Source organism: Lissotriton vulgaris, chromosome 9 (genome assembly GCF_964263255.1).
Source record: "Lissotriton vulgaris chromosome 9, aLisVul1.2, whole genome shotgun sequence".
Lineage (NCBI taxonomy): Eukaryota > Metazoa > Chordata > Amphibia > Caudata > Salamandridae > Lissotriton > Lissotriton vulgaris.
In genome coordinates this window covers 190,503,401-190,575,489 of record NC_141697.1, presented here as the reverse complement: position 1 = coordinate 190,575,489, position 72,089 = coordinate 190,503,401, and the positions used below count along the sequence as shown (strand labels likewise).

Below are 72,089 nucleotides of genomic sequence, written 5' to 3'. Positions count from 1 at the left end.
AGCAAGAAAAGAATGGATGTATAATCATTTCTTCTCATGAGGATTTTTCTTCCAAACCCAGGCGTCCAATCTTTTTCAGCCAAGAGAATGTCATAGCCAAATGTACAGGTCATTCAAAATAGAACATTAATGGTGCATTCTTTATCACCCTCATTTTGGAGTTGCAAATCATATAATCTGCTTGGTGGGCTGAGTCTCTGATTGGTATTTCCACCTGAAAAAAAACTCATCAATTGCTCTCGCCACCAGAAACCTGTGAAGATTTTGGTAAACTATCGACATCGCTGCCATGCAATCTAGCAGAGTTAGAGCCCACTCCATGTTCAGAGGCAGAATTCGCAGTACTCTTGGCATGTCTAACCAAAATACTTGCCAATTGAGGCTTTTGTTGTGGATGTTTTTCTTCCTTTTTTACTATGAAGTTTGAAGAGTGACTCCTTTATTTTCACATACTCCTCTGACCTGCACTCCGATCTTCCTTCTCCAACTGTTTTTCGGATGACTCATGAAAGGAACAAGAAGAATGTGTGTCAGTATACTAATACCTATCAAACTGTTTAAGTTTTGCACAGTTGTGCAAATTATAGCGCTGTTCAGAGGACTCTTGTGGAAGGGATCCAGCCAGTGGTTTACATTTTTCTTTATTATTTTTCTTATTATCGCAGTGTTTTTTAGAAGTCATTGGTGCCTGTTTAGAGTTATCCTTTTCAGAATGACACTTAATTTGTGCTGTATTGGGTTTGGCTCCCACACTATCTCGACCTATAGATGTATAGGTTTTTGCAATACATTTTGATAGTTCCCGCTCCCGATCTACTAACTGAACTTGTGCAAGACGCTGGCATAGTGCCAGTGCTGCTGCTACCCCTTTAAATATTACTTCAAATCATTGATGAGCCAGTGACACAGTTGTCCATCATTTTCATCATGATGTCCAAAGCCGGGGCTGCCCCATATTCACTTTGAATCTGTTTTAGCACATCAGGCAAAACAACAATGTATGGTGTACCATGTGTTGTGGTATACACCACAAAGAACACTGTGTCCCATGTGGCACAATCTTCTACTGAAGGAACCATTTGAAAAGGTAGGAATATTGTGAGAATTCTGTTTTTCTTAAGGTCCCGAATAGAGAAATACTGCTTCAAGTTGATTAGTTTTTTGTGCGATGCAAAATGGATTTCCTCCTGTCCGGTGGGAATCTTTGCCATTACTGAATGAACAGTTACTGGACTAATTGCCTGCATTGCTAAATGCAGTTGTGTAACTTGAGCATTCCTTGCTGGGTTCAGTGCCATTGTTCACATGACATGTTGTGTCATACCTCTGTATAACCTAATTAGATGTGTGTATAGTACACATAGTTCTATTGCATTTAGGTTCGCTATTTCTGGATACGCTGTGTAGCCAGCCAAGACTGGCCCTGTAGCCCGTTTGTTATTTATTTTAAAGTTTTATAGAGCGCGAGCCAGACCCGTGAGGGTATCAAAGCGCTTTACAGGATTGAAGGGTGCTATACAAAAGAATTAGGAGGGGAGTGTACCAATTGGGTAAAATAGGTAGGTACATTATGGAGGAGTGGTGTGGCTCACTGGTTAGAGGCGGCAGACCCGGAAGCAGAGAACGGCCCGGGACCAGGGTTCAATTCCCGACGCGGCAGGGTTGTGGACCAGGGTCAACGGACTCGATAATTCTCGCCTCAGTGCCTACTCTAACCAAGGATCACACTCGGCAACTCTGGGCATTAAGCTTGCCTCATCTCTACAACGGCCCCCCACAGACACCGGGGATGCCTGGTTTCACCTTGGAGATACCCAGAAGGGACCATCTCACAGGGAAAGCCAGGACGGGTTCCCCAGCGTTCTTCAGCGCCAGGACACCCCGAGATGGGGTAATAGTGCGCTTTACAAGTATCATCATTATTATACAAGGAAAAGCAAGCAGTCTAAAGTCCTAGATACATTTGGGACAAAAAAACAGGTAGATACATTATAAAAGAAGGCACGCAGTCTCAACTCTTGGGTGGGATGCCCAGGAGTGCAGAGTAAGTATCATCCGTAAAAGCCATGGATAATGCCGAAGTGGTGGATTGAACATGTCGCTGAGGTGATTTTAATGTGATCGTTAGGAAAGTTTTGCACTCTTTTTTAAAGCGTGCCAAAGATGGAAGTCTTCTGATGGCGGGCGGGAGAGTTCCAAATTCTTGAGGCGGCCCCCGAGAAGGTCCAATTTTAGTTTTTTTTTCCAGAAGCGTGCTGGTTGGAGCAAAAGGTCTCTGGCAGATCGGGAGTTTCTGGGTCCTCCAGATATCAAAAGTTTCTGGGCGAGAAATGCAGGGGAATTGGAGTAAAGAGCTTTGTGAGTAATGCAGGCCAGTTTAAGTTGGATTCTGGCCTCAAGGGGAAGCCAGTTCAGAGCTTTAATGTGGGGAGAGATGTGGTCGAATTTCTTTCAGCCAGTTAGGAGTGTGGCGGTGGCATTGAGGGAGGCCAGAGAGTTCTTGGGTAGCTCTGCAAGAGTAGAGCATTCATATTAGTCTGGAATTACTAGTGCCTGAATTGCCGTTTTTAGGTCGGAAGCATCGAGGAAGGTTTTCAGGTTTCTTAGGTAACTCAGGTGAAATCTGGCAGTTTTGGCCATAGAGTTCATATGGCCCTGCATGTTCAAGCTGCCGTCAAGGGTTATTCCAAGGAATTCCACAGAGTGCACAATGGTAGGAGGGCAGTTTAGAGCTGTGATAGCCTTGATCAATTCCTGGATGTCTGGATTGGTTTTGGGTGGGGAGATTAGAAGAAATTCAGTTTTATTTGCGTTAAGTTTCAGCTGGTTGGCAGTGAGCCAGTGGACAGTCAGCTTCAAGGCCTCATTCAGGGAGAGAATGTCCCCAGGCAACGAGATTTTAATGTAGATCTGTGTGTCATCGGCGTACATAAGGTAGGAGATATTGGCGGTGCGTAGCACCTCTGTGAGCGGTTCAAGGTAAAGACTGAAGAGGGTAGGGGACTCCAACCATGATCAGAGAGGGAGCAGATAGGTTACCGTTGATGAGGACTCTGTGAGCGATTTTGAAGGAAGGACCTAAACCGTTCAAGGACGGTGCCATCCAAACCCATCCCGAGTTGAGGTGTTAAAGGAGTATTTTGTGGTTAACCGTATTGAAAGCCGAAGATAGGTCTAGGAGGATTAGAAGACAGGTTTTGCCTTGGTTGAGGGCTTGAAGGGCGTCATCCACGATGTGGAGGAGGGTGGTTTTAGTGCTGTGTCCAGGTTTGAACCCGGATTGGAAGTCATCTAGAAGGTGGAAGTTGGTGACGTGTATGCTCAGCTGCTGTTGCACACATTTTTCCAGAACTTCGGCTAGGAGTGGGATTTTGCTATGGGTCTATAGTTGTCGGCGGAAGCAGGATCCACAGTAGGATTTTTTTAAGATGGGGACGACTTGGCAAGCTTTAAGAGAATCAGGTATCAAACTCTGTAGGAGGGAAGCGTTGATTACTGCAGTCCAAGAAGGGATGATAGCCTGAGAGGCGGCAACTAGGCAGAACAAGGTTAGAGGGGAGAGGATCATTGAAGTGATTGTTCAGGTTTAAGGACGCTAGAATTCTTGAGATAGGGTGGTCGTCATAGACTTTAAAGTTGGACCAGTGCGCTTTGTTTTTTGGGTGAAGTTTCGGAGGGCAACACGGAGAGAAGAGGTAGAGCCGACAGATTTTGGTGGCGAGTTGCGGACATGAGTTGGTTTCCTAGGGCAGAGATTTTGTCGCAGAAGGAGGATGAAAATTCCTCAGATGATATTAGGGGTTAAGGCGTTTCTTTGGAGGTTTTTGCTAGTTTGTTGAATTGGTGTTTGACCAAACCAAATAGCTTGCGAGGTCTATTCTTGGCGTTCTCAAGTTCTGTTCTGAAGAATTCTTTTTTAGAGTTGAGGATTTTCCTATTGTCGGCATTTCTGGCCTGGCGAAGAATTTTTAGATGGGCTGCTGACAGGTGCTGTTTTCAGTTTCGTTCAGTTGGTCGAAGGGATCTCCTCTCCTTCTTGAGGGATCAGTTGAACTAGGGATTCCTGTCTTTGATGTGGGTTCCTTTTAGTTTTCGCAGAGCATGGTCATCGAGAATGTCAGATATAGTTGAGGAATTATGATCCCAGAGGTTGTTGACTGACATACACTGAGGGGTGGGTGGGGTGGGTGGGGAGGGGTCGGTCTCAGTGCGCAGCCAGTTTCCCATGATCAAGGTTCTTGTTGTCTCTAACCCATCGTTTGAGAATCACGGATTTTGGTTTCCATGTCTTGGGTGCTAACCAGGAGGAAGGTGATGTTTGTGCTGTTGTGCTCTGATGTAGGGTTCTCCACATTTGTTGTGGTGTTGGGCTGTCTCTTCAGCTTCAACTGTGCGCTTGTTGGTGGGGGGCTGTTGCCACTTTCTGGGTGGATTATTCCTTTGTGGCCCGCCTGTTGGCTGCTCCTCATTCTTTTCTGGTGCTTTTTGCCTTCGGTGGCTCACTGGTGGGTGGTGACCCGTCTGTCTTTTCCTTGCCTCTGGTTTGGTGCCCACTCTGCCTCGTTTTGGGTGTGCCGGTTTCCTTCTTGGGGCAGGGTTTTTCACCTCTTAATGTGGCTGTGCCTGTGGGTCCTGTATGTTGATGTCCACGTACAGTTGTCTCACTGTGTTGTGTTTCTCGTTGTTGTGTCTGCAGTTCTTGTTGGGTTGTCTGTGACTTACTGGCCTGTTGTTTTTTCTGGATGTGGCCTACGGGATGGTTCTGCCAATCTTTTGCTACCTTCTGGGGGTGCTGCACTGTTCGGTAGCCTTAAGGTTCCCGTTTTATTCAGATGTCCACTGTGTTGGCAGTTGGGTCTGTGCTGTTGCCTTCCCTTGGATTGCTTTCTTTTGGCTATTCTTGGTTGGCCCTGGTTTTCTCCTGGGGGTTGTTTGCCTTCGGGCCATGTGGTTTACTCGGTGGATGGTGGTCTGCTGCGGTCAGTCCACCTGTCTTCTTGGCTGCCCAGGCTGCCTCTTTTTATTTTATTTCCCTGGCCTCTGGTTTGGTGCCCGCTCTGCCTCGTTTTGGGTGTGCCGGTTTCCTTCTTGGGGCAGGGTTTTTCACCTCTTAATGGGGCTGTGCCTCTGGGTCCTGTGTGTTGGATGTCCACGTACGGTTGTCTCACTGTGTTGCGTTTGTTTGTTGTGCCTGCAGTTTTTGTTGGGGTGTCTGACTTACTGGCCGGTTTTCTCTGGTTGTGGCATATGGGTTGGTTCTGCCAATCTTTTGCTACCTTCTGGGGGTTCTGCACTGTTCAGTAGCCTTCGGGTGCCCGTTTTCTTCAGATGTCCTCTGCCTTGGCAGTTGGGTCTGTGCTGTTGTTCCCTTTCCTTGGATTGTTTTCTTTTGGCTCTTCTGGGTTGGCCCTAGTTTTCTCCTGGGGGTTGTTTGCCTGCGGGCCTGTGGTTTGCTCGGTGGATGGTGGTCTGCTGCGGTCAGCCCCCCTGTCTTCTTGGCTGCACTGGCTGCCTCGTTGGGGCCTTGCCGGCTTGTTCCTTGGTGCTGGTCCTGGTTTGGGTGGGTGGGTGGCTGCCTTCCCCATTGCGGTGCCTCGAGGTGCCGGTTCTGGTTTGCCTGTCAAGTGGGGTCATTGTGACTGGCCTGGCCTCCTTTTCGACCTCAACGTTTTCCATAAACATTATGCTCCTACATGTTTGTCCTCGTCGTCAGTGGTTCTGTGTATTCACTGTGGTATTGGGCTTGCCGGTTCCTGGTCCGGTGGTGCAGCCTGTGTCCCTGTCTCCAGGTTGGTGCCAGCATGTTGCCTTGTTTGCTTGGCTGTTCTTGGTGGCGGGTTCCTTCTGCCATTTTTTGCAGACTGTTAGTACCCGGTGCCTTCTCCCCTGCCTTGTTCATTTAGCTGGCTGTGCTGGGGTTTCTACCATGTCATAGCATGGCGTGCTCCGTTTCTTGGGGTTCCGCTTTGTGTTTTTCACAGACTCTGGTGCTGCTTTCCTTCGGGCGGGGCTTTTTTCTGGTTTCAGGTCTTCTTGTGGGGGTCTGTTGGTTTTCCCAGGCTTGGTTCCAAGTCCTTTTCAGTTCTCAGTCCTGTCCCTCTGGTGCTCTGCTCATTGGGCTTTGCCTCTGGGGCTGCGGCCTCTCCGGTTCCCCTGGTTGCGGCTTTGGTCTCTGTGGGGCCGGTCTTGACACCCAGCTGGTATTGTTTTGGTTGCCATCTGCTTGCCGGTTGGCTGGGTTTGGCTCCTAGCCTTTTCTGTCTGTCGGTTACTGGTTTTGGTGGCCGATTTGTTCTTTAGTGGGGTCTGGACTTTGTGCTGGCAGGCCCCCTTCGGTTAGCTTTCTTTTGCTTCTTGCTAGCGCTCTGTTGGTTTGCCTTTTGGGGTCATTTGTTTTTTCCTTTTGGCTCTCCCTCTGGGGAGTGTTTCGCTGCTGACTGCTGCAGTTTGTGGCATTCCATGGTGCTGGCTTCAGTCTTGTCCTTGGTTTTGCCTATGGCTTGCCCTGGTGTTGCATTTTTCTGTGCAGTTGTCCTGCTGCTGTTGGCTTTGGTACATCTCAATGAGAGAGTCATCACGGTGAGAGGGATGCAGGGGTAATGCTGCGATTACTTACCTGTAATAGCATTACTCGGAGTCCTTCTCTTTCCGTGATGACTCAGGCCCTCCAACCTGCCCTTTTTGGCCTGTCCAACTGTGTGGTACGTTGGGCTTGGTATGGAGGAGGGATGGGACTTTAGGAGTTTGGAAGATGTGTGATTGGAGGTACAGAGGCCTCAATGAGTGATTAATTATGGTGAGAGAAGTACTCAGAGTAATGCTATTACTAGTAAGTAATCGCAGCACTGTTGATATCTTTTTTTCTTGATTAATGTACTACAAGAATCATTGAACAGTTTATGAATAAATATGATGTATGTATATATATAGATTTGTGATGAACATGGTTTTGAGATTTGGTGTTTTTTGATATATATAATTTTAATCACTGGGCTCTAGTGCGATTTATTGCATTCTGAAATTTATTGATGAGATATCTTTATTTCAACTTATATACCAGGCAGGCTGTTTTCTCTATATGAATTTATGCCCGTTGAGATACACAATTGGCGATTCAAATATGTGAGGCAACTGGAATCTTGTGCAAAATATATGCGCTGCAATAATTAACAGAATGAAGACCAATTTCACCAGCATTACAAGAATGGTAAACAGGATGACTAATTCAACCACTGTACAATTGCATTAGATTATATGACTATATATAATTGTACTACTTTCAAGCTTAGCCTATCCTAATGAGCATGGGTGTACTAATCTGCCAGATCCCGTAGAGTGGTCTAACTCCCCCATTTAACTGTGTGCGTGTATTATCTGACAGCCAGGTCTAGTGTTGAGCAGGCAGCCATCCTTCTCAGGATAGGGATGGAAACCAGCTGGGCTAGAATTCAGACACAGAGTGACCACGACAATCCTGTCAAAATGCTCATCTGCCTAAGCAAGGGCCCATTCAGTTTAGTTTATTTATTAAACTAAACCCATGCATTCAGTGCCTGAGCTCTGGTCCAGCCATATTTTATTAATTCTACCCACCAAGGGATGTCCCACAACACACAACAATTCCTAACAGTTTACACAGAGTACCAGGGACCTTGTGGAGAGTTTTAAGAGACTATAATGAGCCTACGAAGAAATGTACATGTAAGCAATTATTTTCACTGGGTACGCTGATAAGCAATCAAAATGTGTTACAAAGGTCACTGTTTAAAAGGATGTCTACTTTAAACGTGAATATGTAAAATGGAAGTGTTCATGTTCGGGCCTATGCAACCACATAACTCTTAGCTGGACAATTATTATTGATGGTGTGGTTGATGTCAAAGAGGGTGCCACTGGAGTCGGCATTGACAAGGGTCTGGTCATTGTCGATGGTATCAACAGAATCTTCTTGGATACGATGGGACACTGCTTGTAAGATATTGCTGGTGTGAAGGGCATCAATTGAAGGGTACAGTCAGTGACTATTTGGACGGGGGCTACTCACAGGGTGTTAGAGGAGCTGGGTTTTCGCACCATTTTCCGTGCAGGTTATTCCACACCTTTTTTGATACCTTCTCTGATGTCTTGTGCTGGACCTGGATCTGGCCCTTCTTACAGGGTTATCCCCACACTTTTTGCCTTCCTCTGCCTATTTTCTGACCTTCTTGATTGTTGGCATTAGAACTCTGAGCACTTTATCATTGCTAATCAGTGCTAACGTGCATATGCTCTATCCTATAAACAAGGCATGATTGGTTTACACCTGTTTGGCATTGTTTATTTATGTTTGAGTGCCTTGTAAAGTGGTATACCATATACACAGGGCCTGTAAATTAAATGCTACTAGTGGGAGTGCAGCGCTGATTGTGCCACCCACAGAAGTAGCCTTTCAAACCGGTCTCAGGCCTGCCACTGCAGGGCCCGTGTGCGCAGTTTACTGCCACTTTGACCTGGCATTTAAAACTACCTGCCAAGCCATATACTCCCCTTCTATTACACATAGGTCACCTCTAAGTTAGGTTCTATGGGAAGAGTGATGTGGAATTAGAAGGTAGGATATGTGCCTTTATGTATGGCATGTTCTGGATGTGACAAACAGCCTTTTTCGTTTTTCACTGCTGTGAAGCCTATACCTCTCATAGGCTAGCATAGGGGGTGTCCCCTATATATCTTTAAGTGGCAATTCCATCCTGATCAGAAAGGAGTAGCATTGCCATGTCTGGTCTGTTTAGAAAAGTGGCGATACATTCTACTTAGTGGTGTAGCTGGAATTTAAATTGCTATTTTACAAATGCCACTTTTAGGAAGTGGTCATTTCTCTGTGCTTATGTCTCTTTGTGCTTTGCAACCGGACTCCAAAACACATCTGGGCTAGGTGACAGCTACTCTTGGTGCATATTTCCAGACAGCCACCACACAGGAAGGGTTGGGTGGGACAAGGGATGCATCTCCATTCATCTACATACTGGTAGTCTGGAGGGGAGAGGAAGAGATGGTTCACACTTGTATAGGTTGTATCCTGCCCTCATAAAATGGGCTGACTTACCCCTACTGATTGTCTGGGGGTTGGGTGAAATTGATTGTTGCCCACTTCTAAGGCTTCCTTTGAAGTCATCCTTCAGCCAAGAAACCTTTCAGTATAGGTACTGGGGCTCGGACCCCATGGGTTTAGACACTGCGTGGAACCTGCAACCAGACGCTGCTGGCTCTACAAACTGCACATTGCCAGAGGACTGCTGTGCTGCCGGAAGAAACCACAATTTGGACTACTTGCTATGCTGTGCTGGCCTACTGGAGGTGCTGCCACTCTGCTTAAGTAACTAATGTCCGGCCTACCTGTTCCTCAGCTTGTGACACAGGTTTTTCCAAGGGGTTGCTGGCTTACCCCTGTTATCCTTGAGGTCTCAGGGACATCAAAGACTTCGTGATTTGCCTTATTCTAGCTCACAACACTGTTTTTCTAGTGCCAGCACTCCGGTTTCTGGGAGCATTCCTGGCTGACTGCTGGGGATTGAGCATAGTGCATACTTGCAATTCACCACAACGTTCTACCCAAGCCAGCCCTCTGCTTTGTGAAAATGTGCTAGATTGTCAGTGGGTGCTGCTGGGAATTAAGTGCAGGGATTTACTTCAGTTAATATTCCCGCTGTTGACAAACTGAAGGGGACTCAGTGCATTTCTCTATCCCTAAAAACAGATGACGAGTGGCCAGTACGATGACTGTGCATGCTTGTGGCCCGAGAGAACTCCCCAGAAGAGGGCTCTGATCCTTCCATCAGCGGCCCCCACCTGGAATACTCTACACGGCAGGGTCCACCAGAGAGGCCCGGGCCGCATTACGGCCCGTCTGCAAACTTCACGTAGGGGCTTCTAACAGATACGGTCCCACTGCAGCTACACCGCATGATCACAAGTACCTGAGGTGGTGCGTGGGTATTGGGGATAGCGAGGGACCCAAAGAGGCATCCCGTGTTGTCTTCAAGTCTGTGCCTTCCCCCTCCTTTGTGGGACCAGCCGGGGCATTGGTGCTTCAGTGGGGGAAACTTCTGGATAAGACCCCAAGAACAGCGCAAGGCCGTATATAGAGGCGAGACACCTTGAGACTTTGAGATGCAATTACCTTATCACATGTAGGTGAACAGGGGCTTATATGGCCTACGTTTGATGTCTGCATACAATCATTGCACCAGGGCTCCCAACAATTACTCTATCAAGTAGAATAGGAGCGTAGGTGCGCTGTGACCTACGTTTTCAGTGCAATTTCTGTGATTTATCATAAGAGTCTGCATTACTAGCACTACTGATATGATCTTCATCATTTTACCTTGCTTTGACCAGAATAACGAGTTATTCATTTTAAAGTATATGCAATGTAATGTTGGACAATTGCATAGAATACACACTATTTATGAATCACGACAGTCTGGTCAGGTTTTATATGCAATATACTATATATATATGTTTATATAATCCTGTGTGGAGTCTCTTTTAGGGTATATTTGTTGTGTTGCAGAAACGCTTGACATTATCTCTTATAAGCCTTCCTGTTCTGAACCAAGGTACCAGAGGGTGAGCACCGGTTATCTTTGATGTGGGGGAGAGGAGTTGGCCTAACGGGTAGGGCGGTCGACCGCGAATCTGGGGAACCGGGTTTGAGTCTTAGCAATGACGCTGAATATCCTGTGATTCTGGGCAAATCACTTAACCTCCCTGTACCTAACAAAAAAATGAATGTCCTCATGTAACGCAACTGGTGTTATGTAAAGCTCTCGGATACCCTATACCTTCGGGTCAAGCTCACGCTTTATAAAACTCTGTAAAATAATTGACTTGCCCTGACTAGTGTGGAGGGCTCTGCCTGGCTTAGCTGCATACCCTAGCCAACCAGAAACCCCATTTCTAACACCTTCTCTGACAAAGGATTTATCACATCATCAGAGGAGGTAGCTGCAGGCATTTCTGAGTTAAATTCTAGCAGAGGAAGTTCCACATACTTCCTTGTCTATATCCCTTTCATGGAAGTGTCCAAATAAGCATCTTTCATGGAATTTCCCCAGTTGAGTGGCCATCCACTTTGGAAGGAGACGCTTAATAGATATAATTCCCTGTCCTTTAGTGTTTTGGAAATAAATGCCACATCTGGACACCTTCTGAGAAGGATAACGGCAATAAATGTACTGATTTTGCAGATTATCTGTATAAATCTTTTTTGTCCAAAGCCTTAGTAGGAGTTGGCAAGTTTTTTTTTCTTGCTCTGCCATACTGACATTTAAAATTGTTTGCCTGGGCCAGAAAAATCCCTAAAAACAACGGATAGTTCATTGAAGCTCATGTTATGACTGGCTGAAATACAGGGAAGACCAAGTAAAAGTTAATACGTAGTAGAGGAAGGTCAAAGATAGGTAAAATAGGTAAGAGCAGGGCTCTTGCCAAGGACTCTATCACATCTGTGCTGACCTCTAGGGAGAGCAAAGCACTCGAAATCCAGCTCAAGTTGACATTTGTGTTATTTCAAATGAGGTGGATCTTCTACTTAACAGCGTTGCTGGGCCCAAGGGCATTTTAACATTGTTAACTGTCATTTAAAGTTAACAGGGATTCCCAGCATAATGGGGACTCAAGCATGTGAATCTATGAAAGATGGGGATACAAAAGGGGGGTTGCTGAACTGTTCCTATGACGAGCTAGGGAAGATTTAGCTGGCGTGACCAAAGGTGTTAGAGTAACACCCTGGGGCATCCATTTTGTTGGATGTAGTTGCCTCACACACCCAGAAGGGTGTCATGCTTCATCATAGGCGGTTGCTCCTCGTCGGGGAGGCGGTGCAATCCCCGACGGGCTCACCTCAAAGAGGGGCTCTTTGGCGGAGATCTTTTTATCCAACAGCCTTATGGTGAGGTGAGGGTGTGTGGGCAGGATGGTGTGTAATTGTGGATGGGATATTAAAAGGTAGCAAGGGGTACCGGAATTCACTTTATTCTGGGGGTCCCCTGGCTGCAATTAAAACAAGGGGCTAGCTCGCTAGGTGTCAACAAGTTAGGTCGGGTGACCCTAGATGAGACTAGGAGTGAAAGTGGTCGACATGTTTCTCGCAATGGGTTATAATCGCCCGCGATTCATCAGGACCTTAAAAAAGTGAAAAACAACATGCTAGTGTCATGTGTGTGATGTGTGTTACCTCTGTGGGTTCTCCTATGCCTATACATAGGGAAGAGATAAGGAAGCAATGGTTAGATACAAGTTTGCAGTAAGTAAAACAAGTCACGTCATTCCCGGAGTGTGTGAACAATGTGGCATGCTGTTGGTACTGTGGAAAACTGAACGCAACCACTGCATGCCTTGTAAATTGCGTGTGCAACGTGCAAAGTGGGGAGCACACACAACCGCTGAGTCTGTGAGGAGGGTTGTGGTGGGGGAAGGTGCTGGCTAAGAACAATGGTTAAAAGGGTTAAAATGTAGTAGTATAGGCGAGATGCACTGTTCATCTAGTTTCTTAACATGAGCAGGTTTTGTGAAAAAGACACCGTTTGTAACATACTGTGGCTAGGTACAAGCACACACACACTCTGTGACCTGATAAGCTCTAAGGATGTAAAGCTCACGTTCCCTACTCACCTACTGGTCAAGGACTATATGCCACATGAGGGGTCGGTGGGACAAAACATCAGGGATGAGCCCATGGGGTTCAGCTAGAGTTGGAGCATAAATAGCGCCAATGGGTTAATATTACTAGCACAATTAAATAAATAAAGGCAAAGAGGTTCTGACCTCCCATCCCTCGTTTTCCGCTGTTTCACTCACCTCGAATCACCTGTGTCCGTGTTGTAAGACCTACCCTTCTCCGCCGAGCTCGAGTAGATGTGTGAGCTCGGCGGCCGGGGTTATTTAAACAAAACAAACAGATCGGCGTGTCACCACGCGTCTCCGCCCCCTGCGCCGTATCACGTGGTATCGGCCGGTCTTGTGGCGGCCATCTTAAAATGGTGTACTGGCGCTTATAACGCCAGTAGCTTGTATTTACTATGCCTAGTTCTAACAAAAATTGGCATGAGTTGGGGGAGCCTTAGGGACAAGGAAGCATCCCGTGTCTGGCGTAGGTTGACCCTATCGACTTCCTGATTAAAATAGGGGATGCCGCCGGCCTGGTATGCGTTAAAATAACGGCGGCCATGATGCAATGGGCACAGGGAGCTCACAGTGTCGAGGATAAGCTGGTGGAGTGGCAGTATGTAAGACCATGGTGTATCGGTGGTCAGATAACCATGTGTAGTGTGTGGGTAAAGGTCTGGAAGGTGTGGTACCAGCAAGGGATAGTATTGATAAGTGTTAAGACTCTCGATGTGGATCACTGTCAGATGTGGGACAAGGGTATAAGGGTGGCCATGGTACAATGTAGGGAACTGGATAGCTCAAAGTGAGTGCCAGGGAACGTCTTCGTTGAGACCCTGTTTATCTGAAGACAGTCGGTGGACCCATCTCTGTTCCTTCCGGAAGAGGGCATTTTTCGGGCAGTTGGGGCTGGATTCTAATACTACCCACTTCATAGAGTCTTCATCATGATTGTGGTCTACATAATGTTTACACATTTTTGTATGGGTCTTCTTGCAGCGAAAGTTGCTGCGATGTTCAATGATTCGGGTTTTAACGGGACGGGTTGTCATCCCGATGTACTGTAAGTCACACGGGCACGTGAGCATGTATATACAGTGCGATGTGTTGCAGTTAGTGTGATGTCTGAGCTCCCATTTGAAAGTCTCAGAGAGCTGTATGGTCTTGAGTGTCATGGTGTATCTGCAGACCCCACACATTCCACAAGGATAATGGCCCGTGACAGGGGGGTAGATGCCACAATGTTTGTTGGGTTTCTTTTCTGACACTCTTGGGTCTGGTGCTGATTAGGATATCCTTCAGATTTTGTGATCTCTTGAAGGCGAACCTTGGTTCTTCCAGGGCCATGTCCCCTGTGTTGAGAATGTCCCAGTGATGTCTAATCGTATTCCTAATTTTGTTGGACAATGGGGTAAATGTAGTCACACAGGTGATCGGTTGATTCTCAACCGGGACCCTTTCCTGCCGCTCAAGAAGGGCCTCTCTGTTGTTGTTCCTGGCCCGTTTTTTGGCTTTTAGGACGTCGCTTCTAGGGTAGCCCCTGTCGATTAGGTTCCTCGAGAGGATTGCGGACTCCTTCTTGTAATCAGACACAGCACTACAATTCCGCCTTATCCGCAGAAATTGGCCGAAAGGCAGGTTGGTACGCAAGGCCCTCGGATGGTGACTCTTATAATGTAAAAGACTATTGCGGTCAGTGGGTTTACGGTACATGGTCGTGCTAATGGACCCTTCTTCCAGTCTTATCGTTAGGTCAAGGAAGGCGATCTCCTTAGGTGAGGAGGCCATGGTGAAGCGTAAGTGAGGGTTCAATGTGTTGACCCATTCTAGGAAGGCTTCATGAGAGGTAGGGGGGCCTCTCCACAAGATCAGGATGTCATCAATGAAGCGTTTCCACATTTTGATGTTATCCCGGAAAGGATTAGACTCCTGATGTATATGCAATCCCTCAAATTTGGCCATATACAGACACGCCACCGAAGGGGCACAAGTACTGTCCATAGAGGTGCCTTGGGTCTGGTGGTAGTATTTGCCTCTGTACTCAAAATAGTTTTCAGTCAACGCTAGGGTGGCACATTCCATAATGAAAGTCTGTGGAGTGTTCGAGTTCCAAGTTTCCAAGCCCAGTCTTTCCTCAATCACCTCTAGAGTGGCCCTCTGGGGAATGTTCGTATAGAGGGCCTCTACATCTAGGGTAATCAAAAGATCAATCTCTCCTATATTCTGGATAGTGTCCAGAATACGTAGTACATCTGTGGTGTCTTGGATGTAAGAGGGAATGCTTTTTACAAGGGGTTGAAGGAAGTGGTCACAGAATTGTGAGAGGGGCTCCAAGACGGAGTCTATCCCTGAGACAATGGGTCTCCCTGGTACCGGCCTGGTTGCTTTATGAATCTTGGGCAAGATGTAAAAATATGGTACCCTTGGGTCCTTTTTTACGAGGAAATCTGCCTCTTTTCTGGTGATCCATTGGTCGCACTCTGCGCTTGTAACCAGGCTTGTAATCGTGGTCTGCAAGCGCATGGTTGGATCATTAGCGATGGGTGTATAGTATCTTTGGTCGCTCAGTTGTCTGGTGCATTCCAACTCATAGTCCTTAGTATTCATTAAGACGGTGGCACCACCTTTGTCTGCCTGTTTGATAGTAATAAGCGGGTCATCCGCCAATGATTTCAGTACAGCCATCTCATTCCTAGAGATGTTGCAGTGTGGTGTTTGTCGATTCAATTTAGAAATGTCTTTAAGCACAGCTTGTTCAAATGTGAGAACTTCATTTGGGACCATTCCGTTGAGAGGTGTGAAGGTTGATGGATTGTGTAGTCCTGAGTCATCCATAGGTTCACAGGGCTTCCCTTCAAAGAAGGTTTTCAACCTTATTTTCCTGAAAGATGATTTGAGTTCCCTAGTTTGTTGGAATAGATCGATCTTGGGTGTGGGTACAAATCCCAAACCTTTCTGTAGGACATCTTCCTCTCTCTGTGTGAGGAGACGGCCAGATAGATTGACCACCAGACTTATTGTGGTCCTGACCGGCTCGTGCTCCTCGTGTCCATCCCTTGGGGGCGTGCATCCTCCCATTGCACTCTCTTTTCTGGTGCGTTCCCTCTTTTTCGCCCTCGCCCTCTGCCCCAACCTCTGCCTAAAAAAGGAGGGTGTGTAGGGTTTTGAGGGGGATAAAATGGAGGATATTGTGGGGCAAACGGGGGTTGGAAGTGGGGGGAATTGTGGGTATTGCCAAAACGGGGCACCTGTAGGTTGTCCCTGATTTGGGTAATTAGAGAAGTTATGTTGTCCACGTCCCCTTCCTCTTTTAGCCTTGGGGGCATCTGTGCAGGAATATTATCCCCGCTACTATCAGAGCCACTGTTGGAACCCCTTCTAGAGGAATTCGTGCTGGAGTCTGAATTGTAGCTAGTGCCTGGGGGGACATAGTCATCCCTTAAATAGGGATAGACTTTCTCCTTTGAGAATTTTTTTATGTCCTTTTGCAGTTTAGCTACCTTCTGGTTCATAAGGTATTCTTTATGTTCCGCCATTTCTTTATTAATCTCGGCCAATTTTGTTTTAAAGCCTGGATTTTGTACCGCGGTTTTCAGGGCAGCCTCGGCTGCTTGGATTTTGACCAGAAGTGCGCCTGCTAATCGTTTAGCTGTATTTACGATGAGGATGAGGAGATCGTGGGTGCACTTCCACGACACCTGTGACCATTCAACTTTAAATTGTCTGTCCTCCCAGAAGATTTTGGGGAAATCTTTTACGATCAAACCATTCGGTGCTATTTTGGCTTTGAAATATTGAGCCATCATTGTCCCGTGGATTGTTATCCTTATCCATTCTCGTTTCAAGTCTGACAGGGATTGCCACTCTGTTGTATTGCTCCCCGTTGCTGGTTCGATGTCGATGCCAAAAAGGGAAGGTGTCCTCATAATTGCTGCTGCATCCTCCTCGCCAAAACTCAGTCCTTGACCCTCCATGACGGTGTGGTCAAGGGGGACTGGTCTCGGTGGGGTGGAGTCCTTCACAGAAGGTAGGGAAGAAAGGGGAAGAAAAGGGAGGACTCGAGAGAGAGAGAAGAGGTTCCAACGCCGTAATGGGCTATGGACCAAGTGTGACCCACCAAATTGGTATGGGATTGACTATTTGGGGGATTTGAACAGACTAACCCGCCAAGAGGGGACTCCCACAGTAGAAACCGTGCTCAAGTTTATGTCAAAAAGAGGGAGGAAGGACAAACGATCACTTGATCAACGGACACTATTTACCACTCAGGGTGGTGGAAGGTCCAGTAACAGCGTGTGTCCGTATCTAGTACTGAGGATACAAAAGGGGGGTTGCTGAACTGTTCCTATGAAGAGCTAGGGAAGATTTAGCTGGCGTGACCAAAGGTGTTAGAGTAACACCCTGGGGCATCCATTTTGTTGGATGTAGTTGCCTCACACACCCAGAAGGGTGTCATGCTTCATCATAGGCGGTTGCTCCTCGTCGGGGAGGCGGTGCAATCCCCGACGGGCTCACCTCAAAGAGGGGCTCTTTGGCGGAGATCTTTTTATCCAACAGCCTTATGGTGAGGTGAGGGTGTGTGGGCAGGATGGTGTGTAATTGTGGATGGGATATTAAAATGTAGCAAGGGGTACCGGAATTCACTTTATTCTGGGGGTCCCCTGGCTGCAATTAAAACAAGGGGCTAGCTCGCTAGGTGTCAACAAGTTAGGTCGGGTGACCCTAGATGAGACTAGGAGTGAAAGTGGTCGACATGTTTCTCGCAATGGGTTATAATCGCCCGCGATTCATCAGGACCTTAAAAAAGTGAAAAACAACATGCTAGTGTCATGTGTGTGATGTGTGTTACCTCTGTGGGTTCTCCTATGCCTATACATAGGGAAGAGATAAGGAAACAATGGTTAGATACAAGTTTGCAGTAAGTAAAACAAGTCACGTCATTCCCGGGGTGTGTGAACAATGTGGCATGCTGTTGGTACTGTGGAAAACTGAACACAACCACTGCATGCCTTGTAAATTGCGTGTGCAACGTGCAAAGTGGGGAGCACACACAACCGCTGGGTCTGTGAGGAGGGTTGTGGTGGGGGAAGGTGCTGGCTAAGAACAATGGTTAAAAGGGTTAAAATGCAGCAGTCTAGGCGAGATGCACTGTTCATCTAGTTTCTTAACATGAGCAGGTTTTGTGAAAAAGACACCGTTTGTAACATACTGTGGCTAGGTACAAGCACACACACACTCTGTGACCTGATAAGCTCTAAGGATGTAAAGCTCACGTTCCCTACTCACCTACTGGTCAAGGACTATATGCCACATGAGGGGTCGGCGGGAAAAAACATCAGGGATGAGCCCATGGGGTTCAGCTAGAGTTGGAGCATAAATAGCGCCAATGGGTTAATATTACTAGCACAATTAAATAAATAAAGGCAAAGAGGTTCTGACCTCCCATCCCTCGTTTTCCGCTGTTTCACTCACCTCGAATCACCTGTGTCCGTGTTGTAAGACCTACCCTTCTCCGCCGAGCTCGAGTAGATGTGTGAGCTCGGCGGCCGGGGTTATTTAAACAAAACAAACAGATCGGCGTGGTATCGGCCGGTCTTGTGGCGGCCATCTTAAAATGGTGTACTGGCGCTTATAACGCTAGTAGCTTGTATTTACTATGCCTAGTTCTAACAAAAATTGGCATGAGTTGGGGGAGCCTTAGGGACAAGGAAGCATCCCGTGTCTGGCGTAGGTTGACCCTATCGACTTCCTGATTAAAATAGGGGATGCCGCCCGGCCTGGTATGCGTTAAAATAACGGCGGCCATGATGCAATGGGCACAGAGAGCTCACAGTGTCGAGGATAAGCTGGTGGAGTGGCAGTATGTAAGACCATGGTGTATCGGTGGTCAGATAACCATGTGTAGTGTGTGGGTAAAGGTCTGGAAGGTGTGGTACCAGCAAGGGATAGTATTGATAAGTGTTATTAAGACTCTCGATGTGGATCACTGTCAGATGTGGGACAAGGGTATAAGGGTGGCCATGGTACAATGTAGGGAACTGGATAGCTCAAAGTGAGTGACTTTGAGCCACTCCACCAGCTTATCCTCGACACTGTGAGCTCCCTGTGCCATTGCATCATGGCCGCCGTTATTTTAACGCATGTTAGAACTAGGCATAGTAAATACAAGCTACTAGCGTTATAAGCGCCAGTACACCATTTTAAGATGGCCGCCACAAGACCGGCCGATACCACGTGATACGGCGCAGGGGGCGGAGACGCGTGGTGACACGCCGATCTGTTTGTTTTGTTTAAATAACCCCGGCCGCCGAGCTCACACATCTACTCGAGCTCGGCGGAGAAGGGTAGGTCTTACAACACGGACACAGGTGATTCGAGGTGAGTGAAACAGCGGAAAACGAGGGATGGGAGGTCAGAACCTCTTTGCCTTTATTTATTTAAATGTGCTAGTAATATTAACCCATTGGCGCTATTTATGCTCCAACTCTAGCTGTACCCCATGGGCTCATCCCCGATGTTTTGTTCTGCCGACCCCTCATGTGGCATATAGTCCTTGACCAGTACGTGAGCTTTACATCCTTAGAGCTTATCAGGTCACAGAGTGTGTGTGTGCTTGTACCTAGCCACAGTATGTTACAAACGGTGTCTTTTTCACAAAACCTGCTCATGTTAAGAAACTAGATGAACAGTGCATCTCGCCTAGACTGCTGCCTTTTAACCCTTTTAACCATTGTTCTTAGCCAGCACCTTCCCCAACCACAACCCTCCTCACAGACTCAGCGGTTGTGTGTGCTCCCCACTTTGCACGTTGCACACGCAATTTACAAGGCATGCAGTGGTTGTGTTCAGTTTTCCACAGTACCAACAGCATGCCACATTGTTCACACACCCCGGGAATGACGTGACTTGTTTTACTTACTGCACTTGTATCTAACCATTGTTTCCTTATCTCTTCCCTATGTATAGGCATAGGAGAACCCACAGAGGTAACACACATCACACACATGACACTAGCATGTTGTTTTTCACTTTTTTAAGGTCCTGATGAATCGCGGACGATTATAACCCATTGCGAGAAACATGTCGACCACTTTCACTCCTAGTCTCATCTAGGGTCACCCGACCTAACTTGTTGACACCTAGCGAGCTAGCCCCTTGTTTTAATTGCAGCCAGGGGACCCCCAGAATAAAGTGAATTCCGGTACCCCTTGCTACATTTTAATATCCCATCCACAATTACACACCTTCCTGCCCACACACCCTCACCTCACCATAAGGCTGTTGGATAAAAAGATCTCCGCCAAAGAGCCCCTCTTTGAGGTGAGCCCGTCGGGGATTGCACCGCCTCCCCGACGAGGAGCAACCGCCTATGATGAAGCATGACACCCTTCTGGGTGTGTGAGGCAACTACATCCAACAAAATGGATGCCCCAGGGTGTTACTCTAACACCTTTGGTCACGCCAGCTAAATCTTCCCTAGCTCTTCATAGGAACAGTTCAGCAACCCCCCTTTTGTATCCTCAGTACTAGATACGGACACACGCTGTTACTGGACCTTCCACTACCCCGAGTGGTAAATAGTGTCCGTTGATCAAGTGATCGTTTGTCCTTCCTCCCTCTTTTTGACATAATCTATGAAAGATCCAATGATGGAGAATTCAAGCCCAATACTGTATAGTTGTCAGTGTGAACCTGTAACAGTGGTACGGCTTACGTGCCTATACAGGGAACCTTGCAGCACTCAGTAAAAAGGAAGCAGGCAGACTTAGCAGAAAAAGAAGCGTAGGTCTATTCAACAGGAGTTGTCCTTTCACAACGAGGATAGAACGTGTTCTAAATAAAGCGTTCATCAAAGGTGGCCCCTAATTGGTATTTGGAAGCTCTGGCTTTCATAAAATTGCCTTGAACAACATAAAAATCTTGGTAGGTTGGATAGCTCCTTACATAGCAGGACATCCATGCCAGCAATGAAAGACACCCTTCACATGGACCCCGCCTCTCTGTGGAACTTGTCAGATATGTGTTCAAGAGAGTGTGGCTTAAGCGAAAGGTTGTGCCATTGTCTGCTTTGCCTACTAATCAAACGGTTTCCAAAAAGTGGGTTGAATTAGAGGCTGGTTATTAGTGGAGACTAACTGCAAGTGACATCAATTTTCCAGGGGAAGCTTTTTACCTTGTGGCTACAAAGGCTGCTTCTTTTGCCTGTCAAACAAGAGACCTGCCCCACCCAATATGCCCTCAGCATTCTTTGCGCTGTCCGAACCATTGCCCCAGTACTTCGCTGCCAACAATGAGTTCACACACATCTCAACCTGCAGGCAAGGTCTGTTGGCCGCGATTGGTGCACAAGGTCAGTTCCCTAGTTTTAGGAGGGAGGTAGAACGTAATACTGGTAAACTGTTCTTGCGATTCTTCCTCAATTTTAGAAGCTCTTTGATAACAGGTTTATTTTGAGGCGTTATCTTATCACCCAACCAACTGGTAACAATAGAAATTGACATTTCTTTAGAATAACCTGTTTACCAGGCATGCCAACTAAATTAGTTGAACATGTGCACTGCTTTAACTGCCAAATTTCATAATTAATAAGTCATATTTTTCAATATAAAAAACTCATTTATTTTAACTTGAGAAAAAACTCCAAAGCAAACTCCAAAGCAGACTTTATTAATTGCATTAGAGAATTTTAGAAAAATAGATGTTGCACTGCATTTTCAAAACCAGAGTAAACTTAGTTCCGCATCAAACAACACAAGGTTAAAAAACAGACAACTAATTTTGACAACTGTAATTGTTAGAAATATGGTAGTTTTCTTTTAAATAAACATAACATTGAATAGCACAATTATTTAATAAGAAATATAACAGAATTCACCTCCGATCATTTCAGAATTAAACGATTGATTCAGCACCCCACAACATGCCACATGGCAACAGAGCACTTGTATGCACAGGCCCACAGATATTGGTTGAACTAACAATGTGCAAGACAGAACACATTTATTGAAAAGTGATACATCGCCAAACACAAAATAGCGAGTTGATGAAAACTAATTTGGTTAAAAGTGGAAAAGCAAGATTATTTTACGAAGGCAGAATACCAGCCTGTGATAGAAATAGTACACATAATAGAACGTTAGCTAATAAGGCACTTACACTTGTATCCGTTTGTCCACTTTTGCAATGATGGAGCTTTCCTTAAGAAAACTATAAGATCACCATTAAGCCTGCCAGTTAGTGGGATATTTCCTTCAATGACTTAGAAACTACAGGTAAAAAACATGATAAACTACATTTTGTGATATTTTTCAAATATGCCACATCACATAGTTAAATAGGATTGTTGTTAGCAGGAGGGAAGAGGATGGATTAAAGGCTTTGGTTCTAAAACCTCCATCAAGACATTACTTTTAACATAGATATAACTTTGCCCATTGTCAGCTGAAACATGCAAACTAAGAATGTTGCATCAATACATGTGAGGAGGTAGCGTCTGTAATATTTCTCTTAAAAACAAGCATATCCACTGCAGAATACTTTGCATATGTCAATGAGTGTTGTATGAAGAACATGCCTAGCTTGGAAAATGTGCAATAGTAGGAAACAGAATTTGTTTGCTGTGAATATACCTGAAACAACTACACTGGACCATAAGGAGAGCATTTTGCTTTTTCTAAAGCCAGTGGTAGTCTATCAAGAGTATCTAAAAGTATGAAAATAGCTATAACAGGACAAACTATGGTCAAAAAGTGTGAGAGGACCTATCACCAATATAATGTACAGACAATAACTTAAAATCCTCCTTTGCACTATGACTTGAGAAAATAAGAGAATAAACAACCCTTTCAACATTATGAATTAAAAAGTATGTAAACGTCTATACTGTACATTTGTAACAGAATGTTGGTACTCAAATTAGTTTCTTTTTACATTAAAATATTGTGAGAAACAAACTATTTACACAGACTCACGGTTTACCACACACAAAAAAAGAAAAAAAATACTTGTCATACACTGATAAAGGAAAAATTACAAAAATGAAAGACAATTAATAGAGCAAGAACGCAAGCAGGAACACACGCCAGCACAGCCTACATATCTCGTAGTAAAATTAAATTAGGGTCAATGGCAAAAATGAATCCCAATTTTGCCATGCTTGGTCTAAACAACAAACATATATCACTATCATTTGAAACTAGGAAAACAAAAATGTAAATCAAATGCAGCAGAAGTACCCACAGGGGATCTGTGAATACTTGCCTTTAATTAAATTGCTAACAAGCGTTACTTCAGTTGATGCAGTAAAAGCATGGTGAGGCGTATTCAAGTCTGTAGTCCATAGAAAGAAAGTTTACAAAATACACCAAAGGAATATTGAAGCAATAAAATGATTCCATCTCAACCTAATACTGCATTACCTTACCTGGTGATTGGGAATGGATTCATTTTAGAAAAAAGAAAAAAAAACTGAAAGGGATAGCAAGGGATGGACTCAAAGGAGGCCACATGCCTTTTATTTAGCTTTGGCCTGCAATACAAAAGAGTTAATTTGATGTATTGCGAGGAAAATGACACTGCCAAACTTTTACTCTGTGTATAAATTTAAAATTGTGAATGCCAAGAACATAAAAGGACTTTCAGGGAAGGAAGAAAGCCAATAATTTAAAAAAATAGCATGGAAGTATATTTTAATGGAACAAAAAGCATACCCACAATGCTGGATGGAAAGTACATAATGCTTCAACTGAAAAAGGTCTGAGTTTCTTTCAATCATCTGTGCATTAGCACAAGCAGTGAGATGCTTCTTAGGTGGTCAATAGATCATATTAAATGGCATAAATATGTTGGTTACCCATGCATGAAATAAAATATCAGCAACGGGAAGATTTCATGAATGTACAAGATAACCCTTGGTTTAGTGCAGAAGTCTGCAAGTCAATAGGCCAGGCTGTGTAGCTCACATTCACAAGAAACCCAAGTGCATTTCAGATTTCCAGAGTTTAAAAACCTAAATAAATTAAAGAAGATACAACACTACAGATGCCATTTTGTGTAGCATTCTATCCTATCCAACAGGTTTTTAAATAAGTGCCCATATAAGTCTAAATTACATATTGTAATAAGCTACAAAATGGTGTGTAGAATATTTTCCAGCATTTTCACTATGCTACTTTGGGGGTCCTAAAAATCAAAATGTCTCACATCCCCAATGTACATACCAGTCTGTGGCTCGTTTTCATTTTAAAAATTGTACGGGTAATTCCATTTCTGGCAGTAAGAGAATTACAAATAGTCGAGCATTTCAGGACACACGTCTGCTTGCTGAAAGAAAAAAGGTGCAAATATGCACGAGAAATGGCCCAAATAGGGGGAAAACAAAGAAATCAATGCATTAATACGGATTGTGGCATACATTTTCTCCATTCAAGATGTCAAAACTTGCAATGAGCAGGTAAATGTACAACTACCCATTATCAGTAATAACATGTTTGGCATTAACTTGTCACAATAATAGGCCGCTTTAAAAGGGGCCCAAAGTAGCTTAAATTGAAGCTACATGCAAAAGTATAAGAATACGGTGGTGTATTCCGGTTACCAGCAAGTGTTTGTTAAGATGGCAAACTCGCTAAAGCTATAAAATTGACTATTTAGTGGCAACTTTAGCGCAGGTAAAGACTTCCTTGATGATTGCACTAACATCTTTTCTTAAGTTACAGCAATTTTCCAGAGTGAAGGATGCAAAGTGTAAAAAAAAAAAAAAAACACGGGTGGGTACCAAGGCTGGTAAAAAAGGCAATAAAGAGAGAATAGCGAGAAGGAATTTTGTTACAGAAGGTAGCTGTTTTTAAGCATGTTCCGTTCTTCCGAAATGGGAGCTCTCACTAGACTTCCATTTTAAGCCTTGCTATCCAAAGTGAAAAATGGACTTACCCTATCAGAGGGTTTAAAAAAGTAGTTGGCGTAGAAAGCCTGGATTTGGAGCAAGGAGGGATACTGCAGGGGTTTTGAATAGTATAGCAGTACTACGACAGAAAACACAGCAACAATGGCTGTGTCTGCTGCTGTACTAGGGGTTTCATCACACTAGTCTGAAGTGTGTTTCATCACAAACATCTGTGTATGTATGGTGGGCTACACTGTGCAGAGGAAACAGAGGCACTCTTTTTTTGGGGCTGCTGTTTTGTTACCCGATCACCTTTCTTTATGCACCTCAACAAAAACCTATTCACAACGGATTTTTGTTAAAAAAACATGACCTAAAAACAGTATCCTGAATTTCAAAAGTCATTTTTCAGATCTCTGCTGGACCTGTGTGTATATGCCTGGATGGCACCTCAAAAATAATGGGTGGCAGGCAAGATTTGGCAAAAAAATATTCAATATCGTATTCACAGACTGGGTGAGGATTAAAACCTAGACCCAAGAAAAAAAACATGGCTGACAACTATAGTAAGAGAAACACAATGAGAAACTAAACAAAAAAAGTCAGTCTATGAAACACGGAAAATAAATGTAAAATCTGGTACAGCAATTTGCTATTTTTAAACACAAAGTCAAGCGTCACAAGCTTGGAGAAATTATATCTTAATGACTTCAAAGTCTGTGTGTGCACAAGTCTTGACAAAAGATCAAAATATTGTATCTCAAATAAATGTTAAGCTGATAAATTGGTTGCTGATGGGTTTAGTTAGAGTAACTAGAAAGGAACACAAGTAACTAAAGAGTTCAACACGTATTGAATATATCTGATTTTCTAGTTTCAATACACCTTTGGATGTCTTGTAAACACGACCAATCATGTTGGTCAGCTCCTCTTTGATGGCACATAATTGGGCTGGACTCTCAGCCAGTAATATTCAAGAGAACACAATTACCGTTGCTCTTCATAATCTAAGTGCACCAACTGAGGAGCAAGGTACTCTGTTCTCATACTTGTGTTTCCCAGGGGGGTAAACACGTACTGCTAACATTTCATACAAATCTGAAACAATACCAAGAAAATGAACTAGTCACACAGCACATTCCTGACACTGTTGCTAGTTCTACTCTTCCATCTCAGCATGGTGAACCTGGCTGCAGTAAAAAAATATTTGCCAAAATTGAAAATATATTCCAGGACATTCTATAATCCGTACGAATGCATGGATAATACAGTTGTTCCAGTTCACATCAAGCCTCTTTCTACAGATCCTCTTCTTTAATGTATACATTCTTAAAAAATAAAACTACAGTTCTGGGCTATCATTTTCAGCTAAATTATGAACAGGGCGCTTCCTAACAGAACTTGGTGAATAGTCTCCACCTGCCAACTCCTCCTCATTATCCACATCGTCCTCTGCCCCTTCATCAGAAACATCTTCCTTATCAGCTTCATCTTCATCTTCATCGGCATTGTCCTTATCTGGTTCATCATCAGAGACATCCTCCTCATCTGCCTCCTGTTCTTCCTCCAACTTCTTAAATAATTTTGCTGCTTCAGGGGTTAGTTTTCCTTAAAGGAAAAAAATGAAATCAATAAAAGGTCCATCAAAGTTGTCAGAAGCAGAGAGAACTTGAATTATGTGGCATGGAGATACCGATTCATGTGGTTTGGAAAAGGCTACAGAGTATGTGACATATATAAAGAAGACAACACTTTAAACAGCGGTACAATGCTAGCAGTTTTCCAACATAATTACACTGTTATGAAAACGTTTATTCTGGGAAATCATCTAAAATGAATAGTCTTCACCAGATAAGAAAACTATTAAATGACAAGAACCATCATTTTAAATTATGCATTTACGGCCCCTATTATATTTTTTAATATCCCCTGCAGCTCCATAATAAAGGGATACCTGGATCTGTAGGAGAAGTTGTAATCTTTACACCCCTTCTTCTAAGACCTCCCGGAAACATGGTTGAGCCCACCCTGACCTTTAGGAGTCAGGGTGAACCTGATGATGAAGCATGATACTACTAGAGTGTAAGAGGGTTACATGAACAAAAGGATTTGCTTCTTTCTCCACGACTAAGTGGTTGATACCCGACACGCTTCTTCCTCTTACTATCCAAAATATTTTAGATTGTGAGGTACTCATAGTGATAAGTAGAATTTCATACACCACTTCTGCTAGTTAAAGGCAGAGCCAATAAAAATACTACTTGCATTTTTTTAGGCAGTCGCGTAGAGATCCAAGTTAGATTTTTGTTACAATTTTAACTCAACAGCTACTGTATGTTTAAACAATTACAAACATTGTTTGTCAATGCTTTACTGAAGCTAAAGTATCTATAACAGTGAATCCTACTTTCCAAAGGCAGACTCTGAGGTGGCACTCCGCTCCTGCACTGAGGCAGTGCATCAAGAATATAGTCAGTTCTATGTCGTACCAAGCTCATGAAGGGCACAGGCTGGTATGGAAGGAGTAACAAAACACAAGCCCTGTGTTGCTCAAGGTGCTATCACTGTGTTTGTGAAGAAACATGCTAATTTACAACAAGTTGGTCACAGATGATAGTGGAACTTGTGTGCAAGTCTCATTATTCTAAAATGGCTGAAGTAGATATAGTTAATACAGATATCCAGTTTTTAGAAAGCTTTTGTTGGAATGAAAGAGGCAAGCATGAGGATGTTCATATTTAAGATGCTATGTGTGTCTAGGAACATTTCACTATGCAGAATTAACTACAGAGAAGTATATAGACAAAAATGAACACATATTAACAGTTACAATAATTTATATCCTCACTAAATTAATGTTCTTATGCTTCAAGTAGAGTTCATAAACAGAAAACATTTGTACATTTGTACTTACTCTGAAAAGTATGTGGGTGTGGTCTAAGTCTTCTTGATGGGCAAAGGTAATCTGCCATAAATACCATTATCTAGGAAAGAAAACAGTAGTCCAAAATTGAGTTTAATAAAACAATCCAATATGGATTTTTTTTTCTGAACAGTCCTAAAGATCTGTGTTTTTAAATGTTACATAAATATTTGCATGCAATACCTTTAACTTTTGTTGCTTTTCGGACAAAAAATTATATATTTTTCAACTATTTAGAATATCCATCTCACACCCTTCAAATGAAATAAATAAGCTAAAAAATCTATAAATAAATAATTCAAATGAGATGAAACTTAGATACCTCGTTTGGGTATGCGTTCACCCCGTTTGTAACAGCAATCCAAAGGTAGCACAGTGTAAACCAGGCTTCTCCAACTAGTAGCTTGTGAGCTACTGGTAGGTCTTCAGCTACTGGTCAGTAGCTCTCCTGTGTGGAGCCTAACCTTCCAAATTAGAAGCTTTTGCTTAGTGAATGAAAATATGTATACATACCATAATCAATAGTGTATATTTGAGATGCAAATGTGTGATTATTTTTTTTAACTAATAAACTTATGTTTCGAGAAAAACTGAATTTCCAAAATAAATTTAAAGCTGCTATCTGAGAGAAAAATCATGGAGCTTTGGTGGGACTAATTAATAATGTTAATGCCTTGGTGCTTGAGGTATAGCAGCAATGGCCCTCATGAATTACCCATACAGAGGCATACGAAATTGGCAAAGCCTTTTTAACATTACTGCTAGCAACCCTGCCCAGATGCACTGAGGTGATCACTGCAAGTAATCTTGCATATGTTAGCCACTTATGTAAGTGTATCGGTGTGTGGGGTCACTATTAAAACATTGATAATATCAGTACCTCGGTATGATTTTCTCTGAACATAAATAGCATATATTACAAAAAAGATTGGAGACCAATCCCATTTAAAATCGCACACCAAATTAACAGGCCTCCATTCATGTTGAACTGAAATGACGCACATGGTTTCAGGATAAATACAGCTGCTTTTCATATAAAATGTGCATTTCAAATCAAGACTCAAACTTGACCAATTGGGAACTTTCAAACGAATTCTGATACTGCAATGGAACATCAGGGGACGAGCATACAATATGAAGGGGCACAAATATCACTTGAGTCTGGTGAAGAGAAAGAAGTGGAAGGAGCCTGGCACCATCAACCTCATGACTAGGTCAGGCAAGTACTCATCAGCAATGCTACCAAGAGGCAAACTGCAACTCACAAAGATAAATGCAAGACAGGCTATAGTGCACGTGATAAAATATCGCCAGTCCTCCGCAAATCAGGCCTGAATGGAATGCTAGATAAAGCAAGCCAGTACTCAAAACACTCAGGAAATTCTTAGGCCATGTGGCTGATTGTTGTAGTCTGATAACATTGAAATTGAGCCTACTGGCCTACATACATCTGCATTCATTGCTGCACATAGACACATGGACCATTTTAAAGGACATTTTACTGATGGGCCATGTGATCCACAGAAAAATTACCATCACAGTTAGCGGAGACCTGTAACCTCAGGTAGTAGGAAGTTGCTTGGCAAAAGAATCATGAGTTGAGAACCCAAATTAGTAAGGCCAAAAGGAGGTATCATGCATCACTACTAGCTTCTTGATCCTAGATGAGACACACACAGGACAAAGTGGTTAACTGATGAAGATATATTCACTGACAGCCCCATTTCTTGACAGCTAGCAACACTTTGCAATTAATTTACCACAAGAGTAGAGTGTGCTGTGGACGGGCGTGTTTACTACCATCTTTCTGTTCCCATCAGAAAGAATGCCAGCCCATAATATCAACATCAGTAAAGCAATATCTCATGCAAAAAGAGCAATATCTCATGCAGAAGCACCCCAGCAGAAGAGTTTGCTCTAAGACACACTGTCATCAGAGAAATGCAACACCCCGGTCACCTACTAGGGGTTTACTAGGACACAACTACCACCAGAACAATGCTAGTCAATACCCAGAAATAGGGAAAGCTCAAGATCGGAGTTTCCACCATTTACCACTGCAAGGAGACAACTCAGCTCACACTCCCATCTGTTTTATCTGGGTCTGCAGGCTTCACTGAAATCTATGAAACCTTTGCGCATATGACAGCCCCAATGTGGCACAAACGTTTATTATGTATTTGTCATAAGGGCATGTAGGGAAACTACACCAAAGACAGGAATCGTGCTCTCTAGGATCATCTCGCTCACCTTGTTAAACAGAACATCTATGCGTGTATCCTTGGCATGCATTTAACCACTGTGGTGAATTCTATCACACTGCAGCAGGGATATAGTCTCAAAAACCGAAACAGTTCCTGCCTTTATTAAATACACGGAGATCACACAACATCCTAGGAAATTATGTTAGTCAAAGCTCAGAAGGCTTTTAAGCAAGCTGAATGTGAGTCTTTCACACAGGCATGGAGGAGACTGCTATCCATAGGAGCCTTATTTGTTGGGTTCAAATATTGCAGCAATTTGATCAATGTGTAAATGTGTTCTGATTTTTAGATTCAGCATGGGAACTCGCTAGAAGTGCTCACTTTTGTGAATCCTATTTCCCTTGTAAGTGAACCAGTTATCCGTCCAAGAGAAAGGCATTTCAGGTATATTGTGTCATATCAGCTGAGTCCTCCAAGAGCTTGGCATAATGCCAATGATGATGTGGTCCATACTAGTAACCCACGCTTCCTACAAGTGTTTAATTAAGACACAGGTAGTAGTTCACTTTCCAGGGTGCACTGATCCTCAGGTACAGCACAGAGCAGGTGTGATACATTTAGCATTAAGGTGACTTGTAACTGGTCAACTCTTCAAAAGACTTCATAAACAGGAGGGGGCCAACATACAAAAACGTTATAAAGAAGAATAAAGGCATGCTTTAAAAACACATCCTAAACAATAAATACAGCATGGCTTGCGCTCAATGCTACAAAAGGGTATGGGCCTTCGGCATCTGAGCATTAGCAAATTGAAAGTACAGCCCGAGTAAAGCTATCAGGTGTAGTATCTCTGTACTTACCAGGCCCAACGCCAAGCCAGAACACAGTGTGGCTAGAGCAAAGATAGCATAGGATCCCCAGACAGGAATGCCAATGTCCTCTGTAAAATAGTTATGGCATTGCTAAACAAAAGGAAACATAACAAAGTTAGTTACTGAATCAGAAAGGACTAGAGGGCTCAACGAGCTTGGTCACCAGTAAAACAAGAAGACATCCATCACTTACCCTTATCAACATGGAAAGTTGAAACAAAGACGACATGCTACTCATTCTACAAAAATAAAAAATAAAAAAACCATTAGAAAAAATACATTTTTACAGTTCAAGGAAAAAACTGTTAAGCCTCATAAAAGAACAAGCATTTACAATGCAACGGTCTCGCCTTTGCAAAAGTTAGAGCTATTGGCATTGTAAATGACATTTTTATTTATGTGTTGGTTTTGAAAAACAGATAAATAAATGGCATTGTCATTTACAATGCCAATAGCTTAATCTCTCGCAAATGCGAGACCTATTGCTTTTGCACCCACACATACAGAGCCACACACACACACAGAGCCACACAGAGAGCCATGCACATAGCCACATAGACCAACACACACACACACAGAGCGCCACACACACAGAGCCACATACACAGAGCGCCACACACAGAGCCACACACACAGAGCCACACACACAGAGCCACACACACAGAGCCACACACACAGAGCCACATACACAGAGCGCCACACACAGAGCCACACACACAGAGCCATACACACACAGAGCCACACAGAGCCACACAGAGCCCCCCCCCCCCACACACACACACACACAGAGCCTTGCAGCCCCCGCAGTACAGAGCTGGGGGCTCTTTGGATTTAGCTAGTAGTTTAGCCACCTACAGGACCCCTCAATGATCGCAGCCACACGGGTCATGCTGGAATTGAAGGCTTACAGTACAACGCGAAAAGACACTACAAGTCCCAGAATGCAACGAACTCATGTCCCAACAGCTAGGACCGAACGACGAAGGAGTCGCCGAGCTCGAGATACCTTGATAGTATAGAGGCCTGCATTTGTGCACAGACAGGAAAGTGTGCAGACCGGGAACTGGAGGTGGGGCAGGCACTCAGCACAGATACTGGGAACATTCTAGAACAGAAGCAGAAGTGATAACATCCATGGCACTCTTCATGAGGAGAGGGGGGGAGGGGAGGCTTTCGGGCTCCGAAAGTTCCCCAGAAATCGAGAGACTGGTGCCAGACTTTAAGCCTAAGAGATTACAGCGCCAAGCTAAAGTCGTCCAAACAAGGGAAAGCAGACAGCGCTAGACGCAGAGTACCCCAACTTACCGGATTAAAAACCACAGGCCACCCAGTGCGTGAACAACTCACCTGCCCAGCGAGGGGCGTGCGTTCGCCTCAGAGTGGCCAGTTATTCAGGAGTTAATCGTGCCCCCTGCAGGGTGGTGAGGGATTGGCATGAGAACGCCAGGGAGGTGCCAGGGACTTTGCGCCTTTTCTCACCTCGAGCTTCCAAAAAAACAGCTGAACCAGTTTCCTTTCTTGTCTCTTCCCCTGCGTGAACTCAACATCTTAAGTTCCCACAGAAAAACAGAAATGTGCCGCTGCCTTAGGAAGAGAATCAGAGGGGTTTCAAATTACACAAGGACTGATTTTGAAAAGAGCCTTTTTGTCTACCTTCCACCACCTTGTGGGTGGGTGACTCCCACCACCTTTGTCAAGCACCAGTGGCTGACAAACAGAACAAAAAGCTCTGGCTTCACGCCTGGAACAAAAGGGGAGAAACACAAGCCTTTGTCCCAGCGAGCTGGAGGATGGGAGAAAAGGTTTCTGGCATCTGCGTGTTCTCGCCTCGTGTGTTCGGGAAGAACATAGAAGCAGCGCGGGCAAATTTTGACGCGGGGGAAAGGGGGTGCTGCAGGACACGCATGGACGGGGGTTGCTGCAGGAGCCACAGATCAGGGACATTCCTTCTGTCAACTCTACTGCTCCGCGCGCTGCGCTTGGTTGTTTTAAATTATAAAGAATAAAAGTGACAGGCTTCTGTCAGGACAGTGAAAAAGCCTTTTCTGCCGGGCTGTAAGCTTCCTTGCTGCTGCGAGACGAGGGTCTGAAGCGGGGCACGCGTTTCCTCTGTCTCTCCCCGAAACCTCCTCGTCTCCGTAAAAAAAAAGCAAAAAAAAAACGCTCGCCATTTGTCTCTAAGCACCGTCCTTTTCAGACTGGGGAGCGTGTTTTTGACTGTTGTTTACAGCCTAGAAAGAATGTTGAAAACACGCCCCCAATCCGAAAAGGACGGGGCTTAGATCCAAAGAACGTCGTCACTGGGAACTCTTCTCCAATGAATGGCCACCGATTAGGAGGCCAGCCAATGGAGAAGAGGGGTGGGGTTAACCTCGCTACTCAAAGTCATTAAATCTCGCGAGCTCGAGTGCGCATCAGACGCCACGCGAGACCTAAAAACAGACCCACTGTAATGACCTGGTATGAAACCTAAACTTCTCTCTATCACCTACTAAGTATTTCCTTGAACAGGAAATAGCTAGTAGTCTCGGGGGGATGTTTTTCACAAGGTTTTGTGCAGCCTTGAGATTTGCCTTTATTAGTTTGATGATGCATTCGTTTTTTTAGTTTTTCTTTCTACTATGCACAGGCCGTGTCCGAGGTTCGACGTAGACAGTTCAATACTAAAATGAATTCAACCCAATGAATAATAGATACTTCTAACAAATCTGGGTCTAAAAAAAATAACAATCCGAAGCACAGGTTAATAGCAAACTCTATTCTCCCCGGGGTGCCTTTACCAGAGGAGGTCTGTTAGCCTCCAGGTGAGTTTGTTCTTTATAAATATCCACCATACTCATGGTATAGTTCCTACATGCTCGCTCTGTGGCCTCAGAGTACTTTTCGTTGGTGCTAAGATGAGGGGTACTGGGAATACAGAAGCAGTACATTTGATAGTAAAGTGCTTGGTCAGAGTTTACGATGGGATGTGCATTTTTAGACCATTCCAACACTTCAAAGGGTCACCTTTGAATCACAGGGAATTCTACAGGGATGTGCCATCAGAGTTGAAGGTTTGCAAGTTGTCTTACACAGGGACAATCGGTTCTAGGAGCCAGCTGTACACATCAAGTGAAGGTTCAGAGTTCCTGCAACGGTGATCCTATTACTGCTCGGCCCTCATTGTGACTAGTCCGGTAATTGTTCCAGTAACTTGGGCCTCCTGGAGTTACTTATACTGAGTCTCCTGTTAGCTCAGTGGGGCCAGGCATACTGGGGGAATTACAAGCAGGACCCCAAAGATCTCCTTTGAAATACCGATTACCAGGGAAATCTGTAGGTTTGGGTCTGTTTCCCTAGTAATCTCTCATTCCTCGAAAGAGTTTTGCAGACATTTCAGCTGCTTCCAGATCTCACAACTCCCATTGGCTCATAACCAGTGTCATTTGCCCCAACGGAGTGGAGAGGTCACTCATGAGGGTCTCTGTCTGCAGGCTTTTTGCCATTAACAACATGCAGTCATCTGCTGTTGGAACCAGAAACCTCTATAACCGTGGAACAGAGCTTTAAGCACCAAACCCAGGCACCCTTACATATGGTGTACATGGATGGCCTTCATACCTACACAAATGTAGGATGTCGTGGAGTAGAGTGGTGTAGTGTAGTAGAGTGGAATAGAATGGCAAAGTGGCAGGGAGTGTTGTAGAGCACTGGAGTGGCGTAGAGTGGTACAGAGTGACAGTGGAGTGGCACAGAGTGTGTAAAGTGCAGAGGCATAGATTTGAGGGAGTAGAGCATCATAGCGTGGAGTAGAGTGTTGAAGAGTGGCATATAGTGTTGTAGAGGGGAATAGAGGGTTGGGGAGTGCAGCGGTGTAGTGTGTCATGGAGGGGTACAGAGTGGAGTAAAGTAGAGTGACCTAGACCGGAGAGGTGTAGAGTGCAGTGGTGCAGAGTAGAGTGGCATAGAGTAGAATGGTGCAGAGTAGAGAGGCATAGATGGCTGTGGAGTAGATTGGACTGGTGCATAGTAGAGTGCAGTGACGTGGAGCGTGGTTGTTGAGAGTAGAGTGCCAATGAGTGGTGTTGCGTAAAGTTGAGTATGCCTGGTATGGAAAAGCACTGCCATTACAGACAACACATTTTCAATTGAAATGACCATTACATTTGCACAGACATAGTTTTACTGATGAAACTGTAGAGAGCACGAACGATAATGTGTGGAAATGGTATCACCAAGTGAATTGATTTGTTTTAATCATATTAAAATATGCTACCAACACACTTCTGAATTACCCAAAAATTTGCTTAATTTGTGGGTTCCTCATTTGGATATATTCTGAAATATCTGCACAGTTCATTTACAGACATTTATATATTGCCGTGTGCTGGAAAAAAAAACATTGTACAGACTTCCAACACACCCCAGTAGTCAGCATGGTTGTCCAATAAATCCTCTCACTTTTAAGTTAGAGAAAGAAAAGTAAACATCAAGGTACACTGGAAGAGAGTCTGACATTTGACCATTGTCTCTGAATGCACAGAAAATATGACAAGACAAGAACAAGATTTAAATGCCCATTTACAGAAAGGAGCCCCAGTGTGTTGTCCTGTAGACTACTTCAACCCAAAAAGAAGACACGTAATGTCAGTTTTCTGAATGGTGCCTGAGAGGTCTTCTGCGGGAGAACCGAAATAATGAGAGCGAGCCCACACAGAGTGAAAGAGTTACTTTAGGGATAACTTTATCCTGCTGTTACTTTCAAGTTCACATTAATTCTCAGCTTTGGAGTACATTCCACATCAACCAACGAGAAAGAATTCCGGGGAAAAACAGCATTTGGATAGCTTACGTTTAAACAAACTTCAGTGAACTTCCCTACCAAATCTGGCATTATTCAGGCCATCAGAACATAGTGAGGGCAGAAACCCGAGGGGCATATTATCAAGAACGGCGTTAAAATTAAATAGAGCGGCGATAATGGGCTTGATAATATGCCCTTGAGAATTCCAATAGAAGCCCATGTTCACACCAGAACATGGGCTTCTAGGGGAATTCAAAAGGGCATATTATCAAGTCCATTATTGACACTTTAACAGCAGTTTCCTGCCGCTAAAGTGGCGATAATTTTAAAGCCATTTCTTGATACTATGCCCCCAAGTAGTTACCTGCCATAATTCTTTGAAAGGTATATGTCAGGAGAAAGTCAATTTATCAGCCCTGGTTGGGTGTGGTTTAAACCCACCCCCAGGGTGCGATTTTATGCATTACACCATTCAGTGGAGAAGTGTGGCTCAGTGATTAGAGCGGCAGACCCTGATGCAGAGGTCTAGCCCGGGACCAGGTTTCAATTCCCAGCCTCGGCGGGTCTTGGGCTCAAAATTCCACGGACCTGATAATTCTCGCCTCGGTGCCTAGTCTAATCATGGAGTCCCACTCTGCAACTCTGGGCAATAGCTTGCTTAATCTCCACAACGGCCCCCACAAAGCTCAGGATGCCTGGCCTCCACCTTGGGGGTGCCCAGGACTGGACGCCTCACAGGGATAGGCAGGATGGGTTCCACAGCGGTATTCGTACAAGCGCCTTGAGACCCCTGCGGGTGAGTAGTGCGCTATACAAGTATCAATTTACATTAACATTCACTTAAATCACACAACCAATGATGCTCTATAAAGTAGTGTGCAGTGCCTCAATTATTATATTATAAGTGCCTCCTGGGATTCAACTGATCATAGCTGTAGGAGCTACCAGGTCAAACATAAAAAAAAAACCTGGACAATAGCAAAAATATTTTTTTCTCAAAAAGCACACATTGCCATCGTAGTCCAAGGGTAAGGATGGATGAGCAGGGCTAGCTGAAAGCCCCTATAAGTAAATATATGATATACATCATTTTAATAAACTCAAAAGATCTTGGCTAACAGCAGACATGAAATTGGTGAAAGTGAACAGCAAAGTAGAAGCATCACTTGACAAAAAATTTAAGTCGGACTAGGCGCACCGGCCACTGGAAGACTTTAGGAAATACAATTCTACTGCAGCAACGTTTGTAGAACCTTGTATTATCTCATATTCAGCTAAAGCCGAGATTATTTGCCCTACCAAAGAAAGATCTGTGATCCCACTCTCATTGCAATTCATGTAGCAGACTATCAAACAGGAAACATTCAATCTAATGACTGGTTGCCAGGGTAAAGCATCTAAATATCATAGTGCTACCTGCAACCAAGGAAGGGTCGAGCTGGATCTGGAGACCACTTAAGAAAGGGAGAAGGGCAGGGATGGTGCAATGTCTGTAGGAACCCAATGCTTTGCAAATACATGGTTTATTGGTATGACCAGTAATATGCTTTTGGCATTCTTGATGAGAAAATTACAAAGTGAAGCACTGTTGCTCAGATGGTGCTTCAGTATTCTATCTAGGTTGGAATAAGTGTGAAGATGCATTCAACCATTTGTCCCAGCAAATTTAGCACAGGTCTCAGTTTTCAGAGAGAATTGACAGACCAGAGAGTGAGGCACATGTTCATGTTAGCAATCCTTGGTAGAAGGCAATTTAGTTAACACAGAGGATATCGGGTCTAAATGTTGCGTTTAATTCCCCCCTCCCCCCAGAGTGCCACGTTGTCTTTTCTATATTGGTGAGCGCTCTCACTTAAGTTCTTCTTTGCCGTGAAAACTGTAAAATTGTAGTACTTTTTTTGTGGAATGTCCCTTAATTGGTTTTCAAATTATGGTCACTATATTTCAAGGTCACCACAAGCCAGTAGTACAGAGAAAGGGAGCGTTAGAGGGCAAATACATATTTATCGAAATAATCTGACTTCACCAAATATAGCTGCCTATGTATTATCTGTAAAGAAAAAGACAAACCAGACGTAATCACCATTTCCGTAATATACGAACAAACATTACTTTGATACTTACAAAAATGAAGAAGGGGCAAACCAAGACGATAATGGTTCAATACTCTCCCATTCCTTCTCGCTGACAAAGCTGATAAAATCCTTCTCATGCCTTGAGCCCTGGTACTTTCTAAAGAATCCATCTTTACAGCTGGGTGAAACAAAGCAGTGTTAGAATTACAGGTTAGCACTCTAGGGCCAATCTTAAATATTTTAACAATATTTTCACATCCTGTTTCTTTTGTGAGCTACTGCAAATACACCGACATTGGGAAATGCATACTGACTGCACGTAGCTATGTCAAACCCACCTGCACCTTCCGTCAAGAAGTGCAAGCTAACTTGGACCATAGATATTGGAGTTTGGAGCTCCACACTGTGACAATAATACTGCCAGTTGTTCAAATGAAGGTCCTGTGCACGGTTTAGAAAAGCAGCAGTGATAAATAGCTCTGGACATTTTTCTGGCCTGTCCACCAGAAAACGCAACAATGCTGGAGTCCTCCTGAGGTGGGGGATGGTGTGTGGGGTTGTTAACAGGGGGTGTGTGGGAATGACGGATTACGGTTGTATCTACAAGGTAGGCCAGAACGTCCGTTGCATGGCTCAGAAAAGCCATGGCATGTGTGTTTTTACAGATTCACCCTGCTGAGCCTTTAGTAAGTTTAATTATGTAAGTTATCAGACAGAGGCTACATAATGTGACAAAATAATAATGTGCTCAGGAATGGGGCAATGACACATAGCTATTTTAATTTGTGTGCTTCAACGAAGGCGTTCACTGCCCGTTCCCGCAATCCCCAACCCCCCCCCCGCCCGACCCAATCAGGGTTCTGATACGAGATAGCGATCCCTGCCAACATGGCTGTAACTCTTTTTAGTCTATGCAGAATATCTACTTAGGGGACTCTCAGACAAGAATCAGCTCTGATGAAGTACACTATTGCCTATAACACCAAACTCAAAGCAGAGGGCATTTAGGTCCATTCAGTCTTGTATCCTCTTAAAAGTTCAGGTGGCACATTGGCTGGATTTTACTACACAATTTTCGGGAAAGATACAGACTCTCAGTCTTCCATACACAACTTGTGCCCAGCAAAGCACCAATCACTGTTGGGGCAGTTGCTCCATTCTCTTCGCAGTCACATGGTGCAGTCCTCCAGCAGCAGAAGCAGGTACGCAGAGAAGGTCCTACCTCTCGGGTCAGGTTGAACATTGTGGCAAGGCAGGCCAAGTTCATCCCTTCTTGCAATTTGAGCCTCAAGGGATTAGGGGAGAAGAGATGTATGGAGTACTTGGCTACAGCAGCAAAGATGGCACAACACACAACTCTGCAGCAGTGTCGGCCCCTCAGGTCATGGCTAAGGGAACATGGCTGGGTTTCTCCTCCTGCAGCGCACTCTTGTTCCCTCCCTGAGCAGGCAGGTTTCTAGGCACTAGGGAGATCGACCAGCAACTTGCATACATTTCAAGTAATGTTTCCTCACCTCCGGGAGGTGGACTCTACCGAGCAATTCCTTCCTTACTCAATAATAATATTAATAATAATAAAACCACTTATAGAGCGCATGGTTACACTTAAAACAGTGTGTCCCCGCGCTGAGAAGTGCTGCAGCTCCCTGAAGAGGCTGAGGACCGGGGATAGACTGCGTCCCGGGCTACAGAATCAGTTATTCCCTTGGGAAGAGGTAAGTTTTTAATTTAGATCTGAATAATATTTCTGAAGGCTCCATGCGCAGGTCAAGGGGGAGATTGTTCCAGTGCTTGCTCGCAAGATAGCGGAAGGAGCTGCCTCCCATCCTGCTCCTGCGTACGCGAGGGATTTGAAACAGCATTGCTCCAGCAGATCTGAAGTCCCGGGTAGGGCGATGTATGGTCAGAAGGTTGCGCAAATACCTTGGCCCTTTACCCTGGGCAATGCGATGAGCAAAGCAGAGAGCTTTAAACTTGATGCGCTCCTCAATGGGGAGCCAGTGAAGTTTTTGTAATGCTGTTTTGCCGGAATGCCCTGCGCGGGAGATTAAGTACCATGCGGGCGGCAGCATTTTGGACGCATTGTAATTGGTGTAAGCCTTTCCTGCTCAGTCCTAAAAGGAGGGCGTTGCCGTAGTCCAGATGTGGAGTCACTAGGGCATGAACAAGAGTCTTCCTAGCACTGATGGGAAGCAGATCAAGAACTTTACGGAGTGTTTTTAGTATTCCAAAACATTTGCCCGTAATTTTACTGATCTGTTGTTTGAAGGAGAGCTCCGAATCCAACCATATCCCAAGATTTTTAATGGAAAGTGCTGGGCGGGGAACTACTCCGAGTTCTGATGGCCACCAGGCCTGCGACCAGGCAGAGGAGGACTTGCCAACCATCAATAGCTCAGTTTTATCGCTATTGAGGCGGAGGCAATTGTTATTCATCCAGTCTGCTACCGATCGCATACAATTGGAGAAATTGATGGCATCCTCAGCCTGATTATTGGAGAGGTTGATTATTAGTTGGGTGTCGTCAGCATATGTGACGATATTCACACCAAAAGTTTCCACCAATTGGGCTAGGGGTTCCATATATAGATTAAATAGCGTAGGGCTCAGACTTGAGCCCTGTGGGACCCCATGTCTCAGTTTGCGAAGAGACGATGTGTGAGGAGGGCAGTGCACTTGAAAACTCCTGTTTTCAAGAAAGGATCCTATCCACTCCAGGGCTGGTCCTACTACTCCCAGATCAGAGAGGCGAGACAGCAGCGTTGAGTGCAGCACGGTGTCAAATGCTGCACTAAGATCTAACAAAACCAACGCTGCTGTCTGCCCCCCATCTGCAAGTTGTCTCAAACATTCTGTGGAGAAGAGAACCGCCGACTCAGTAGAGTGGCCTGCTCTAAACCCTGACTGAGTGGAGTGGAGAAGGGAGTTTTCCTCAACAAATTTCATAAGTTGGCTATTTACTATCTTCTCCGCCACTTTCCCACAGAAGGGGAGGAGGGAGATAGGGCGGAGATTCTGTAGCTGGGAAATCTGTATATTCGCTTTTTTTTTCAGGATTATTACTTGTGCCATCTGCCATGCGTCAGGCACATGACATTCCTGAAAGGACAAGGTGATCAGGTGTTCAATTTGTTCAATCAGACAGTCAATGACTTCCTTGCAGCGACTTGGGGCAATCACATCCAGAGGGGAGCCAGACTGAATGCTGTTAATGATAGTGAGCAGGTCAGCTCTCTCAGGGACGTAAAATTGAGTCAAATGGGTCTTAGTGGCAGAGGCACTTCTCACTACCACCTCTCTAGTAGATGAATTACCTGAAAAGGTGGCATGTATTAAATCTACTTTTTTTATGAAAAAGTCAGCGATATCATCGCATAATTTATTGGTGAAGATATCTTGGGCCTCAAGTCTAGATGGGGTCGTAAGCTCTTTGTAGATCACAAAGAGTTCTTTGGTAGGATTTTTTGTAGATTCAATACGTCCTTTAAAGTGAGTGCCTTTAGCTGTTCTAACAAATTTGTGATACATTTTTAATTCTTTCTTGTAGTTCAGCGTATCCACTGGATTATAGTTTTTCCGCCAACTCCGCTCGGCCTTTTTACATTTGGCCTTGGCTTCTTTAAGTTCTTTAGAGAACCAAGGGGCTGTTTTCCCTTTCCTGACGGGGGGTTTAAGAGTCCATGGTGCTACTGTGTCTAGAGCCCTAGACACCCATTTCTCATAGTTATCCCATGCCTTGAGCAGGTTGTCACTGGGAGGGGGCGGGTCATTAAGAAGAGCCATTTTGAAGTTTTCCTGTGTAAACTTCTTCCAGTTTCTAAATTTCGTAGGACCGGTTTTGTTCCCATTATCGTCCTGCGGGCCAGTCTCCACTTTGAAAGGGATAGCAAAGTGGTCTGACCAGATAATTTGCAATGGTGTGGCAATTTTGATTCCTTCCCAGTTGGAGAAAACGGGGTCAAGAAGATGACCATGTTGATGTGACGGGGCAGTGGATTGGAGTTTGAGTGACAGACTTCAGAGCCTCCACCACATCCTGTGCCTCCTTACAATTGGGATTGTCTAAATGCAAATTGAAATCCCCTAAAACAAGGAATTTTTTATGGCGGAGAGTGTAATGGGTTATCAGCTCTGTCAGTTGCTTGCAGAACTGTAAGGTTTTGCCTGGAGGCCGGTAAAGAAGGATACCATTGATAGTGTTTTTAGGATTAACTTTTAGCGTGAAGAAACCACTTTCACAGTTGGGCAGCGAGATCTTTTCTAGGGTGCAGTGTAGATTGCTTCTATAGATCATTGCCAATCCCCCGCCTATTTGCCTTTCTCTATCGATTCCAAGTAGGCTGTAACCAGCCGGGACAGCTTCCAAAGTTTCGGGGGTAGAGGCGTCATCTAACCAAGTCTCTGAGTAAAAGCGCATCGAGATCTCCCTCAAGGACTAAATCATGTATCTCTAGTTTATGCTTTTTGAGGGAACGGCAGTTAAGCAATGTCAACTTCAATTTTGTTGGTGTTACCTGATCCTTCCTCCCTCCCCCCGTGGAATAATTGCAGGCAGTACAATATGGTGGTGGAGAGCCCATTACCATAGTATGCCGACAGCCATCCTCAACATTGGGGCGAAGAGCAAGTAAATCCTCCCTAGTATACCTGAATAGTTCCTTGGATCCAGCATTAGAGGTAGAATGGGCAGGCGTACTGGCCCCATGCCCCGGTCTGCCGCGGACGGGTGCAGACGGGCTTGCCTTTGGCGCGCCTTCGGCGTGCCCGCTGCGCCCGCCCGCTGCACGGACGAGAGGGTGCCATCGTTTTATCCAGTGTGATGCGGGCGGGAAGCGTCCAACTACTGGATCGCAACCCAAATTCTTCTCCTAATATGGTGACCGTCCTAGCCTGCCGGCGTCAGCACCAACATCAGCTCCACCGGTCAGGAAGTGGGCCTCGGGGCCCGGCTCTGGCCTGGGTCAGATCCTTCCTGACGGGCAGGTCCCAGACCCTTAGCCTGGGTACCTTCAGGGCCCCTAGAGAGCAGTCGCTCTGCGGGGTCCCCCAGGGTTCTTCTCTGTCCCCTCTCCTCTTCAATCTTTACCTCCGCCCTCTTCTACTTTCTCTGAGGCTGTGGGACGTCACCGTGTTTAATTACGCGGACGACCTGCAGCTCATCTTCTCTCTTAATTCTCCTTCTGCTATTCCTAACTTTCAGTCAGCCATGTCCCACATTCTCCAGTGGATGGGCCATAATCAGTTAAAACTGAACCCCGGTAAGACGGAGCTCCTCCTTCCTGGTAGGAGTCCCACCTTCTGGGGGCCACACTTCTGGCCGGCGGAACTGGGCCCATCTCCCACTCCCGTGGCCTCGGTGAAGAGCTTAAGGGTCACTATTGACTCTGCTCTATCCCTAGGGCCGCAGGTGGGGACCGTGGTCTCCTCCTGCACTTACCAACTGCGCAGGATCAGGAAAGTGGCATACCTCCTTACACCTGAAGCCCTCCTGCAGGTCATCATGGCCCTCGTCCTCTCTCGCCTAGATTTCTCCAACTCGATCTACCATGGTCTGCCCAAAACATCGATGGACAGACTACAGGTGGTCCAAAATCAGGCGGCGAGATTGGCCTTAGGGATCCCGAAGTGGCAATCTGCCAGGCCCCTCCTCATCAAACTCCACTGGCTCCCTGTCGCCTCTAGGGCAGCCTTCAAGATCGGCTGCCTCATCTTCAAATCCCTGGCTGGCTCTTGTCCCATCTTTTTAAAATCTCTCATTCTACCCTACTGCCCGTCCCGCAACTTGAGATCCTCCTATCTTCATCTCTTAACTGTCCCCTCTTACAAGCTCTGCAGATCTGGAGGCCGGAGATTTGCTCACCTGGCCCCCAAGTTCTGGAACTCTCTCCCTCTTTCTCTTAAAACTTCTGATTCTTTGATTCTTTTTCGCAAATCTCTAAAAACTTGGCTTTTCCCTCATTCTGGTTAGTCTTTCTGTCCCCTCTATTTCCAACCAGCGCCAGGAAACCCATGGTGTCAGTGCGCTATATAAGCACCCCTTACGATACGATACGATACGGGGCAACAAATCTTGCACCGAGGGATCCGAAGTGCAGGCAAATAAAAATGGCCTGTCTAAAATATAATACAGTTTTTAAAAGAATTCTGCCAGTAATTACAAAATGCACACAAACAAGAGGAAAGAGGGAGAGAACCCCCGGCTTCCGCCTCAGGGGTGAGCACAAGCAAATCAAGAACTTAGAACATTAACTAAGTGAGGGGGTTTGGATCGCATTAATAAACGTCTCTACCAAATGGGGATATGGAGCTACTGTCTAAGGTCCTGTAACCTGTTTGGGGTTGTTACTTTTCATATGCCATTTTTAGGGGGTAGTGCACACAGTTTTTGTGCAAGGTGAGGACATTCACAGCAGAAAGTGATTATGAAAGATGCAGTGAAATGGGTTCTCACCATTTAATCCATCCAAATTTTTCACTTTTTGATTACCATATTTTTGGACATTTACTGCGGGTGAGTCTCACTACTCGAGTCTTACTAACAGTAATCACATGGTAATTGGACTGCAAGTATTTACAGCCAGTGTCTGCGGTGACGTAGCTACTGTAAAAGGCACTGGGCTGGTATTCATGAACATGTGGGCACATGTTCGGGCTTCATGTGTGAGACTACCGCTGTGCGCAGCGCAGTAATTGCGCACAGGTAGCTTGACGCAGAAGGGACTCTGCAGGAATAGATGATGGATAGAACTTATATTATTGGGCACTCCGAGATAGGTCAATAGGGTTTACTGAAGTATCTGCAGTGCCACTGTATTATACACATAGGGGGAAATCTGCTTTAAATTCCTGTTTTGCTTTACTTAGGCCTACACAGTCCAGTGAAGTCTCAAACTGGGAAGGAACATGCACACAGAGTTTGAATATGCAAGTCCCATTTACACCTCATGGGTCATCCAGAATTCACATAGCTCCCTGGTTCAGCTCAGAACCAGTTTCCAGGCCTTTTGCACTGCAGAAGAAAAAAGATCTCTTCACACAAAAGGAGCAATTATCAGTGATTCACTCAACTCCTGAGAAGGAAGGGGCAAAGAGGAAAATCATCATTTGATAATTAGCTGTCAAACTGCAACAGGGTTGGGACAGCCCAGGCCCACTGAACAAAAGAGGAGACATTTGGAACCAACACAATAGGGGATCACTGACGTACTGGTGGAAAAGTCCCTGGCAGTGATGTCAGATAAGGGTGGAGCTGAGACTCCCAGAGGAATTGTCAACATAGACCAATTGACTGAACCATATTGGATTGTCCCAGCATGTTGTACAGGAGGGTTGGGGTAGCAGTGGAGCAGTGATGTGGCATCCTAGAGTTCGCCAGCGGTGCCTGATCTATAGAAGTTACCACCCATACTTATAAACTCTTGCACAAAGAGTTATACCATGGACTTGGAAGGACTAACCCACCTGATGGCCAAAGGCTCCGTCTCCAGCTGACCCCAGGGACTAGTGGATCTCTCAAAGAGCCAGTGAGCCTGCCCCTTGCCTCCCCGAGGATCAGTTAGTCTGGACGTCTGTGCCTCAGCAAGATGAGAATCAAAGCCCGGGCGAGAAGGAAAGCTGGTACAGGGGGTCAGTGAAACCAGCTCCCTACAAAGTGTGCCCCTTCAGAGGAGAGGAGGCCAGCTGAAAATGTTTGAGGGGGCTAGGGCTAGCAACTAGGAGCAAAATGAGCTAAAAAACAAGGAAATTGGCCCAAATGACCCACGTTATGCATCCTTGAAGTTTGCCCTTTTAAACCTGCTGAAATTGAGCCAACCCCTTGCCTCGAAGACGACAGCTGTTTCATTGTTGACTTACAGTCTGAGGACCATGTCCTCTAAACCATAATGTACCAGTAGGTCCCGGTGAGTTCCAGCCCTGTGACCGGGTGGGGAGTGCCCCCCTCAGCCGCTCTCCTTGTGAGCAGAGGGACAGTGATGCTCCTGCTGTGGGCAGGAGCAAGGAACAAAAAGCTCCTCCCATACCCAGAGGCTAAAGGAGGATTCAGCCAGCTTCTGCGCCCAAGAATTACGATGTCTGAGGAGCCAGCTGGGGTTGTTGGGTCCTTGTGGATCCGTCAGCAATCCCAAATCTGAAATCTGCTTGGGGTGTCTCGGGTAGGACTTGTCACCCCAGTTGAAGAAGTAAAAAAAGAACACAAGACGTGTGGCGCTGGACCACGGCCAAAATCCGCTCATAAAAAAAATTCATCGTTCCTGGCCAGAAAGTGCCTCATAGTGCCCAATACGAGCTTGTTTGAAATTGGTTTTTTCGCTAATGGTGCCCTAATCTTGGCTGAGGCACAAGCAGCAAATTAAATGGAAGGTGTGGGGCTGTAGGAGTTGCTGCAGCTTTCCATCTCCTGAAGGAATTTAAAAAATGGCCCTCAATTTCTGTGGGCAGAAATATCTATGCCCCCAGGCTTTTTTTTTTATCATTGTTTTGACTAGTTCTAAGGCTGGAACTTTGGTTCTATAGCCTGGAGTGCAGGTGCCTCTAGTGGATGGTCCTACAGCTGCATTCTATCTGCATTCTAGGTGGCCTAAATGTGTTCAAGAAAGACACAGAATGTGGATTTAAATGCTTTATATAAATAAAAATATATTGCTGACAGTAATTTTTATAAACATTGCACTGCGTTGTATTGCCAATAGGCCTGTGCAAGTGAAAATGGCACTCCCTTATATTGAAATGTTTTATCTTATATATTCTACCTGGCTATTGTGATTTTCGGGGTTGTGCACCGCTAAGGGTCAAATGTGATTTCAGAAGTTAGACAAGGGTATTTCCAACCACATTATGTATTTGTAAATGAGTGTGTAGTACTTAGAATGTGTGTGCAATAAATGTACTTTTACTTTTTCAAAGCACAAACTAGACAATCATTTAAAACGTGTTATTGTGTACTAGCGATCTGCGATTACTACCCCACACTACCTTCCGGGAGTAGGTCTTAGACTGCCCTGCTTCACTACCCTAAGAAAGTCAAGTGCTACAATGTGGTACTTGGTTTCCAGTAAGGGGATAATGTGGACCTATAATTTGTGCAGGCCTCATACCATACACAACAAATAACTTGATTTCTTACAATGGTTCCCAGTAGGAGTACACAAAACAAGTGCGCGATGAAGAGTGGGAGGAGTGCAACTGGCTGTCATCAGCCTTCTTGTAGAAGTAAACAGGGACACAAAAAGGGGGAAGGCCTGCCTATAAACTTCCACATTTGTTAACAGAATGTGCCGACTTACCCCCTCTCCTACAATCTATCAAATGTCAAGGCAAGTGATAGGTTTCCACTGTCTGGGGAAGCTGAACCCACACTTCACCTAGTGCCAAGTTAAGCCAAGGTACAACCATAATTATTCCCATGGGTCACAACAACCATTTTCACACAGTCTCTTGCTATAACATATGTGCCATATATCCACTATGAAGGCACGCACTCAACATACACAGAACATGCCAGCACAAGGGGGTGCATTGTCTCATTCCAGCAGAAATTTACATGTGTGAGCCGGCTGACTGCATTTTTCAGAGTCAGACAAAAAAATCTTTGCCCAGAACTATTAATCCTCATAAATCAGTACTCTACCAGCACCACTGTATGTGAATAACCCAGACCCATGTCGCTACACATGTGTGCACGGTGTGCCCACCCAGGTAACAGCAGATTCTGTACATCGATAGCGGTGCCAAATGAAAAAAAAAGAATTAGGATACCAGTTTCACCTGGAGTTTGGCACTCTAGGGGTACACGAATGTATCTTGTATATCATTCAGGAACAGCATATTAACTATAAGAAGGCAAACCCTCTTTAGCTGTTCTTCTGTGGGGATTCCCTACTGAGGTACCTACAGCAAAAAGTCCATGGAGTCACACTTTACCTCCATCATGTCGTAGACAAGCATGGAAGGTGTCTGTGTATGTTTAACAATAAATTGGACTGTAAGTAGGTCTGGCTCAGTTCAGGGTGAAGTCCACTAGCCTCCATGTGTGCCTTCAAAATCGTGACTGGCTTTGTGCAAAGACTGGTTTGCATCTTGATGGACCTGAGGGCCTGCACATTCATGTTTGTCCTGTAAGTAGAGAGGCGTCCTCTTCAGCCTTTGAAGTATCCATGGTGCCTTTGCTAGATTCTTCCTATCTCCTCCTACTATTCCTGTCAAAGTCTTCATCTTAGACGATTCTGGCTTCATGTCGCAGTCGAAATGCAGTCTGCCTGGACAAGTCTGAACCAGCACGGGAGAAAATATCGACCTGCACTCCTCCATATCCTGAGAATGCAGTAGTCAAGCTCTTTGGGATTGGAAGCACTTCAAGATTCAATGTTTACAGATGATCCAGATGGCCAGGATTGACCATAACCTTTCCTTGACCAGTGTTCTAGGCTGTCGAATTATCCTAGTAGTAGCTACATACTAGCATAGCAGAGGAAAAGTGCCATCCATGGATAAATCCCTGCTGTTATTAAACTACCTGCCAGAAAGCAACTTTGTTTGTGCACATTATCACAACCCACTTATAGAGTAAGGGTGACCATTTAGTCTGTGGAGAAGAAACATAACTGCTGTGAAGCTAAGATCACAGAGGATGTAGGATAGCTGTTCTTGGACATAAGGATATCCCTGAGCTAAGCGTCTTAGGAGTAACCTTCACTTGCTGATGACCCTCACCACTGAATACCATGAAAGGGTGGCACCTGCTGCTGCTGTGAGCCCGCTTTGTCCAGGTCTCCCAACCCATCATGCAGAATTGAGGTTGTATGTATACGCTAGTTGCCTATACATGCCTTGAGGATTACCTATGCTTTTGTCTCTAGCAACGAATTATCAGAGAGGAAGCGAGAGGAGATAATCTTGAATATAGAACCTTTTAAAGCCTCTCGCTGTTGCAATTAGTTCAAGAGATACAAACATTTGACTCCCCAGGTCACTACTTCATAAATGTATGCTGTCTTCAGCTTTTTCCTTGCTGTCTCCAATGGTCATTGAGCTCGTACTAGTGGAAAGACCTACCACTGGAATTTTATGACTCAGCTAGTAGTTTCCCAGAAATAGATCCTAGACCATGTTGTGTGATCCGGACAATTCTAATTTACTAGTACAAGAACCAGTTATTTCCTGAAAATGAGAAAACCTTTGGCTAATTGGACTCCAGTAGGCTGACTCTACGTACTGGTCATCGGACATTGTCCCTACATTCCTAAAAGAGACTGTTTCGGCTAGCTAGACATATGTAGTAAGGTGCAAGAGGTTTCTGACTTTCCTTTGCTGATCACAATTACATGCAGTTTACTCAGCATATCTGCATTAAAATACTTTACCTTCTTAAAAGACAGTAAAGACTGGACATTCGATTAAGAGGTACTAAAATGTCATGTTTTCCAATATCACCTCTAAGTAGGAGTGTTGGACTGGTCGGCAATACTACCCAAGGAGAGTGCCAAAAACGAGTACTTTGTCATCCAGTCTGGGGTTTAATAATACTGCAATCACAGGGCACCATTGACAAACACTTACTCAAACAGTTACAAATGCGTTCAGTGACCTTCAGCTGCCGTGATCACAGCATGCACTTCTTTCGGTTTTTCTTTGTACATGTGTCTGCTTTTTCTTGATGCACAGGGTGGATTCAAATTTGGATCCTACTCCTCGGCATTGCCAAATGCTTGAGAAGGAGAGCAAAACAACACACTTGCCTTGGCAAGTAGTTAGTGGATTTTAGAATCTCTAACACTCACAAGGATCAATGGGGCCAGAGGGGGAGGAAGGAGTATGTTTTTTTAAGGTTGTTGAAAGGGAGAACTAGGTCATTGAGCAAATGGCTGCAGTTATGGACGCTACAATGGTCCGCTACCTATCTGGGTCAGGAAGAGCACCCTGCCAGACTCAAAACACACATCATCTTGGCCACGCTACATTCAATGAGGTGGATAATTAATGATCTATACAAACTTTAAATTAGTTAAACACCAGTGACAGATTACACCATTTACGTCATTTTAATACAGCTTTTGTCACTAATTTGAACTAAGTTATAACCCACCTCAGCTAACAGTTCTACGGCGTTGGCTATGTTCACAAAGTTAAACAAACACTGGAAGAATATACTACAGAAATACTAAAACCAAAAAAGTAAGAGAACGTATTGGGTCTACCAATTAACACTGCTGTGCAACCACAAAAATATTCACTTTTCAACAAAGCATTATTATGTACTTACTGATAGATAGTTGGAAGAGATGTTATGATAAAGCGTCCACTCAATCCTAAAGCAAAAATGTTTGGATTATTAACATAAAATGCAGAAATCTGAACTCGTTACAAAATTAAAATGTTACTACTGAATTCTTAATCTTAAAAAACAAGGAAATACCATTTAGTTACCTGGCTCTTCGGTAACATCTACTTTTGCAATATTGACCTCCAAGTCTTCTCCCCATTCTGCAAACTTAGCCCACTCAGACTGGAGATTTTGGCAAGCAGGACACCAAGGGGCATAACTGGAAAACGAAATTGGTGTGAGAATGCGGGCAATGGGATGAATAACAAACTGATTTATTGGCAAAGTGTCAATTTAACGGAGTAGAATAAAATAATGTTTATGACACTGGTGTTAGTACAGAAAATATGTATACATGACAGTCTTTAGAACTCTGTACTAGAGCACCTATTTACTTCTCTTTCGCCATAGATCTGCACAAAACAGTGACCAAATTCTGCAGAATTGCATTTTTTTTTATCGAACATCCTGTTAGGACACTAACATTACGACAAGGGTAATTTTACACACACTGATGAATTTCGAAACAAACTTGTATAACCGGTTTCTTCTCTAAACAGGTTATTAGCCTTTCAGAGGAAGTCGCCAACGGAGCATTAGTAATGTTGCCTTGATGTTAGCTGCAATAAGGACTTGGGTCAAACCATCTCTTTCCTTCTACTCTGATGATAACGGTCATGGTATCTCATGAAATAACTATTTTTCTTCACTACAAGTTTAAAGAAATAATCTCAATATTTAAACATGATGCATTAACCATATTTGTTCTGAAAACTATTATTCACAGACAGATCTCTTCTGTCTTTGCATAGCTTGGGAAACAGTGGCATTTTAAAATGTAGATTCTCCAGGAACGGATGACATTCTTGCTAACTTACTTAGTATTCCTCTATTCCTTTTAGTACACAGTTGTTTGTGTGTTTTCTTTCAATCTACATATTACGATAAGAATTTTCTGATATTTCCAAATGTATAACAGTAGGAGGTCATTATTACAGTATGCTGTAATGTGGAGTACCACTCACCCAACTTTATCAGAATGCTGAATGGGTAAAGCGAAGCCTGGCATAACACTTATGTCTCCAAGGCAAGTTGCTATTTTCTTTAGGTACAAAACGAATACACAGAATCTATTATACCTGAAAGAGGCTGTGGGAGATTGGCAGAGATTTCTCCCCGATATGCTTGCAGTGTCACTCTCAAGAAGATTACTTTCTCGGGGGTATACAAAAAGTTTATCTGAGGTTAGTTAGAGGTTTTAAGGTTTTAAGATGGCAAGTTTCGCATATGACCCAGTTGCTTTTGTTTTGTTTTGGTGGACTGAGAGGCCAATCATTATCCGAAAGCCCCAGTGCACCTTGGTTTAGTGCTCATACAGAAAGACAGAGTGCAACTGTAGAGTGCAGCATTCACATTCAGACTTAAAATTGAAGCTCAGATGAATGAACCCAAGAATACCCCTCAGGAAGGTATGTTATAAAACCAGTGCTTGCCAAAAAACGAGCGGAATTGAGAACCTTGTCAAGATTACTTTAATCTACAGTAACATAATGATGAGCCATTTGTAAAATGCATTAATCTCCATTAAGTCTTAGGGAATGTATATTGTGCTCTTCTTAGGAAATGCTCAATGTTTGCTGTGGATTCAGAGGTTGTCATAGTCACAAATATTGATGGGCTCTTTATTTGCTTATGTTCTATATCCTGCCTGGGGTCATTTTATTTAGCACTGAAATATTCAAATAAAAAGGTTTAAATATATTAAAAATCTATGTAAACAATAGATTACAACATAATTTAGCCATGGGCAGACAACTGTGTATGCCTTTCTACTGAGCAGATGGTAACATCAAAGAGTCGTCTGAACTACTGAATACTTTATCACATTTTTACACGTTTTCTAGTAAGATGCTTTAAAAACGAGAGCGTTCCTAATGTTATGTGGTGCAGAACACCTTATTTGCCTCTTTTCCTTTAGTTAAGTAAGACCGAAATATAAATGCGTGCCCGTTTATTTAACATCCTTCTAAATGGGCTGCCACTGACTACTTGCTTGGTAAAGCAATTCATTGACATAATATTAATGGGTGACTTTGAAACTCAACAAAAATATGAAAATTAAAATTAGGCGATACTGTTAGAGGATACAATGACAAAAACAATACACACTAATATGTCAGAACAAATGTTGACATTGTCAATTAATTTTTTCTCAGGTGAGATTAAGATTAAATTGCAGAAATGTCATACAATTTGGGAACGTGTGCAAGTCAAGAAAGAAATGGTTCCTTCAAAAGAAAATGAGGCTACTATGAATATCAAAGCAACAGTGTTAAAGGTTTACTTGGACTCAGTGTACGATACTGCAGGAAAGATGTATTTTTGTACATCCACACTGGATCGAAAACCATGGGTAGCAAATGAAAATAACCGAATGGGCTTTAGCAATCGGAAAATTGATGGAAGGGGGTGGAGAGGGCGGGTGAGAGGGGGACTGCGGAAACATTAGCCTGAAAGTCCTCATTTTTATCAGTCTCATGAAAATAGAAATTGGGCCAAGCCCATCATATCCGAAGAGTTACGCATGCTGCATACAAAATGTACACATACACTCAAGCATGTATACAATAGGTACTTTAAAAAAACTTTAGACAAAAGGTCATAAATTACAACTGAGCAAGTACAATTAGATTTAAGGTATCACAGAGTAAAAGGTAAGGTGGCACAATTGGGGCCATTATTATCTGTAGGTATTATAAATAGACATTAATGCTTAATTGAAATTCACTTAAGTGGACATGTCTGGGCCACAGCCCGCTTGCATTGGCATGGATTAATATCTGCAAAAAGAAATGCACATGTATTTTACATGAAGAAGCATTTCTACATACATGCCTCTTGCTTTTCCATTTAGAAAATACGCGAAATAGCTCTTTCCATAGTGTCCGCTGATGAAATAATAATTGTATTAATTTGCCTTCACTGGAAGAAGCCATGTTTGTGTTCTTCCTGTTTCAATATTCAGGACCCTTTGCCTAGGCTCGAAGGAGAGAGACACTCATGCTTTAAACGGGTTATTGTTTGTTAAGTTACATAAAAGCCCTGATATTTTCTTCATTTCCTATATACAAAAAGCATTAATATGCAGCAAAGTATGTGGCTACTAGATTCATTTATTTGATGTACCTTGTGCATTCGAACAGTCATTGTCATTGCTTTTTGTGTTTTCTATTGAGGCAGACTATGTCAGACCCCTTGCTAAACTATATCTTGGTTTTGGCTTCTTGTTTACTTAGGTTTACTTTATGTTGATCCTCTTCCATTTTTTGGGTTTTGACTTCTTATAAATGCTATTTTCCTACTGATTTCACTAATTAATTTTTGCTTTCTGTAATTAGCCTACATTTTGAATGAACCTTTATTATTTTCTCTTGAATTTTGCCTTGTGAAAGTTTTGTTTAATTGGCCTAGGTCTAAGACTCCTGGAGACTCAAACAGCCCTGATCATTAGCATCAACCCTGTTAACTGTTTTAATAAGAGAGACGACAGCTTTCTTTAAAAAAATAGAGAAAGGTCAGCGAAATAATATCTTAAACTCGCTCTTGTAGGCTAACTGACAAAGTCCATTTATATCAAAGAAGTTTTAACAAGCTACGCACACTCTAGAGTCTGGCAATGTGAACTTAAAGTAAAAAATGCATTGAATTTTCGAAACACAAAAAGACCAAACAATGTATTGCGCTTTAAAGTTTTAAAATAGCAATCATAAGTAAAGAAGATTCTCACACAGGAAAAACTGTTGCAGCTATAAACAATAATGTAACTTTGAGACTCGTTATGAAGGTGTGGGATTGTTCAAAGGGACTGAAACTTTACAAATGAGTCGCTCAACACATGAAAAATTATAACAACGAACAAGATTAAAAAACAAAGGCATTTTTTAAGTCAGTAGTATAATAAACTGCACCATCTCAGGTTGTAAGTGGTTAGTATAACAGTACACATGACAGTGCAAAAGCATTTGGTGAGGCAAAGGTACGTGTCTGGGTGGGATTCACGGAGGTAAGAACATATCCACTGTGAAACAAACCAGGGAACTATTTCCCTTGATTGGTCTGACTAATAAGGCCATTACAAATATTGAAACAATCCAAAATATTCAAAAACATGTAAGCTGAAGCAGTATTTCATTAAAAGGATCTCCTTTGCAACTCTGATTGGTCAAGAGGTACAGTTACAGGCCACTGGAATTACACGATAGTACATGGCGGTGTTTTCCGCATAAATATGGAATCGTAGCATTTGCTACATAATCCTTTAGCTGCTGCATACGCAAAATGATGAACCTGTTGCATTTGACAACTAGTCCTTTATCTGGTGCGAAATCTGCAGATTTTAACATTAAATCGTTTCTAGGTCAAACGAGTCAAAAGTTATCAAAAAGGTGGTGACAAGTGTTCCCGACCAGCGAAAGGCCCTTCATAAAGGAGAACCTGTAATCGTTCACTTGTATGTTGCTCTATTTGGTTAAACCGGTACTAATGAGGTGAACTTTTTACCAAGTGTTACCACTAGAAAAACTACAGAATAATAAAGTATTTCTATCACAAAAGGAGCTACATCGCCCCACGTGATTTGCCTGTTCTTGCCACATAATTTAGTAAACGCTTCTGCAAATTTCGTACTTCCTCTGCCGCATGATTCCAGTGGCCCCGAGTATAGGGGTTGCCTTCTGAGCCCCCTCGACTGGGTTGTTCTATACTGTCAACAGATTGCTGGAGTAGCTGCTAGGCGCCCTCCTCGTAGTTACCTCTAAGGGAGCTGTACTTAGGCGTGTCCCTGGAGAGACTGCCCAGCAGGAGGCAGATATGAGGGGTTACGCAAGTGTGCGTCCTCTGGACTAAAACCCGACACCTGAAAATGAGCAACAAAATTAGCGACCCCGCTTCGAGTATCGGCCCAGTCGCTGTCCTTAGGTCTGTCCCAAAGGACAGGCTATCTGCCACATACACACAGCCACACCCACTTGTACAGATATGGACGCCCGGGAGGTGAGCGCCCCCACTCCCCTCCAAGCCCTTACAATTCCACCATCCACTCGCCCTCCAAGATCTGGCGCCAATTGCCGTCCGTGATCTGCTGCACGTTGCTCCTCTTTCCCATGGAGCGCTGTCCCGTGAGCACCACGAGACAGAACACGAGGAGCGCCGCCTGCCACTGTCTGCGGGACGCCATCATTAGCAACAGAGACAGCTCCAGGGACTCCTCGTTGGGGAAATCATTGCGCAGGCGCACACTACTTCCTGAGCTCGGCAGACCAACGTGTCCTACCTTTGTTTCAGTGTCTCTGAGTTTGGCGTCACACACCTATTTTTTCTGGTCCCGTAGCGTACTAGCAAGAATTTGAAGTATGTACGTGAAAAGTCACACTGGCAGCCAATAAGAATGCAAGGTTTCGGCTGGATGCTGCTCCTTGGAAACCTTGCATTTTGACTAAAAGGGTGTTATTATGCTCGGGGTCAATTTATAGTTTTTTTTATTACATAGCGAATTATGCTTAAATTGAACAAGATTGCCAAAGACATTAGGACTGTTTATTTAGTAAGGGGAATGCTTCTTCATTGATTGGTGAGTGAAGTGGAAGTGTGTGAATTGGTAACACAGTGAGTGGATGAATGGGTTAGTGCAGGCTTCTCCAACCAGTAGATCGTGAGCTACTGGTAGCTCTCTAGGTACCTGAAAGTAGTTCTCCTGTGTGCAGTCCAGACTATTAAATCAGAAGCTTTTACTTGGTTGAATTTATATATGTATACTAAAATTTAGAGTGTATGGCTGAGACAAAAATGTTTTTTTTGAGAACTCACAAGCTGATATTTAATAAAAAATGGCAGAATTTCCCAAATATATTTATGATTGATATTTGAGTAATAAATAATGCGGCATTGGGAATACTTTTTACAATTGTTATTACCTTGGTACCAGAGGCATTTTTAGCCGTGGCTGGTATGTATGTTGAGGCTTTCAATATTGACAACGTTTTTTATACATTACCGCTTGCATGCCTGATGTACTGAGGTTATGTCCGATAGTAACTTAGCATAGGGTGGCCACTAATTTAATCTTGTCTTATGTGGTCACTGTTACTACACTAAGGATATTAGTAGTTCTCAACGAGTTCCATTGAACATAAGAAACTCTTATCACAGAAAGGTTTGGAGACCCCTGGTTTAGTGCTTGGATAAACGGGTGAGTACATGGGTGGATGAATGGTTACCTAGCTGCTAAGTTTTTCAGGATGCTCAAGTGAGACATTTGAATGGGTTTAGGGCACTGATGAGTGTTAGAGCGAAATTACTGGTTTTTCTGAATTAGACAAAGCCACCAAAAATGACAATGAAATTCAAATGTGCACCTTGCCCACGTGTCGGAAAACAATACTGAAAATGGGTTAATATGAACCATCGAGCAATGTAAAAGTATGCTTGGTTACTTAGAGGATGGTAGTTGTATCAATACAAATAGTGATTTTTATATACATTTTATAACTAATTACTTATATTTCAAACAAAGATGTTGGGAAGATGAAACATGAAAACTAAGCATTTCTTGCAGAATGACTTGACAACATATATCAATGCAAGGCCTTTATGCTACATGTTAGAGCTTAGAAATGTTTAATATAGATGCCTAATACTATGTAGATTTTAGATTCATGGAGATGATTTTGATCAAATGCTTTAAAAAAATATTTTACATGTTGCTATTTTGAAAATGTAGTAGTCGGCCATAATCACAGTTGCGCATTTATGTGAATTAATCACTGACAAACATTATAGAATACTTATGTATGTTACATTTCAGTGATTTTATAATGCCTTTTAACATAAATTAGGAGTTGTACACTAAATTAAATATTAGTTTAAGGATGCTTCAATTAACTTTTCTCTTTAAGCTGCGTCTTTCCATGGCATGATACAATGAACTTTGACACATTTCCAAATGCTGCTTCTTTGTTCTGATCAAGTCACATTCCTTAATGGATAAACCAGGCATTTTCCTTAATTCTTTTTTGTGTGGATTCCATGAGAACCTAACATTTTGACCGTGTCCATGGACAAAGCAGCAATGTAAAAGTTTTTGTCGACAAACCTGTGAGGATGCAATGTACTGTCTTTTCTCACAATTCGTATGGCAAAAGTTCCCGGAGTTCAATTTGTACCTGCTACACTGAAGAGTGATCAAATTGGGTCTCTCCACAGTGGACTGACAACGACGTCATGATGACAAATATGCACTATAAAGACTATTGGATTTAGGAGGACTGGGCTCCCCTGCTTCTTCTTTGGTTTGGGCTGTTGGAGGACTCTTTGGCGATGCTCTTGAGAACTGTGGCCATTGCCATTGTTCTATCACTTCATTGACTCTAGTCTGCCTGAAAAAACTATCTTATTTTCCTATTGCTTTAGATTAATGAACTTATCTGCTGCAAAATTTGGAGCTGTCAGGTGAGATTCCAGACCTGAACCTTTAATAAATGCTCCATTTTCTTTTGTTTATACTTATGGACTTTGCCCTAGTGGACTTTAACTCGAATCCTGTGTCCCTGTGAGAGATTTCTTATTGACCCACCCTGTTACTTTGAAAACCACCCTATGCATTCTGTGGTTTGATAACTGTTTAGAGGTTTGCTGCATATATTAGTATGAATGACAGAATTGCTAAAGATGTTACTAACTTGTATACATTTTATATTTCTAATACAATAATTAATTAATTAAAACAATATTTTGGTTATTTATCTAAGATTAATGTTCTTTCTTTGAAACTGTACTTGGGAGTTGGCTACTAATTAATGGTCCTCATTGGGTAGACTGATAGTGGGTAATCCTAAATTACACCCCTTACTACAATGAAGAAAAATCCATCAGAGAACCAATGCCTCTGTAGTAAGGTATACCAAGTAAAGATTGTTATATATCCTATGGGCCCGGTGCTACACTGACTGTTTTGTTAAAAAGTGGTTCCACTCACTGCCGCATGAGTAACATTCAACTGTCATATGTGAGACACCGGTCAATAAAGCGCATTGAAAGCTGAAGATCTGCAGACAGTCCAACCCTGAGCTTTCAGAAAGCTTACCTGTGTTTTGTCTGTGCACAAGCCCATATACTTATTTCATTCTTTGTGACACGCCGGCACCGGATTGGAAATGGTGTAGTCCTTACAGGACTTTGGTGCTCCTTGCAGGATCCATTCCTTTCAATTAGTTGACATAGCAGAGCTCCTCAAGCAAGAACAAAGCATTTCTCTTAAGAATGACAGACACGAGTCTTTGTTTAATAGGGAGAGAAGGCTGGGCCATTGATGTTATCATAAGTAAGCATTATATCAATAAGCATGTGGCTCAGTAAGGTTTAAATATAAATCTAGAATAGATTCGCCTTTGTAAAATGGGGAAAGGGTCTCCTCCTTCTGTGGTAAAACTGCAAACCTTTATAGTATTTTAGGGAAAGACTTTACACATCTATTTCATTAGTAGCAAATTCTCAGGCTACCTGCTCCAGTCCGTGGTTTCACACTGAACTCTGCCTCGCAGTCTGCCGCAGACGAGGAACAAGTGAGGTAAAAGACGCTGAACCACCGGCTCCCGGTTCGCTCCCCCAGCCCGCCGCCCCTGCTGTCCCCCAAACAGCGGGGGTCTCTACACAACTCCTGGAAGCCACAGGCAGTCACGGGGCAGCCGGGTGCCAAGTGCGGTTGTATCCGGCATAGCGTGTGTTTCTTCGTGGCTTCCTCCTCTAGCGTCACATTGTGTTGCTCCAACTTTCAACTGCCGCATTTCAACCACCGCAACAGTAGCAGCTCCGACACATTAATAAGGGAAGTAGCTCCATCAACAGAGGTACACAAGCGAAAATTTAATTGAGCAGTTGGAGGAGCAAACCGGAGCACCCCGGCACCCAGGTGTAGGAAAGTCACGGAAGGACACGAAGGAGGTTGAAGTAGAGACGGAGTTTATTAGATGCTCACGTCTTAAGGTTACAGCTTGTAATGACAGTCCAACAGATACAGTACAACCGATAACATTCTCGACATTTAAATGATAACAAATAGTAGCATCCACACGAGCTTGTCACGAGCAGCCAGACATGCCTGAACGCTCGTGACAGCTCGAGTCAACAAGAATACATTCCCAACACACCTTCCCCCCTTAAAAGAAAAGCAAAAACAAAAAAAAACAAAAAAAAACAAGGTCAATTCATCACAAAATCATTAAACCTAACAGGTAAGCGATGTGAACGTAAAACCCTAGTGTTGTTAGAATCACACACCGCTTGAGGACATTCGCCATTATCACTCATTCTTCCAACATCATAAAAAACATTGCTGTCCGAATCTTCCACCGATTGACAAGGCCCATTAAACAAAGAAACCCTGCTCAAGTTCCAGACAGAACCACCATCAAGCCTGACCGCATTCCTAAAAACTTCAATGACCTTCTTGGGATTTGACCAAACAGGAAAGCCCTTACTCACACCCTCTTTCTTTTTAATGCGAACGAGATCGCCCACCTTGATAGAACGACTAGACGTAGAACCAGTCCTTTTGACCATATCGCGTTTCATTCTTTCCTTATATGACTGAACCCTGTGTAGAACAGCTTCAAAATCAACTTTAGAACAGTTTTCAAAACCAGCGAAATTTTTTTTAAGCCACCAAGGAACTAACTTGGTGCTGGGCTTCCGCCCTCTCAGAAGCTCAAAGGGAGTGACCAAAGTCACAGAATTGGGAGAAGTTCTGTAAGCCAACAACATGGATTGCAAAGCATTCCTCCAATTTAGATTACCTTTAATAGAAAGCTGTATGGCCTCTTTGACCACACGGTTGAAGCGTTCAACCTGACCATTCGCTTCAGGATGGAACACTGCAATCTTCCTATGGACAATACCACACTTAGCAAAGAAAAGTTCAATCTCCTTACTCACAAACTGTGGACCGTTGTCAGTCACAATTTCCTGGGGAATTCCTTCCCTGCAAAAAGTCTCATCTAAAAATTCTATAACTTGACTCGAAGTAACTTCCCTAACCATTTTGACCTCAGGCCATTTAGAAAAATAGTCTATGAGTACAATGCCGAAAGCCTCCTGCTTGGGTAGACAACTGAAAGGCCCAATGATGTCTAACCCCAATTTCCGCCAGGGACCTAAAGGTAAGTCAATGGGACACGGCTCAGGACGTAAAGCAACTGCTGATTTATCGCTGTTAGAACACTGGGTACACTTACGCACAAAATGCTCTACACACGAGTCAATACCTGGCCACCAGAAAGACTCCTTCAAACGCCTTCTGGTAAAAGAAATCCCCAAATGTCCTTCATGTGCAATTTCAAGTAGAGAATTCCTAAGTTGAAAAGGTGGAACAATCTTATCGCCACGAAGAATCAAACCATTTTCCACAGCAAGTTCCTCTTGAACCTTGAAGAAGCCCATCATGTTTCCAGACAACTTCCTCTGTTCAGGCCAACCCTGTATAAGGTATTTCATAACACTGCTTAGCTCCAAATCTTTATTCATCTCTTCTATCCAGACATCCTCTTGCAAAGAAAATTTTCCGCTACACACAGAATTGACATCTTTAAAATTGAAAGCAACCTCACACTCCTCTTCATGGCCAACTCCCGAAACATCAGATTCGGAAATCAATCTGGACATGCAATCCGCATGAACATTCGCCTTCCCTTGAACATATTCAATTGTATATTGAAAAGACTGCAACCTAGAAGCTAACCTTGCAAGGCGTGCCGACATAGTCCTTCCTCCACCTGGAGCCATGAGGTACACCAATGGCTTATGATCGGTTTTTATCAAAAATTTGGTGCCCCACAAAAAAGGTCTGAAATGTTCAGCACCCCAAACACATGCCAGTAACTCCCTTTCTATAACGGAGTAATTCTTTTCATCATCACGTAAGGCCCTAGATGCATAGGCCACAACCCATTCTTTCTCACAATCTTTCTGCAAGAGTACTCCACCTAAACCGGAGGAACTGGCGTCCACCATAATGATGCATTTCACGCCAATAACGAACGGTTTTAAGCAGGGAGCATTCACAATAAACATTTTTAAGGATTGGAAAGCTTGTGTCATTTCATCAGTCCAGACAAACTTTGCGTTTTTCTTCAAAAGACATCTGAACGGATCAACTTTTACTGAAAAATTAGGGATAAACTTAGCATAAAACTCGATGAGACCTAAAAAGGCCACAAGTTGCTCTTTTGACGTAGGCACAGGAGCATCTACAATGCTCTTAACATGATTCTTCTTTGGCTTGATTCCCATTCCACTAATAGTATGTCCAAGATATTCTACCTCCTTTTGCCTAAATTTGCATTTATCAAGGCGAAGTGTAAGACCCTTCTGCGCTAACGCAGCAATCACACACCTTAGATTATTGTCATGCTCATAGTCATCCTTCCCATGCACTAAAATGTCATCCTGGAATGCTATGGCACCACTCAAACCTTCTAGGGTATCTCTCATTAGCCTCTGGAACACGGAGGCCGCACTCGCCAGTCCAAAGGGCATACGACAAAACCTGTATAATCCTTCAGGTGTAATAAAGGCAGTGATATTTTTGGACTCCTCAGCAAGTACAACTTGGTGGTAAACACTGGCTAGATCAACACTGGAAAAGACTTGTGCCCCAGCCAATGTCGACACCATCTCATGGAGGTTTGGTAAAGGGTGCGAATCAACCCAAATAGCGTTATTGACACTGCGGAGGTCAATGCATAGTCTGAGTTCACCATTGGACTTAACCGAAATAACAATCGGAGAAACCCAAGGTGAGGACTCAACGGGTTCAATAATGTTCTTCTCACATAAGTCTTTTAGCATATCCTTAAGTTTAACTCTATAGGATAAGGGAACATTCCTTACTCTATGTCTTACAGGAATGGCATTCTCATTTAATTTGATGACATGTTCAAAACCCTTATACCGACCCAAGGTACCACTGAATACGGTGGGAAAAGATTGGCGTAAATTCTCAATAATTAGAGAACTGTCCCCAGTAACACTAGATACACTCAAGGATTGAGAATTGTCCCCAGTGACACTAGATACACTCAAGGATTGCACCACATACACAGGAGGATCAGCCCTGGGATCAATTTTCATCCCCAATTGAAATTGGTGTGGCCAACTCAAAAGTGATAGACCCGATCTTGATACATAAACTTTCCCTGATATGTGCCGCTCAGAAAATTGTATGTCTGCTATGAAATAGCCAATTAGGTCAATTCTGTGACCCGTATAACCACCAGGGGAAACATCAGAATCAATTAGGCTCTTATTCGGAAATTTGTCCTTAAAGACACTTAGGGAAATTAAAGTGTACCAAGCACACGAGTCTACAAAAATTTCCAAATTCACATTATCAATGGTTACAACACAAGATGGAAATTTTGTGCAATCCCCATCTTCACAAACATTGATAACTGTATTAACTTGAAAAGTTTCTTCATCATCTGATTGAAACTCATCACAGCATTCATGTACACAATTCATCTTCCCTGGTGTAGATTTACAAAACTTTGTGAAATGACCTTTTTTGTAGCACTTTGAACAAGTTTTGCCTAGAGCAGGACAATTCTTACAATCTGCTAAATGTCCATCACTTCCACACCTAAAACACAATAGTTTAGAAGTTCTCTTGTCATATTTCTGATTTTTATATCTGTTATCGTTCCTAGAAAAAGACTCATTTCTCTGCGAAAAACTCTTCTTAAACTTATCCCTGTCTTTAGATACACTGAAAACATCGCTCTTATCATTACCCCTGATCTCTTTAACAAACTTCTCTGAATGTTCTATAGACTTTGCAATGTCTATAGCATTATTGAGAGACATATCAGAGGTTGTCCAAAGACGTTCTTGCACTTTTTTGTTATTAGTTCTCATCAGGATCTGGTCCCTTAATACTTGCTCATATGAGATATGTTCGAAATCACATGTTACAGCCAACGATCTTAGGGCTGAAACAAAATCCTCAACAGGTTCATCAGCACGTTGTTTACGAGAGTAAAATATAAACCTCTCCATGACAACGTTCTTCTTTTTCCCATATCTTAAACATAACTGTTGTGAAGCATATTCATATACATTTATGTTTCCTGGATTCACTAGAACAGGTAAAGTTTTGAACTCTTTTAAGGCTATGCCGCCTAAACAATGTTTTAACAAGGACAATTTCCTTTCTGGTTCACACTCCCCTTCTTCCAAAACATCGACATAAGCCAAAAAGACAGGTTCCCAAATTTCCCAAGCCATGGGTGGTTCTCCAGGTGCTGACAAAAATGAGGGAGGTGGTACAATGCCAGACATATTAACTTAATATTTACAAGCTGTGTATGCACATATAACTATCATTGAATTACTTAAAACACACACAAATGCACTTCAAATAATAAATATGTGTAAAAATGCAAGTAAACTAAAATCGTTTAACACACTTAAAAAAAAAAAAATAGCTTATAGTTATTTTAAATTTTTGCTTATAGTTATCTTTGGTTGAATTTCCAGTTGTCCGATAACTGAGAGTAGAAAAGAACTCCACAGGATCTCCACAGTACTTTAGAAAGGGAGACGATCGATTAAACACACTGGTTCCCGTTTTGCGCGAAGAAAAGCCGGCAGTAGGTTGCCTAGCAACGTTGCGTGATGACACCCATGCGCGATGACTCAAGACGTCACGTTGGCTTGAAGTCGCGCGATGACAGCGTAGCGTAGGATTGCGCAGTTCCGAACAGTATGCGCGGACCCCTACAACAAACGATTCGAAAGATGCCACCAGGGTAAAAAAAAGTAAGAAATGCTGAATTTTTAAGTTCTTTAAACGAAGAATGGTCCTTCAGCTTCCCTTAAAACAGCAACAATCAAACGGTCCTTCAGCTTCCCTTTAAACAGCAATAATCCAACGCTGTTCTGATAGCGCTGGCAATTCCAATAAATCCAAGATAAAAGTAAAATTAAGGAGAAAAAAAAAACAATCCAATAATCTTTAGGCGCAGGTAATGCAGCTCCCGCTCGTCGCCAGTGTAGGAAAGTCACGGAAGGACACGAAGGAGGTTGAAGTAGAGACGGAGTTTATTAGATGCTCACGTCTTAAGGTTACAGCTTGTAATGACAGTCCAACAGATACAGTACAACCGATAACATTCTCGACATTTAAATGATAACAAATAGTAGCATCCACACGAGCTTGTCACGAGCAGCCAGACATGCCTGAACGCTCGTGACAGCTCGAGTCAACAAGAATACATTCCCAACACCAGGCAACAGCCCCAGTTCAGCCGCACTGACAGTAGTCTCAGGTGCAAGCTGTATTGACAGCATTCTAAGGTGGGGAACAACATCAACATCAGCAGACACGTTTTGGGGATGCAACAACTCCCACCACCACCTGCAGCTATTCCCTCAAATACTGGCAATCCAAGCAAATCAACAAACCAGCCGTGACCAATTTACCACAGTACATTTACATTTGGCCGGCCAGCCTCTCAGCCAAACAGACAAGCTTGCAGGAATTGTGATAGTCCAAATATACCTCCTGCAATCGATTGCAGGCCGCCTAGTCAACATAAGCTCAAAGGTGGAAGAACTAGAAAATAGATAGTATCTGGTCTCCAACCCGGGGAAATGTTCCTGTTCCTGCTCAATCCTCATGGAAAAATGGGCGTCTCTTCCCGAGGTCCTAGCGGGTATAGTAGAGATAGCCAAAGGAAGCAGGAAGACTCTGTCCTCGAGCAACACGGATGCTAGGGCGACTGCTAACAGCTATCTCCAGTCAGTGAGACACACAGAAAGAGCCCTCTCCAGTACGAAGACAACAGTCCGACCGGGCCAAAAAGTGGCACACAGGATCGAGAATTACGCCCATAGATTCAAAGCAGCCCAAGGCATACAATGCCCCAACAGTGGGGGAAGTAGGGGTACCGGTGTCCTGGCAACTGGCTCGCAGGAACATATTTCCAGCAAAACGGACATTCACAAACCTACTCTATCAAGGAGAGCAAAAAAGAAGCTGAAGAAACAACTGAAAAAAACAAAGCTAAGAGGGCGACAATCACAGCTATGGACGACCGACGACCCACCCCCACAAAGGGATGCCAAAGCCAGCCAGCTCTATCCAATTTTAAATGCCAAAAATTGGAGCAAGAAGGACTCTTCCATCGCCCCGCCCCATGGAGACCAGCAAACGCAGCCAATTTCATCAAGCAACTCTACAGCGAAGGGCCAAAAGCCACTAGCAAGCTCACACCGGCCCATATGCAACAAATCAATAGCGGGAACAAGTAATGCACTTGCAGAAATAACCACCCAGCAAACAATGGCCGCAACAACCCCGTAGCCGGATGGTTCAAAATCAGTCCAGCTGAGCCCCATGCACCAGTCAAGCACCAGGAGCAATCAAGGCCAGAGCAAGAGGCCCCAAGCCGGATCCGCAAAAAGCACACATGGAAGTATAAGCCTTGAATCAACTTCGGCAGAGCATGCTCTAGGAAGGGGAAAAGCGGCCCAAACCCCGAACCCACCAACAATTGTCCATGGGGTAGTCCTCACCCCAAGATTCCACAGCACGGGACAGGATGACATTATGAACAGGAGCAACATTCTTCGCCTCTTTAAACACCTTGCCACCCTTGACCAGATACAAACTGGGGATCTAGAATGGGTGAGATTCCAGAGTATCCAGGGGGACACACATGGTGACTCAACAGTGGTGGGCCTGAAGCAAAAGGATATACAACAAGCAGTTCTGAATAACTCCACACAACTCGCTGAGTGGGGCATCAATGTTCAGATTCTGTAACACCCAAAATACCCAGACGTCTTAGCATCAATTAATGGGGGGGAAGGGCCCTTGGTCGGTCCTGCACGGAACAAACAGCTTAGGATCCCTTGGCAGAAGCCGGACGGACTCCAAAGACCCCAGAGGCATCAGTATTTCATGCCAAAACAACCAACAGGTCATCTGAGCAACCCCCCTCGTACCGGACCAAACCGGAATTTCAAGAAGATGGCAACAGCATTCCTAACAGCCGTGACACCAAGCCTGTCAGGAGAGAGGCCAGGGGAGGAACACCTCCTAAGGAGCAATTAACGATAATCTCATGGAACATCGCAGGGTTCAGTAAAGTCAGTGAAAATGAAAACCTGAAGCAGTTCCTTGAATTTGGAGACATACTCTGCTCTCAAGAGACTTGGGCTTTGTCCAACACTTCATTGGCGGGGTACCACAAACACTACGTTCCAATAACAAAAAGGAACCTTTTTGGCCGTCCGGCTGGCGGTCTATTAGTATTTATAAAACACGGAAAGAGATCACAGGCTGCTAAGAGCGGTGTTCCAACTGGAAGTACTGTTAGCTACCCTCCTCCAAATCATTAGAGAGTCAAGAGCGGACGAAAAGCATAGTGTCCTGAGGAGGATCAAATGGTCAGACAAAATAGGCAAGAAGCTCCAAATCTGGTTGGATCACCTATCAACATCGCTCTCACCCATAAAGGACTGGGAAAACACTGTTGAGGACCTACAAGTGAAGTTGGGTCACCCCCAATCACAATGCCCTAGGTCCAAAGTACAACCAATTGTTGGAAGCACTTGCCCAACCAAAGACATACATGAAAGCAAACAGCTCCTGCACAAGGCCCTTGCAACAAAGAAATGAGGGGGCAGAGAAACGGAGGGTCCTTCGGTCTTATCACTGAGGGCAGTCCTAAGGAAGAAATTGTGGGAATACAAAAAAGCCCACACAGCGAGGGAATGGTTCAAAGTCTTCTCCCTGCTCAAGCAGAATAACCCATCAGGATTCTGGAGACACATAAATCAGCTGAGCAGCAGAGGAAACTTAAGAGAAAATGGAGTAGCAGAGCTAGACTGGCTGATCCACATGAAGCACCTATATTCCTTTGCCCCAATAAATGAAGGCAGCTCAGAAGAGATCAGCCGCAGGCCGGCACAAATTCAGAGGTCGATCGCAAAGCCAGGAGAAATGACTCCTAGCCCTGGCAACGCCCTCGTGAGTGAGAGTGCACAGGCTGAGGCGCACTGCACTTCGCCAGCCACATAAACCCCTAAATGGTCATCAAGACCCTCAAGAACATGAAGAACGACAGGGCCTCTGGGCCCAACGGGATACCTGCACCGGTCCTCAAAAAGGCCCCCGATTTTTGGGCAACAATTTTAACTCCTCTTTACAACCACAACTTTTTGACAGCGAATACTCCTGATTCTTGGAGGGGCTCCATATTGGTCCCTATCTTTAAAAAAGGGGATTGTCTAAAGCCATCAAATTACATGCTCATAGCCCTGCTTGAACTCGAAGCCAAGGCCTATGCCCGCCTCCTACTGAAGGATCTGGAGATTTGGGCTGAAGGAAAAAAAGTATCATTCCCTTCTATCAGACCGGCTTTAGGTCACAGACATCAACCATGGACAATGTTCTGGCGCTAGCGCACCTATCAGGCCAGGCAGCAAAGAAGAAAAACCTTCCACTCTTCTGCTGCATTATCGATTATAGCACAGCCTTCCATAATGTTGTATGCAGAAGATTATGGTGGAAACTAGAAAACGGGGGCATCCCACCAAACCTCCTGAAGGCAATTAGATCGCTATATGAAGACACCTGGGTCCGGGTTAAAACAAGCGCCGGCACAGTGCCCTCCAAATAATAACGAATAATGGGCTGAAACAAGGATGCGTGCTGACCCCCATCATTTCAAATCTGTACACTGCGGATTTGGGGGATGCCCTGAAAGGAGCTAGCTTAGTAGCACCAAGACTAGGAAGCGTGAGGTTGACGATGTTACAATACGCTGATGACACAGCCATAATGGACCACACGAAGGTGGGCCTACAAAGAGCACTAAATGCACTGAATCGCTTTGACAACAACAACAACTTGAGAGTCAACCAGGGGAAGACCAAGGTTGTTATCTGTCGGAGCTATCATCTGAAAAAGAAAGCACAGTAGCTTATGGGAAACCTGCAAATTAACACAGTCACTTCATATAACTACCTAGGGGTTTGGCTCAGGAACGGGCCAAGGCGATTGTCCACCTGAAACAGCAGTCCTGCAAGGCTAATAAGATCACACACTTGTTAAAGCAACTGATCCAACACCTGATAAGCCCTTCTGCAGGACCAATATTGACCGTTTTAAAAGCAAAGTTGCTCCCAGCCATCAGTTATGGCCACCTGGCCTTCCCTGGGTCACAGGATGCCCTCCTCTCCGCAGCCCAAGCCAAAGCATATAAATCAGTGCTCCACATTCCAAGGGCCGCAAGGAAATCAAGGCTAAGATTGGAGCTAGGTTTGGTGAGCCCAGATTTTTATGATCTCCCAGGGGGAGAACATAAAGCTATATCTAAGGATCCTAAGGGCTCCAGTCAATTTGTTAAAACATAAATTGAGATCTGTCTTTGAAGGGCCACGCTCAGCCTGGCACACCAGCCTCGGCAAAGCGGTCAACATATTGAAGATCGAGGAAGAGCGTATACTGCTGCTGGAAATTCCAGTGAACACTTGCAAAATAGGTATAAATAGACAAGTGCGCGAAATACCTATTGATCTTGACTTCCAATCTCTCCGCTCAAGCTCCCACTTGGACCCGTTGAACAACTCCTACATGGTAGGTAAAACACAACCCTACCTAAGCGAGGCTCTTACACCACAAGCCTGAAGTAAAATTCTTTTCATGAGACTAAGCACACTAGGAATTGCCGATTTTAACCCTACATGGGCTCGCATGGGGAAACCACACATTGTGGACTGTACTCATACATGAGGGAATCCTGGCTGCACCTCCTATGCTGCTGCACCAACCTCAACAACAAACACCGGCGACTCCTTCGCCCGATCTGTTTCACCAGAGGAATAAAGTCTTGTAGTGAAGCGCCAGTCTTGTGCTTTTCCACAACAAACACAATGATCCTAGCAAGACTATGTAGAGAAGCGTGGCTCATTGGTTAGAGTGGCAGACTCTGATAGGCTCCTGCTCCCACAACTCAAACTATCCTTCAGTTGATGAAATTCATCTGCAAAGTTCAAAGAACAAATGTTCTCATACATCACCTATTATTATCACTAGCAGAGCTGTTAATAGCAGTTTTAATATTTCTCCTCCTATAATACCTAGCCATTCTCCCACCTTAGCAAATTGCTTTCAAATGGAACTAAGTACTGAAGCTACTTCTTCCCAGGCATCAGTTTCTTCCAATTCATGCAGCTCCTTGGTACTGTTAGTGATATTAGTGATAAAGCTTTGAAGCTTGTTATCTAGTTTAGAAATATACATGGAGCATTCCCTTTCATGGGTTAATTGGCAAATGCCACCTTCCTTTGCTATAAGCATGTCAAGCAAGAGACAATTTTGAAAGATTATTGGTCTTATTGCAAATAGTACCTTTTTAATTACAGTCAGGGCACCCTCTGTATTCATTGCAAACTGTCTACTAAAGTGGGCAAGTTTCTGTTCTTCATTTCATTAAGTGCTAGTGCTATTGAAGGTGATGTAGTGTTGTGAGAGTATTTGTGCTAGGACCCTTGAGGTTCTGGGAGGACTCAACAGAGTACGTATGTAACTTGCTGTGAGGTGTTAAGATGTGGTTATTAATAGTTATGACCTAATCAGAGAACGTTGTGTGATTGTATTAGGAGGAATAATGACATACAGTCCATAGCTCAGCATGTGGCGTAGTCATTTGCATGCTCCTGGGCTAGGAAGGAAGCTACAACTCGCGACGAGTGCGGGATCTGTGTCTCAAAAAAAACGAGACTTCTCTTCCTGGAAGTTTGCAGCGTTACAGAAAAATCCTCGAGTGTGCAATGTGCGCTCACTTCGATGAGAAGCCATTTGAAGGTGGCATGTGTGGAATCGAAGCCCGCTCCAGCCCATAAATGGCCCTTGAAGAAATTGAAGGCCCTGCAGAGGAGCGCATTTTAAAATCCAACCAGAAACCCTCTGTTAAGGACAAAAAAAAGAGATATTGTGCAACAGCATATTTTAGGGCAATCATAATCATAATCATAAAGGCAGCCACAACTAGGTACGATGAAAAAAGCTAAAAGTAGTTACACACAAGTACGAGAGATGAAACCGTCACTTATCATCAAAAAAGAAGATGGCACCTAACAACCTCTGTGCGTGGCGACCTAAGCACAAGGCCAGTGCTTGCAGAAGGTACCGACCTAGAAGAACAGATGCCTTCACCTGAACATCATATACTCTCAACGACAGTAGAGAAGAGCATGAAGTATGATGCAGCTGTGTTTCTGAAACCACCATTTAACTCTGTGAACAAGCTGAATATTAGCGCCAGATGCACTGCATGGATCGAGACGTTCGATGATTTTACAGATGCTTTAGAAGAAGTAGATGATAAGAAAATGATTAAAAATTAGAAGAACCTTGCCATTGATGAAGTTAAAGAAGTGCGGAAGAAAATATCACAAGCTGATGCCGTATCATACAGTCAAATCAAGGAAGTGTTGGAAGCCAAGTTCAATCCGATGGTGAATTTCGACTATGAAAGGTACATTTTCAATCATGCTCGACAGCAAGCTAGTGAAACGATGGATGAGTTTGTTGAAAGACTTGATGTGCCTCTCAAATACTGCAAGTTCTGCGAATTCAATGATGAAGAGGCACTACGTCCCCAAGTTATTGATGGCTATCTCTCATACTCTCAGAAGACGCATGTGGAGAGAGATTCTCGGTTTGGAAAAACTGCTAATGGCTGCAGATCAACAAGCCGCTGACATGGAAGATGGAACAGCAACAAATTAATCAGCATGGATCATGAAAAGCAAGCACAAGCAAGATTCGGGCAAATCGACATCTCCAAAGAAAACCAATTTGTGTTTCTGATGTGGGTTTTCATTTCCACATGAAGGCATAAGTCCAGCCATAGGATGAATGTGCAAAAGTTTGGAATAAATTGAATGGCTTTATAATGATTAGCAAAGTGAAAGAGAAATCAACTACATCTCAGTGAGAAGAAAAAATGGACACCAGAAGGTTCCAAAAGAATTCTCACCATGCCCACAAAGCCAAAGGGCAACATCAGTTATAACAAGTGGAAACGGCAAAGTCAATCATCGTCAAGTACATCCTACAAAGGCTCCTCAAAGTCTTTCTCATGCACCAGTGAAGAAGATAGATGGGTGCTGATAACATTGATTAAGGAATGACAGGCACGTGTATAGTTGACTGGTTGTCAAAAATGACAAAAGCTAACCACCAAACAAAACATAGGAATTCATTTGGACATTGCTCCAAGATTGCAATAAAGGTCAACATTGGTCCGATAACCTTATTATAGACAGTGGTGCTTCGATGAACATCATGCCTGTTTAAAGTTCAACAGCCTATTTACTGTGCCACACATCAACCTGCCAAACATAAAAATGTATAAACATGGGCTACTTCTAAACCACTGCAGAGTTAAGGGTCATCAACTGCAACATTGAAACATAAATCAGTTACTGTGCAAGCGACAATTAATGTTCTGCAAGGAGCTTCGTCCAGTGCTTGCCTACTCAGTTTTGCCACCGCTGCTGACATGGGACTGATATCTCTCAATCACAACCTCCACACATAATGGGAAGTGGTGAGTCAGTACCTGTCATTATTTCATGGCCTAGGCAGGCTCAAGATGATGAAAGTGTGAATTCACATCAATGAGGACATCGCCTTGTTGCCCAGCGACACAGCAGAGTCGCTCTCCACTTGCACGAAGCTGCTGAGAAGGATCTAGAAATGCTGTTGAAGCATGACATAATTGAGCGCTCCACCGGTCCTATACCATGGGAGTCGCTCATAGTGCTGGTGCCAAAAGACAAAGCGGGTGCAATACACATCTGGGTTGATATGCACCAGGCCAACAAAACGATTGAGAGATAAAGTTATCCTGGTCCACACATAGCAGACATGATCATGTATCTGAATGGCGTAAAAGTATTCTCCCGTCTTGACCTGAACAGGGGATATCATCAACTCGAGTTGGAAGAGAATTGCAAGTACAGCACTACTTTTTTCACTCTTGTTGATTTGTTCAGCTACTAAAGGTTGAGTTTTGGAGTGTCGTCAGCTGCACAAATATTTCAGGATGTTATACGTCGAATAATGCAACCTGTCACGAATGCTTTTAACTACAGTCATGATATGCTGGTATTTCGAGTGACAGAAAAGGAGCACGGCAGGGCTCTTACTTAAGTGTGCCAGTTACTTGCTGATGTGGGTCTCACTCTGAATGCAGCAAAGTGTGAGCTTCACAAGACCAAACTTAAATTATTTGGAAACATATTTTCTGATGGA

The 72,089-nt window shown here is 43.8% G+C and overlaps 1 protein-coding gene across 1 annotated transcript; it reads right to left on the bottom strand.

Moving 5' to 3' along the window:
- Window positions 1–21,294: 21,294 nt before the first annotated feature.
- On the bottom strand, window positions 21,295–55,015 carry TMX1 (thioredoxin related transmembrane protein 1). Its single transcript, XM_086937320.1, has 8 exons — window positions 54,793–55,015; window positions 49,813–49,928; window positions 49,649–49,694; window positions 37,439–37,567; window positions 30,725–30,770; window positions 30,520–30,621; window positions 27,447–27,516; window positions 21,295–26,140 (listed from the first exon to the last, which is right to left on the bottom strand). The coding sequence occupies exons 1-8, from the start codon at window positions 54,945–54,947 to the stop codon at window positions 25,875–25,877; spliced, it is 930 nt and encodes a 309-aa protein (XP_086793446.1). The 5' UTR covers window positions 54,948–55,015; the 3' UTR covers window positions 21,295–25,874.
- Between the last annotated feature and the right edge of the window lie 17,074 nt (window positions 55,016–72,089).

What these genes read in the sequence shown, in the direction of transcription:
- TMX1 (XM_086937320.1), bottom strand. Translation starts at nt 54,947, where the DNA reads ATGATGGCGTCCCGCAGACAGTGGCAGGCGGCGCTCCTCGTGTTCTGT. An exon ending in GGCGAGTGGATGGTGGAATT is followed by an intron (nt 49,929 to 54,792) that starts GTAAGGGCTTGG and finishes TTCGTTTTCCAG; the next exon opens with TTATGCCCCTTGGTGTCCTG. An exon ending in CTGGCTTGGCGTTGGGCCTG is followed by an intron (nt 27,517 to 30,519) that starts GTAAGTACAGAG and finishes TTTCTTTCCTAG; the next exon opens with ATAATGGTATTTATGGCAGA.